The sequence below is a fragment of the Cupressus sempervirens genome, chromosome 8, assembly GCF_028749045.1.
Source record: "Cupressus sempervirens isolate cs-2001-9-10 chromosome 8, ASM2874904v1, whole genome shotgun sequence".
Taxonomy (NCBI): Eukaryota; Viridiplantae; Streptophyta; class Pinopsida; order Cupressales; family Cupressaceae; genus Cupressus; species Cupressus sempervirens.
In genome coordinates, this window is record NC_143125.1 from 203620938 (window position 1) to 203693026 (window position 72089).

Genomic DNA, 72089 nt, shown 5'->3' on the forward strand with positions numbered 1-72089 from the left:
ATTGTTGATGGGAAGCAAGAAATTATTCTAGATTTCACCCCTAAAAAGTTATAATGAAAATCATTACATGGAATATTAGGGGGATGAATAGTATCCATCAGTTGGATGTTGTGCAAATTTTTTTTAAAGAGCATAAACCTGATATAATGGTGATCTAGGAAAAGAAAATTGGCAAAGGTAAAGCTGAGGGTTTGAAATATTTTAAGAACTATTGTATTATGGCTAGTAGTTTTGAAGGAGCATTAGGTGGAACTCTAATAATGTGGAAGAATTCTATTTTTTCTAGTACATTGATGGATGCCAATAAGTACTTCATTATGGTTAAGATCCAAAATTTATCTTAGGATAAATATTGTTATGTAGTTAATGTGTATGCTCCTAATAACAATAATTCTAGAATAAAATTTCTAGGACTCCGTTTCTAAGCTTAAGAGCTTATATTATAATGGACAATGGATATTTTTGGGGGATTTTAATGTTTCTTTCTATGAACACGAAAAGAAAAGGGGGAAATTCTAGTCAATTGGAAGGAATGATGGATCTTATGGATTTTATTAGTAAAGAAGGTTTAATGGCTTTGGACCTCCAAGGGATTGACTTTACCTGGAGTAATAAAAGAGCTGGAAATGAATGCATTCAAGCTTGCTTGGATAGAGTTCTTATTTCTCTAGATTGGATCAAAGATTTTGTCTATACTCTTAATGCAATGTAGAAGATTTCTTCTGATCACTTTCTACTCTTTTTTAAGGCTGAAGCTATTCAAGAAAGGAATAATGACCCATTTAGATTTGAAAAAATGTGGATGCAACACCCTAATTTTGAGGTTTTTCTAGTAGATTGGTGGAATATTAATATTGAAAGAACAAATTAGTTTTGAGCTAGTGTCCAAACTTAAGTATGTAAAAAGAAAAGTGAGAGAATGGAATAAGATTTCTTTTGGGAATATATTTGAGAATAAGTCAAATCTAAAGGATGGTCTAAAAACCATTCAAGATTGAATTCAATAGGAAGTTTATTCAAAGGAATTGGTTAAAGAAGAGAATGAAAAGTTGGTTGAATACCATGACATCATTTCTAAAGAGGAAACATTTTGGAGGCAGAGGTCTAGATCCATCTACTTGGAAGAAGGTGATAGAAACACAAAAAAAATCATCTCAAAACTATGAAACATAGAACCAAGAACCAAATTTCAAGCCTTTCAAAGGGAAGAGAGAAAATTACTAATGAAATTGGGATTTATGATTAAATATTATCCTACTTTTCTTGTCTTCTAACTTCTGACCAAAATGTGGATGGTACTAGGAAATTTGAGCTTCTTGAAGCTATTCCTCAAGTGGTCACTAGTGAGAAAAACAACATGTTTATAGCTATTCCCAATGAAGAGGAAATTTATAAAGCAGTTTGTTCCTTTGAAGGAGATAAATCCCTAGGCCTAGATGGGTTTCCTATTTTCATCTTCCAAAAAGAGTGGAATATAGTAGGTAAATATGTTTGTGATGTAGTTAAAGGATTCTTTGGAGCTAAAAAAATGTTGAAGGAGATTAATTCTACTTTGCTTTATCTCATACCAAAGAAGCATGGAATTGACTCCCAAGAATAGTTTAGGTCTACTAGTCTTTGTAACTTGGTTTACAAAATCATTTTAATAGTTTTGACTTTGAGGCTATTGGGTATCCTTCCTAAATTTATCTCTAAGAAACAAAATGGTTTTATTCCTAGAAGGAAAATCTTGAACTCAATTATTTTAGTCCATGAAAATATCCATTCTTTATGTCTATCCAACAAATAGGATTTTATAATGACAGTGGATATTGCTAAATCATATGATAGAGTTGGATGTAGTTTTCTTCAAAAGTTCTTATGTTATTTTGGCTTTAATGATTCTATTATTAAGCTAATTTTTCAGCTTGTTTCTACCTCTTCTCTGGTGGTTTTAGTCATTGGGAGCTTTTCTTTTTCTTTTTAATTCCTTCAAGGGGTTTGAGGTAGGGTGATCCTATTTCTCCCATACTCTTCACTATCATGGTTGATAGTCTAGGTTGGTATATTGGGAAAATTCTTTTGAGAGGGGAAATTGAAGGGGTGAGACCTATTTCTCAACCCCTTGTTTTGTCTCATGTACAATTTTTGGATGGTATTATTTTCTTAGGAAAATTTGATGTTAGGGAGGCTAGAAGTCTTAAAAAAGCTTTGAATATTTATTCTACTATATCTAGGAAGTTGATAAATTGGGATAAGAGCTCTATCTTTTTTATCAACACTCTTGATCATAGAAAAAAGAAAATTACTAACATTTTTGGGTGTTCTATAGGTTCTTTACCAAGTACTTACCTAGGCCTTCCTCTAGGGCTTAATCCTTTTGATACCTTTTAGGAGGACCTAGTCAAGAAATTCAATAAGAAATTAGTTGGATGGAGAGGAAACATTTTGATTCAAGAAGGTAAAGTAATTCTTCTTCAACCTTGTCTTCAAGCCTCCCAACTTATGCTTTGAGACTCTTTAGGATTCCAGCTAAATTTGTAGATGTTATTGATAAAATTCAAAGGAACTTTTTATGGTTTGGAATTGAGGACAAAAAGAGATTGGCTTTGATAGCCTGGGAAAAGGTTTGTAAACCTAATATGGAAGGAGGATTGGGTATCAAATCTATTAGAAGTATGAATAAATCTTTATTGGATAAACAAGGGCGAAGAGTGTATCATGATGATAAGGAATGGAGTTATATTTGGAAACAAAAGTATCTTTATAATACTCCCTCTATTTCAAATTTTTATCCTATCCTATTATGTATAGGTCTTTTGTGATCTACAGTGTTGTCCAAGGTACCAAACATATATTGAATAAAATTTTTAAGTGAAAAGTTGGCAATGGATGTAAAATCAGGTTCTGGGAAGATGAGTGGCTATTGGATCACCCTTTCATGGATGATTTTGTGGATATGATTTTGATAGAAAGACGTAACTAGGTTTATAGAGAATATGTGGAGAACTATTGGTCCAATAATGGTTGTATTAACATTGCTAAGATCAATCAAAGTTTTCCCAACATCCAAATTTCTCTTAATACCTATAGCCTTTATCCTAATCATAAAGATTTAACTGTGTGGGGGATTGAATCTAGTGGATTCTTCAAGGTATCTTCTATATTTAAAATTGAGGATAAGGTCAATTCCCCTATGTGGGCTAAAACATGGATCAAGGGTCTAATCCCTAAAATTAATATTTTATTTTGGACTTTGCTTCAAAATAAAATTTTAACCCTGGATAATTTGCAAAAAAGAGGTATTTATCTAGTGAATAAATATTGTCTTTGTAAGATGGATTTGGAAGATAGGAATCACCTTTTTTTTGAATTGTAAATATAGCTAGAATATATGGGGATATGTCCTTCAATATTGGAATACTTGGTGGATTTAGCCCGATAATATTGATGAATGCTTCAAGAATTGGATATGCCCTATCAAGGGAGCTGAAATTGTCCATTTCTCTAATAGATCTCTCTTCCCCATATTTGTAAGGGTATTTGGAAAGAAAGGAACCATTAAATATTCAGAAATAAAGAAACTCCTAAGTGGGTTATGGTTCAAAGTATCATCAGAGCCATTAAAGAGAATTTTAGATCTTAGAAAAAAAATAGTGATGAAGCCCAAAATAGAAATCCTATGAATGGTATAGGAACTAATACTAAACAAGATAACTAGAGACAATATGTGAAATTTATATCTCCTCCTTTGTGTTGGTTGAAAGCTAATTTTGATGGATCAACCAAAGGGAATCCTAGAAGAGTAGGGTGTGGTAGATTTTTGAGAGACCATTATAGTAGAGTGGTGGATGTCATTTCTATTCCTATTGGTCATTCCACTAGTCATAAAGTTGAGGCTATTGCAGTTTTGTATACTATTAGGCTAGAAATGGAATCTAGTTATAGGAATTTATGGCTAAAAGGGGATTCTCTTAATATTGTCAATATGTTGAATAACAAGAGTATGAACACGTGGATTATTGATGGTGGCATTATGGAAATTAAATATCTTATTAAAAAAGTTGGCAAAATTATTATAACCCACATCCTCCATGAAGGCAATAAAGTTGCTAACTAGATTATGAATAAAGTAGTTTATAGGGATGCAAAGATGACATGGCATGATTACCTCAGCAAGGAAAATGAGTTGGTGGTGATTATTAATAATTATATGACTAAGGCTACTCAAGGAAATATTATATAAGATTGAGAAATTTATTATGATAAGGGATGGTTTTATTGTGGATTGTTTGTGTATCTTAAGGAGGTACTATTGTGTCATCATTAAAGTACTTGGCATGTTTTAAGGTTAAATAATTTTATTGAGATTAAACATACCTTGTTCTCAGTTGATGTTACTGTTTCTTAGAAAAATTGTAGAGCAAGTTATGTGATGGCTGGAGAGTCAAGGAAACAAGAATTGACGACATGCAAGGAGTGGAAGGCAAAATCTGTAGCATGGGAAATGCTATCCAAGGGAAAAGTGATAGAGTATATTGAGAATTTTCATGGTTACAATCCTGATATCACTGAGTACCTCTATAGGGATTGGATAGAAGAAAGGGTTACTATGCATGGAGTTACAATGAAGTTGATAGAATAATTCATGATGGAGATTATTGATCTTCCTATGGGGGGGTTAAAATTTATAGAGGAAATAAATATCTTGAACGAAACATTCAAGAAATTCCAAAAAAATGATAATGAAGAGAAAAGGTTGGTGAAGAATGGGGATTTCTATAACCTGGACCATGTCAAGGCTATATGGAAAATTGTCTTGTCCTGCATTCAAGGATACTTCATTCTTGATGGAATATCTAAAAGGGTACATAAATTTCATTTCGTGTTTTAAACCATTTTTGGTATAAAGATAGAATTTCTTTCCTTTTTTATTTGAAGTTCTCTTTACTTCATAATCTTCAAGCCCATAGGAAGAAGAAATTTAGACTAGTGCTCCATTAGGGGCTAAGTTTGTTAACTGAAAATTACTATAAAAATAATGCAATAAAACTCTCTCCTATTATGGAGAAGAAGCATAAATTTCTTGGTAGTGAACCTTGATGGTCCTCCAAAAGCTCATCTTTCTAAGTTCTTTTTATCTTACTTTCAAATAGTTATCTTGCAAAATAGTCATTACTTTATGGTTTCAAGCATATGAACTTATTGTTTTATGTATATGTTATATATATGTGAAGACATGAAGTAGAAATATGGATAGTTTAGAGATTCTATATTTGGTTGAATTCATGGACATAAATTGTATAATGAACTAGTTATACATGCTTATAAATGTTTCCCCATCCAAGCTATGTTTTGGGTAGTTTTCATCCTGTAGCCATAGGATTTGCAAGAGTGGTAATTAGAACTTTACACCTTTCCTCTAATATTGATGATGAATATATATATATATATGGAGGATGTGTGCACATTGATTGTTTTGTTAGGTGTTTGCCATGGTTATTCAAGGATCAACATTTCAGACCTGGAGTAGTCAAAACCAATTTTGAATTGATAGACCTTTTCATGTGGGGAAAATCATTTATTGCTTTCTGGTGTTGTAGTGCATGAATGTAGCTTCCATAGCTTTCTATATTCCTGGAGGATTTATTTGTGGTTAATGTTGTTTCTATTTTAAACTTTATGAGTCTATAATTGATCCTCATTAATGGAGTGATCCTAGATTTAGAAAGTAGTTGTAGTTTCTATTAAAAATAATGTCTATTGTAACTTCGAAGGAAGTCAGAGAGATTAGAATGCGTTAATTTTCATAGCTTAGCAAAGAGTGATACTTTTTTTCAATCAAGTGTAATCTTTCACCATGAATGCATAGAATGCACAATTCAAGTTTGTATCTCTCATCTTGATTGTATTTTCTATTCAATCATCCAAGGGGGTCCACTTAGTGAGTGAAATGTTCCATTAGAATAGACTTCATTTCCTCTTTTTTTAAAGTAAGGTAGAACTTTGTTTCTCTTGTAGCCTTTGATAGCAAAATTGGTGAATTGTTCCTACAACATAGATAGTCAGAGTAGCTTCTATCCATGATTGTATGATTTGTTAGAGTAATTTCACTTACTAGCTCTAGTTTAGTTTTCCTAAATCTCAAACATTTAAATTCTATAGGTTAGTCTTAGATTAAGAAATTTTAAAGCATATACTTTGCAAATGTCATTCCAAGTTTATGTCCCTGGTCGATAATTAAATGAGACTAAATAATTCATTTAGAAATCAACTAAAATGTCCAATCCTAACTAGACAGTCCATTATTGTAGGTTTCTAATATGGAAATTAAGAGGGAGAAAAAGAAGAAAATTGTTGAGGAAAATATGGAGTCTAAGAAAAATGAAGATGAAGAGGATAATACAAAAATGAGGAACTTGAGCTCTAATCTAGATGGTTACTTTGGAAGCAGGGGTATTTCTATGATTAAGCATGAGGGGGAGAGAAGTAAAGATTGGAATGTGGAATCAAAAAATATCTCTGAAGCCTCAGAGTAGAATGAGGAGAACTAGAATGATCAGCCTACACCCATAGAAAAATGATATTTTAGATGTTAAGAGTTTAAAAGATATAGAAGTTGAGAAGAATGATGAGGGAAAATCACTTTTCATTAAAGACCCATGCCTAAATAAAGAGAATTAGAAGGAGATAATGAAACAAAAGGGTATAAATTTTGAGAATCAACACCATCTCAAGGAAAACTAGGAAATTACCAATAGTTCTAATAAAAATTCTAGTGATGAGACCAGAGATAAGACTAATTCGGTCAAGCTATCTATTCTTCATAAAGCCAAATCTAAAGCAGATGCTTCCCTCCAAGTTGAATCCTAGTTCTATAATGAAATAACTATTCTGAAGAAGAAAATGGGTCACTTGCAAAAAGACCTAGAAGACAAAATAATTAGGAGAACTCAACTAGAAAATCAAGTAGGCAATATACCTGAGAAACTTAAAGAGTATGAAATGGAACTTAGGTAGTTATTCAAAGATAGTGTGAAAAAATGGAGATGGTTACTTCCACCTTATGTGCTGCAACTACCATTTTAGGGAAAAAGAGCAATGAGGAGATCATGTCCCCTCAAGCTGCGGTGGCAAAGATTCTTGGTAGATCAAGAAAATGGACGAGATAGAGTACAAAGAAGGTGACTATTGAGACTCCTAGTTCTTCTATGGAAGATATCCTTCAGAGTATAATGAAGGCTGGCATGGTATTAGAAAAGTTCATTAAAGAGCTAATTTAGTCAGTAGTTTAGTTTGGATGTGTCTAGTCTCTGGTTGGGTTGTTGGTTTTGGTTCCCTATTTTTTGTTGTTTCTAGCTTTTTACAGTTTTAACTCTAGGTTCTAGGTCCTTGTAAAACCTAGTTTTTTATGCTTTTTTGTGAACTTCAGCTTTCAAGTCCTTGTAGAACCTAGTGATTCTTCTCATATATCTTATGTTTTTGTAAGGGGTTCCACACCCCCTCAAAACCTATTTTTTCATTAATCTAAAAATATTAAATATAAGAGAAAGAGGGGCTTTCAAACATAACTCTCAGTATAACCCAACTTAGATTAGTAAAACTCAAGGAGATAAAAGGGATTCCAATGATAAACCAAAACTATATCAATATGTTGGAATCTGATTGAAAAGATCACTATTCAAGAAGGGAGATTGTTTCAAAGAGGGAGATTATTGATAAAGAATGTTTTTAATCATTTTTTTGTCACTGATGTCAAAATTGCTATTTGTTGGAATGACAATTGCTTATAAAATCCAAGTACTATCACTTTGTTGATTGATGAAAGGGATTTAACCAATAAGATGTAACAAAAGCACCTAAGGGAAAGGTTGAGTTATGGTTTTGTAATGAAGTACAAGGAATAGTTAAGACAATGGTAAAATGATGTATTGATAATAGACTTGAAGATACAGAGGTTGGCTACACCTAGAAACTTTAGAAGAATAAGTTGTAACAAAGTTGTCTACAAAGATTGACTAAGTACATTAGTGAGTGTTGAGCAAGTTAGTTCATGCCAGGAAAATTATTAGTAAGTGTTGAGAAAATGCAAAATCTAGTGTGTATTGAGTGAAACAAAAGGTGCCAAGAAAGTTTAGGTGCTAAGTGAGTAATAGGTGTTGAGCATCAGTAAAACTTAGTTGATACTGAGTGAATCCATGATAGGTACCCAACATCAGTAAAACATAGTTGGTGCCGAGAAACACAATATGTGGTGTGCATTAGAAATTAAATAGCGCCAAGCTATTGAATTATTTGAAAAGTCAAAGATTTGCTAGATTTGAGCTGACAAGTTTATTACCTTGAAGTTTGTGAACGAGATGGAAGATAAGGATGATGAGCTAGTGGCACAAAAGTTTAGGTTGACCATTTTTAGGCAAATACAGGTAGATTCTATATGATGTTTCTAGAAGAAACAATATTAAGGGTAGATTCATTAAATTGTACCTAATCCATTCAAACCAATAATAAGAGTAGGAAGATTAGAGCAGAAAAAGTATTCCCCACTTCTATTTAAGGAGTTATAGGTCAAGAAGCAAGAGTGTTTGGTTAGAGATAGTATGTGATGTCAAGGAGAAGGCATCAAGAGGGAGGAATAGAGCACATAGACTCTACTTTGATAGGTGACCACAAAGGAGATTGCATTAGCACAATGAGCATGAAGACTCAAGGAGACAAAGCTTGAAAGGAGGACATGATGTAAAAGCTACAAAGATTGAAAGCTAGACAAATTATGAAGAGCTAAAGAGAGATCTAAAATATGCAAGGTATGTATTGAGTTGTATCAGATTAAAAGCCCTTATTGTTACTCTCTAGCAATTGTATTAGTTAGGGTAAAATCCTATGGACTCAGGTTTGTTTAATAGCCATTTGTAAATCCTTTATTAGGGTGACATTTCAAGTGAATGTTCTAAAGCCCTTTAACCAAGCCTACTTCTAAAAGGGTGGTCAAAATCCTTTAACTAGTTCACATTTAACAATGTGTTGTAGCCTTTAACAAGGCAGGCCTTTCCCAGGGCTTCACTTTAGAAGAGCGAGAATTGAGTAGCATGTTACTGGTGGTTTTTCCTAAATTAGGCTTCCATGTAAATCACTATGTTATGTGTTGATCTTTCATGTCTTATTCCTAGAAGTTGATTTTTTAGTAACTTGCTAGAATAAATATTTAGCTTGGATGCATGGTTAGTTTAATGGGCTTGCTATAATTAGTGAAAAAAATTTATTAGGACAATTGGACCTTGAATAGATGATTCACACCCCCCCTCCCCCCCACCACCCCTCTCAATTATTCTAAATAATTTCTAACAATTGGTATGAAAGTCATCTGTTGAATTGGTTTCAAGGTACTAGAAGCATAAAAGATCAAGATGTCTAAGAGAGAAGTTCCCAAGATCAATAGAGATAACTTCACTACATGGAAAATTCTAATGAAGCTACACCTTGGATCAATAGGTGATCATGCACAAACATCAATTGAAGTGGAACATGTTGATCCAGCTGGTGTTCATACTATAGAAGATATGAAGAAAAAGAAGGAGCATAATTAGGTAATGTTGTAAATTGCCTCTACTCTCAATTATGCTAAATTTGATGACATCAAGGCATGTGACTCTGCAGTCAAGATGTGGAAATCCTTGACTAATATTTATGGAGGAGATCAAAACATCCAAAGAGAAAAAAGAGAAATCCTCAGAGGAAAGTTTGATGACATGAGAATGGAGGAAGGTGAGAACATTGCTCAATATGCCTCTAGAATAAAGGAAGTAGTAAGTGTAATAAGAAGTTTGGGTGGTCATTTAGATGATGAAATTTTCAATAGAAAATTCTTAAGAACCTTGCTCCCTATCTATGCTATTTGAGTGTCAGCCATCCAAGAGTTAAGATGCGTACCAAGAAACAAGCTAACTCTTAAAGGTATAGTGGGAAGACTTACTGCATTTGAGTTATCCAACTTTGATAACTACAAACCTAAGAATCTTGAATCTTCTTTCAAGGCCAAGATATTGTTGAAAGACACTAAAGAGGTGAAACCAAAGGAGAAGAAAAGAAAAATAAAATATGCATCCAGTGAGAGTAGCATAGATGAAGAAGATGTAGAACAATTGGAAGGATTGTTAGCCAAAAGATTTCACAAAGGTAAAGGTAAATTCAAAGGTAAGCTACCTATCATTTGTTTTAATTGCAATGAAGTAGGAAATATTGTTGCAAGGTGCATACAGAAGAAGAACTATAGAGAAGGCAACAAGTACAAGAACAAAAGAATAGATGATAGCAAAGATTACAAAGACAAAGGCAAAAAGTGTTACATTTTTGAAGAAGAGGATTCTAATGAAAATAATGTTGAAGTAGTTTATGTACATATGAAGGATGAGTCAGATGAAGATAAGGTAAAAACACTAGTAACCTGCATGAACAAGAATGATAGGTGGATCATAGATAGTGGATGCTCACATCACATGATAGGAGACAAAATTAAGTTTGTTACCTTTTCTTAGTATGATGGAAATAGTGATAGATTTGGAAATGATGCTCCATGTCTAATCAAAGGAAAACATTCCATTAAGCTTACAAAGAAAATTTCATGTGATAATGCATATTATATTGAAGGATTAAACTACAATTTGCTAAATATGTCATAGTTAGGCAATGTAGGGTGCAAAGTAGAATTTGGAAACAAAATTGCAAAATCTATGACACTGATGGAAATCTAATAGAAAAAGGAGACCAAACTAAGAGTAATCTATTTTACCTAGATATGGAGGATGCTACCTATCTTATTGTAAGAGTTGATGATGTGTGGCTATGGCATAAAATTCTATGTCATGTCAACTTTGATAATCTAATTAGCATCAACAAAGTGAAGAAAGTTAGAGGTTTACCTAAACTGAAGAAGCTTGACAATACAATGTGCAAAAAATGTCAACAAGGAAACATGACCAAGTCAAGATTCAAAAGAGAAACCTATACTTCCAAAGAAGTATTAGAGTTAGTCCATACATATTTATGTGGCCCAATAGAAGTGCAAAGCTACAAAGGAGATAGATAGATAATGCTATTTGTAGATGACTACTCGAGGATGATGTTTTTAAAGAAAAAATTTGATGTATTTCAAATGTTTATGTGGTATTTGGCTAGGGTTGAGAAAGAAACATGAAAGAGTCTGAAGTGCCTAAGATTAGACAGAGGAGGAGAGTTCACATGAAAATAATTCGAAACATTTTGCAATCACAAAGGAATTAAATGACAAACATCAACACTTAGAACTCCCCAACAAAATGGCATTACACAAAGGAGGAATAAATTAGTGATATACTGTGCTAGAACATTGATGATGGAGAATAATGTTGCTCTAAAGTACTAGAGAGAAGTTGTAAGTATAGTTGTCTACACCTTGAATTGAGTAAAAATAAAGAAAGGTATAAATGCAACACCTTTTGAACTATGGTATGATCACTCACCCAATGTAAAACATTTCAAAGTGTTTGGTTGTAAATGCTATATTCTTAAAAATTCTATAAATGGAAAGTTTGATGCAAAGAGTGATGATGGCATATTCCTTGGATACTCCACTAGAAGTAAAGTATATAAGTGTTTGAATACTAATACTAACAAAATTTTGGAGAGTGCAAATGTAAATTTTGATGAGTGTGTAGAAGTTCAAGATGATGAATCCATCAAGAAACCAAAAGAGTATAGATCCTTTGTATACTTCTATGAAGGAATGCCTACTGAAGAATAAGCTACCAATTAAGTTGGGGATCAGGAACAAGTTTCACTATCAACTAAGTCACAACCAGTGAATGTCGAGTTTTAGAATGAAGATAATGTGCATTATGATTCTAAAATTAGTACACATGAGAGAGATGATGAAATACCTAAAAGAGATGTGTATAGTGACTCTGAAGCTAAAAGACCTAACATGGAAACAAGGAAAAAACTAAGGCTATCCAAGTATGTGAGAAGACATCACCCTACAAAAAAAATCATTAGTGACAAGGAAGCCAAACCAATAAAAAACTAAGAAATTAATCATGTCTACAAAGAAAGATTGAACCCAAAATAGTGAAAGATGCACTACAAGATGATGATTGGCATAAAGCTATAGAAGAGGAGATTAATCAAATAGAGAAGAACAAAACCTAGACTTTAGTTCCAAGACTAGCTGATAAGAATGTGAATGGTACCAAGTGGGTATTTAGGAACAAGCTAGATGAGAATGGTGAGATCATAAGAAATAAGGCTAGACTAGTTTGCAAAGGTTATGCACAAGAAGAAGTATTTGACTATGGGGAAACATTTTCTCATGTTGCAAGGATGGAAGGAGTAAGAACTCTACTTGCATATGCTGCTTACAAAGGTTTTAAAGTCTACCAAATGGATGTAAAGTGTTCTTTTCTAAATGGTATAGTGGAAGAGGAAGTCTACATTGAACAACCAGAGGGATTTGTTGATGAAAACAAAAAGGACATTTTTTGTAAACTACATAAAGCACTCAATGGTTTGAAACAAGCACCTAGAGCATGGTATGAGAGACTGCACAAATATCTAGTGAAGATAGGATTTGAGAGAATAGATAACAAAAATAACTTGTATATCAAGGCAGAAAAAGGTAAAGACATTTTGATATCTAAAATCTTTGTTGATGATATAATATTTGGAGAAAAAGATGCACTATACAAAGATTTTGCTGATGAGATGTAACATGAGTTTGAGATGTCAATATTTGGGGAAATCAAATTCTTTGTTGGATTGCAAGTACATCAACTAAAACATGGCATATTTGTGACCCAATAAAAATATATTAAGGAGATACTCAAGACATTTGGCTTAGAGGATTCAAAACTAGTTAGTACACCAATAGTAATAGGACATAAGTTATCCAAAAATAATGAATCAGCTAAAGTAAATTAGACAATATATAGATCAATAATTGGAAAGTTGCAATATGTTGTGCATAGTAGACTAGACATTGAATTATCTATTGGAATAGTGACATGATTTTCTACAAATGCAAGAGAAAATCATCTTATGGAAGGAAAAAGAATAATGAGGTACCTCAAAGGAATAGATAACTTTTGCTTATACAACAAGAGGAGTGAAAATTTTGAGTTGAATGCCTATATTGATGTAGATTGGGGAGGTAATATTGATGATAGAAAAATTACTAGTGGAGAAGCACTCTTCTTAGGTAAAAGCTTAGTCACTTGGACAAACAAAAAGAAAAGTTGTACCTCATAGTCCATAGCTAAAGTTGAGTATGTTACTGCTGCTATCAACTGCACCAATATTGTATGGGTCAAGCACCTATTGACAGGTATGAAGGAAGAGGAAATTGAACTTGTGATACTCTATTGTGATAATAAAAGTGCCATCAACATATCAAAGAATCATGTGATGCATGCCAAAACAAAGCACATTGCAATTAAGTATCACTATGTAAGAGAACTGGTGGAAGACAAACAAGTGAAGATGGAATATGTCAACTCAAAGAAGTAAATTGTTGACATCTTTACAAAACTTTTACCTAAAGATACATTTGAATATCTTAAATGTAAGTTAGGGGTGATACCCCTATCCAAGGCTATATGAGTAATAGCAAGTTCCCTGCATCAAATAAGTTGATTGCTGAAATGATATAAATTGATGCAGAGGATACTTACTTTTTCTTTTGCTTGAAGTAATTAAAGTACTAAAATTCCAAACAAGTCACAAGCAAGGTGATAGAGGGAGAAAATGGAGTTACTACAATTGCTACATTTGCATGACAAGATGATGAAATAATATGTCTTTGGCATTGTTGTTAAAGAGGGAGAAATAGCTTAATTGGTCAAATCTCTAATCAAAGTGGAAACTTATAGAAAAGAGGGAGAAATAGAAAATCTCCAGGATCAAATGTGTAGTTAAGAGGGAGAAGTGGAAACAAAGGAACCAATTAGGATGACAAGATCAAAGAGGGAGTAGAACAAAAAGGAGAAGATAGTGTATCAGCAAAAGAGATATCCCTAATACTTTAAGAGAGGGAGTTATAGAATTAAAAGGGAGTTATAAGAAATTCAAAGTTGCTAATAGAATGAATAATTTTGAATTTTTGGGAATTGACTTACTTTTATTAACCTAGTTAGCATTTTGACAACTTGGTTGATCAATTTGGTTTTCCATCAATGCCAAAGAGGGAGATTGTTGAAATCTGATTGAAAAGATCACTATTCAAGGAGGGAGATTGTTGCAAAGAGGGATATTGTTGATAAATAATATTTTCAATCATTCTTTTGTCACTGATGTCAAACCTGCTATTTTCTAGAATGATAATTTCTTATAACATCTAAGTAATATCACTTAGTTGATTGATAAAGAGGATTTAATCAATAAGATGTAACAAAACCACCTAAGAAAAAGGTTAAGTTATGGTTTTGTAATGAAGTACAAGGATTATTTAAGACAATGATAAAATGATGTATTGATAATACACTTGAAGATATAGAGGTTGGCTACACTTAGAAACTTTAGAAGAATAAGTTGTAATAAAGCTATCTACAAAGCTTGACTAAGTTCATTAGTGAGTGACAAGCAAGTTAGTTCATGTTGGATAGATTATTAGTAAGTGCTAAGCAAATACAAAATCTAGTATGTGCCGAGTGAAATAGAAGCTGTTGAGCAAGTTCAGGTGCTGAGCAAGTAATAGGTGTTGAGCATCAGTAAAACATAGTTGGTGTTGAGTAACACAATATGTGTCATGCATTAGAAATTCAATAGTGTTGAGCTAGTACATTATTTGAAAAGTCAAAGATTTGCAAGATCTAAGTTGACAAGTTTTTTACCTTGAAGTTTGTGAACCAGATGGAAGATAAGGATGATGAGATGGTGGCACAAAATTTTAGGTTAACCATTTTTAGGAAAATATAGGTGGATTCTACATGATGTTTGTAGAAGAAACAAGATTAAGGATAGATTCATTGAATCTTACCTAGTCCATTTGAACCAAAAATAAGAGTGGGAAGATTAGAGTAGAAAAAGTATTCAAGACTTCTATTTAAGGAGTTACAGGTCAAGAAGCAAGAGTCGTTGGTTGGAGATAATATGCGGTGTCAAGGAGAAGGCATCAAGAGGGAGGAACAAATCACATAGACTTTTCCTCGATAGGTGACCACAGAGGAGATTGTATTGGCACAATGAGCATGGAGACTAAAGGAGATGAAGCTTGAATGGAGGACAAGATGTCAGAGCTATAGAGATTGAAAGCCAGGCAATTTTCTGAACTGAATTGACATTTGAAATTTACAAGTTATGTTGTGAATTTTTTTTTTCGGTGAAAAGTGGCAAGCCATTGAAAATATATTTATAATAATAAAGTTGGTTCAAAGTCTCGTGAAGGGAAGAACACAACAAGAAACCCTTCAGTCTTTACCCAAATTAAAAAACTAAACTATAATATATCCTTACATCTTTAAAAATGTTGTTTCCCTTGCTATAAAAACTTTGCATTTGAAAAATAGTACAAATTTACATCCTTTAAAAAAGTACTAGAATGTACCACCTCAAAAAAATATGCTATCATCCACCCTAATCCTATATCAAAAAACACCAGAGATAGAACAAATTTGTGATATTGACATATTCACACCCAAAATGTACATCCCAAACTATATCAGCATGACTCCTTAGATACAAAAACTATTTAAAGACATGCTCTATCCTTTACTATGCACATCAAAAAACCAAGTGTACAGGTATGTAAATGGTTATCCCACTCCATCTATGAAGTTTCATGTTTTGCTAAAAGATCCAACCTTCCCATTGGGTTATCAATCTACATAATGTCAATAAACTACCTAACTGAAGCCCCTGATAGTTCAAATTGTGCCATTACGTCATGATGATGCATTAGAAATTCATCTATTGCTCTAGCTTTGCCTTTTACCTCTACACAAGCTTGAGGTGATAAAAAACCTTTGTAACACTAGATATAATGCTCCTCTAGGCCTAAACTACCACCATCGAAAGCTTTGGAGAAAGATTCCATGAAATTTAAGAACTTTATATTACCTCTGTCTTACAAAAAACCATGCACCCCTACATAAGGTAACACACCCCCTACTATGTCATACTTTTGAAGAGAACTCCTAATAACTTCCATCTCAAGTAAGTTTCTAAAACCAATCTTATCTATAATACCCTCCACCATACTCAAATCTTGAAGGAGGTCAATGATATAAGTAAAGAAGTAGGAGAGGATATGAGATAGGGGTAAGACTTGCAGCCGCGATGAACAGAGAATTGTTTGTCCCAAAATATCTATAAAATAGTGCATACAAACATCACACTTTATATTCCTTTAGCTCATTTTCTAGCACACAACCAAACCATGGGAATTTGCAATCTTTCCCCAAAATGAACACTCAAAATTTTTAACAACCCTCCTTGCACAAGCCATTAAAAATTTCACACACTTAAAAAGCCACCTCTATCTGCCATAAATAGAACCAAAGCAAGCAAGGACCTTTCGCATACCATGAAATGATCTCATTCTCCTAAATACTTCCATGTAATATACCACTTCTATCAACTTGAAATCCTTTAAACCTCCAAATACACCATCATATCTTCATTGTTGATAGAAATACACATCAAATATGTACTACAAATTACAAGTTGATATAAATACACATCAAATATGTATGGCAAATTAAAAACATGGGAAAGAGCAACCTTTTAATTCTAATACTCATCCATTTTGTACCAAGAAAACACTAAACCTAAACAACTTAGACAATATTTACTGACTCACTTAATAAACACTATACTGAGTCACTTGATAAGTAGTAACCCCAAGCAACCTCAAGAAAATCTACCAAGGCACTTGGCACCAAGTCACTTGGCAACCACTAGACCTGATCAGCTCATACAACTCTAAACTGAGTCATTCTGTTCACATTAGCCCAAAACACTCAGTCACAACTAATCTTGAGTTACTAGGAAATAACAAAGCCTAAGTAACTTGGAGATAACATATGCCTAAAATTACTGAGCCTACATTGGAGCTCAGCATGTGTTCAACAAACATTGGATCTTGATAAAAACTGATAGATTTACAATTACATCTCATTTAAAGAAAATATTTTTTCCTGTTCAATTAATTTGAATAAATTTGGGAATCTTGTAGCTTCAAAATTTGTAATCCTCAACTCTACATCCTATAAATCATAACCAGTACTTGTCAATAATTAACCAAGGTTTCTCTCAAATATATGCAAACTTCTAGCTCTCTGCTTTACGTTTCAAGCATGAGTTGTTGACTAGTGTTGAATCGCCTTCAATATGAATATTATCTAACCTTAACTTCATCACCAATTCTACTCCTAAAAAAAAAGCCATGGCTTCTGCATGATTATTAGTACTTGCTAGAATTTTATGAGCCAACAATGCCATCACCTGTCCTTGATGGTTTCTGATACACACCCCAGCCCCCATTTCCCCAGATTACCTCTTGAACAACCATCAAAATTCAACTTATAAATGCCCACCTTTGGAGGAATCCATCTCACATCTTGCCTATCCACTTTAACACTAGGTGCTAAAGCAATGAGATTATAACACAAAGATGGTAAATTTATCCAACTATTTGACAATGCAATATCCCAACCAGTAACAATAAGATGTGCAAAAGATCTCCTAACATATGCCAACACTACTTCTCGTGCTGTAGATTCTAAAGTTGATAACATACCTTCAATATTCATATGTTGGTTTCTAAAAATTATCTTATTCCTCTCCAACCAAATTGCCCAAATAACTAATGCTGGAATACATTTCCAAATATAGGACTAGTAGGATTGACTTCCTGAACATGGCCAATCTTGGAACATATCCCATAATGTATTTGGTAGAGGCATCATAAAGTTTAATTTCTGAAGAATGGAAGCCCAACATTTTTGCACCACTTTACATTGAATAAAAAGATGGTCAATTGTCTCTTCTTCCTCCAAGCACAAAATGCATTTCAAGTTTTGCATGATGTTCAATTTTACCAACTTTTCCCCAGTCAAGATTCTCTTCTTCAATGCCAACCATGCAAAACAACTTGCCTTTGGCATGAAAATTGAATTCCAATAGAAATTGAAAGCCCTATACAACTTGCTATCACCTTCTAGACTTTTACCCTCTGCATACCTTGGCTTCATCGAGTAACTCCCCTCTTGGTTTAGGGCCCAAATCAACTCATGTTGTTGATCTAAGATTAAGACAATTATTGTTTTACATACGCCTGCAAAATATATTTTAATCTATTCTGGTATTGGTAAGTTCTTTAGACTCTTCCATGTGACTCAACCAGAGATAGGATCAACAAATTGGAAATAATCTACATGCGAACCCCATATAGCACAAAATATATGACTCCAAGCCTCAAAGGAATGAGATTTACATAAAGGTGGGAGGCCATTCCAAGAGTCCTTCCAAAAAAGTGCTTTAACCCCATTATTAATTTTCCAAGACAAGTATCTAGTGACTAGATGTCAAGACTCCACCATAAAATTCCAAACCATTGAACCTTTAGGTAACTACTCCATAGTAAAAATTCCAGTGGGATCTGATGTATCTAAATATTTCTTTTGCATGATCCTACACCATTTTTCTTCATCTTTCTTGTACATAAACCAAACCAACTTTCCACCAAAAGCCAAATTCCTTGAAGATAGATTTGGAAAATTTATCCCAGCTTTATATTTCTCACATGACATTTCCTTAGGCACTTGACATATTTTTTGTCCATAATAAATTCCAAATAATACCTTCAATATATTTGATGATACTACTAGGAGTAGATAACACCGAGAAGTAATAGTTGGGGATAGTTGCTAAAACTGATTTAATTAAAAGAATTATGCCTGACAGTGAAAACCATCTCACCTTCCAAGTTAATATTTTTGCTTTAATTTTGCTAACAATGTTTTTCCAATAAGAAATTTTATTCTTACCCGTAAAAAATGGGATGCCCAAAAAAGTAGAGGGCAACTGATCCTCCTCAAAATTTAGTATCTTTCATATCTTCTTTGCAATATCAATGCTAGCAAAAAACATAAAAATCTTTGATTTTTCCACACTTATCTTCTAACCAATAAGTTGTGTGTACTAATCCAAAATGTGCTTAATATGCTTGGCTTTCTACACATTAGCTAATCCAAATAATAGGGTGTCATGTACAAATAGAAAATGAGTAACTGCTAGATCCTCACCTCCAAAATGAATGCCTTTCCAAAGTTCTAACTATTGAGATTTGATAATAGCCCTACTAAAAGCTTTTTCCATTAGAATGAATAAAGCTGATGATAATGGATCACCCTACCTAATGGCTTAAGATGATCTAAAATAACCCTCTAGAGAACCATTAATAAGGACTAAAAAGTTAGCCCCTAAAATGCAAGCTTTAACCCATTTACACCAAGCTTTGCTGAAACCGAATTTCTCCAAAACTTTCATAAGAAAAGCCCAATTTACCCTATCATAAGTCATCATCATATCAAGCTTAATCACAAAATAAGGAATTTGATGTTAATTAATATGATGAAGGGTCTCATGAGCCACAATAGCCCCTTCCAATGTTTCTTTACCAAGCACAAAACTACCCTATTCGGAGGAGGTGATTCTTGGCAAAATTGATTGAAGTCATGAATAAATTACTTTAGGGAAGATTTTATAAATGGTATTACACAAAGAGATTGGCCTAAAATTAGAATAAATTTTAGGATCCCCCAACTTTAGAATAACAACAATATTTGTAGAATTAAAGTGCTTAAACATAATGCCCTTTTTGCTAGATGATTCTAAAGCCAGTATCAAATCCCAACCCAAAACATCCCAACATTTCTAAAAGAAAATAGTAGTAAAGCCATCTAGTATAGGTGCCTTATTAGGTGGAAAGTATTGAACCACCTTTTGAATTTCCTCCAAAGAAAAGGGTTTCATACGTTCTGAATTTTCCTACTTTGTTATAATACTTGGGACTACTTCTAAGAAGGAACTAATTTTATTTACACTTTCTACCTTATTAATTTTTGGATCAAGAAGCTCTTTTAAAAACCTAACCCCTTCCCCTTTAATACTAGCTTCATCTAATAAAACTTTTCCCATGTGCTGCTTAGAAATTGATAAAATAAACTTATTTCCCTTCCTCTGACTCCCTGTTGCATGAAAGAACTTAGTATTTCAATTGCCATCACTAAGCCATAACTCCCTAGATTTTTGTCTCCAATATTTTCCTTCCCCATTACAAAGTTCTACCCATTGTTCTATTTTAACTTTTTGGTGGTAGAATAAATTTTAATTTAAACTACATCTAATGACTTTCTCATTAATCTCTTCTAGTTCCTTCTGCACTACATTCTTCTCCTCGAATATGTTTTTAAACACCTGTTTGTTCCAAACTTTAATTTTCCTTTTGAGATATTGTAGTTTCTTATAAAACTGAAACATTATATTTCCTTTTTCCAATGCAGCACTGATCCACCACTATCTAATTAAAGGGAAAAAATGAGGATGTCTCAACCACATTCTTACAAACTTAAATGAGGATTTTTGATATGACTCGGCCTAAACCACGTTACTCTCTAAAATTAAAGAAACTAAAAAATGATCAGACCCTGGAAAAGATAGAAAATTTGAAGAAAATTTAATAGGGGTTAATTTCCAAGCTTGTGCTGATATGAATCTATCAAGTTTTTCCTTAATTTGCAGGAAGCTATCTCTCTTATTGTGCCAAGTGAAAACTCCATTGGATGGCCCAACCTCAAATAATTCATTTTCAATAATAAAATTATCAAACTCTTCCATAAATTTCTTGGAATGAAAGATATCTCCCTATTTCTCCTTGTTGTTCCTAATAACATCAAAATCCCCTCCGATAATATAGTTTTGTGTTGGTAAAGTTCTATCCTTTCTGGAAATCATATTCCACAACCTTTTTTTGTTTGCAGCACTAGATCAGCCCTAAACATTTATAATAACCAACTGAATGTCAAAATGTTGAAAATGACAACATTGCCATCCCAGATCTTGATCCACCAAACTACTTGAAACTAACCTTGGATTTGACAAGGTAGTTAAACCTCCCAAAGCCCCCATACTGGGACAATGGACAAATTTCCAAATTTTCCATTTAATAACTAATTCTTCATATTTTTCCTCCAATAATTTTGTCTCTTGAAGTAAGATAATATCTCCTTTTGAATCATCAATAAGTTTTTTAATCCAACCTCTTTTCTCAGGAGCATTGATACCCCTAACATTCCATGTAATAATATTCATACTTCCACTAGGGGATAGTTAGGCCTCCTAGTAACTCTTCTTACTGCTTGAAATTTATCTTCCAATGTAGACTGAATACCAGCTGCAATTTCTTCCTTTTCTTTCATGCTTTTACACTTTCTACCCTAATTCTTGGGTGTATAAGACACTAGAATCTTTTCTCCAAGAGACTGCATAATTGCCAAGGTTTGTGAAAAGTCAAATTTGTCTTCACACCCAACTTGCCTTAATCATCGTGCACTCTCTCCATCCCCACATGTTAAAGCAACTTCTTCAAAAACATATGGAGATGACTCGTATTGTTCTTCTTGTAAAATCTCATATGCAATTGAGTGGAATTGTTCCAACACCACAAAATCAAAGAACTCTTGAGCCAAGTATTGAATTTCATTCTCCACATTTTTTCCCAACCTTACTACTTTCATGATCTCCTGACATTCTAGAACAAACAAATCTAGATAAGGCTTACTAAACATATCCTAATGTGTGACTATATCTATTGTAGACCACCTATCCCTACACCATGTATGCTAATAACCTCCCTTGACCAAAAATCCTCTCCAAATTATGTTCTGAATTTTAATATTATGAACTTTATCAACATATTCCATAAGTGTAAATTGATCTTTGAAACTAAATCCTAATTTATATATTGTGAATTTTTTGGCAAATTTGAAATTGTTCTAGACCCCTAAGAAGCATAGTTTGTTGATTATTGACCACATTCAAAGGAGATTTTTGCACAGACTTCTTAGCACATTGATACATATCCCTATCTTGAGCTCAAATCTAATTATCACTAGAGCCATCCCCAATAGAGGAGACCAGTGGTTGTTCTGAGCTTAATTCATTCTAAGCCTGATCACTGCTAGTCAAAACCCTACTACCAATACCCTCATCTAAAACCCACCTGAACTCTATATTTAAAATAGAAATCTATGACCCAATACCATTATGATTCTTCTTTTGTGGAGATACTTCCTCTCTTGGTGATCCTAAGACTGACCAAAAAAAATCCATACCCCCATCCAGACTATTTTCTTCTAGCCTTTTATCTAAAATGTTAATTTTATCACCCTTCCAAAACTTACAATTCTCAGCTATAGTTACATGATCTTCACATATCATAATTTGATCTATGTTAGAACCTTGTCAATCCAAATTTAAATAGCCTAATGATGAAGCATATTGCTCAATTACTTTCGACCCTTAAATTAATATTTTTTTCCTTCAATCCCCCCATTTTGAATGAAAAACTATGCATGTCAGAACTAGCTTTTTATTACTCAAAAGGATGCAAACCCTAACTAGACAAAAAACATGTTCAAATTGAATCAAATCATGTTTGATGAAGATTCCCACCCGATTTGCTAACAATTCAACAATCTCTATATCTCTATATTCGAGGAGCAACTCTAGTAGCTCTATCCAATGCGGAAAGAAATTAACATCACCCACCTTGGAGGAAAAATTTGGGGTAAAGGGACAAGTTGAAATACCATATCCTTTACAAAACCAACCTTTAAATTTATGTGCCCAATCCATAGACTTTGTTGAATTAAATAGAACTATAAAACAATTTAATACCTGTTCATGAAAAAGAACCTCTTTTGTATCATTCCAATTGTTCAAAATCATTCTTGGATGTCATTACTTTGCAAATTATGGTCCTAGATCTGTAACCTCAATGCTATTCTCCTCAAATACTCCACATGTGGGGTCAGCAATCTTTCTAGAATAGTGATTTCTATTTCTCCCTAACATGCAAACACAATATCCTCCAAACAATTAATTGCCAATTGCTTCTTTCTCCAAATCTTCTTTCTTTTTCCAATTTTTTGAATGATCTTATTTTTTCCCTTACAAAAATTTGGATCAAAGGAAGCTCTATTCAATTCCCCATTTTTCTATTCGGTTTTATGCCCCTGTTTGGAGTACTCCCCCTCTTCCCAATTTTTGGGGCACTGACAATCTGAACCTACTCCTTCCAATGCATGTTGATCTAAACCAACTATAATCTTACCACCATTAAACAACATGTCTCTATAAAAAATATCAAAGGGTACATGTTGATTTTTCTACCCTTGGAATTTGACCTAAAACCTTGGATTAACAAAGAAGGGTTTGGTCGGCTGCACAACTACATTCTTGAAGAAGATTTCATTCCAAGATTTCTCTTCTCCTCCAACAAAAAGTTGATTTCACCCAAAACTACTAAACCCTATGGACTTAGGTTGGTTTAATAGCCATTTGTAAATCCTTTAATAGAGTGACATTCGAAGTGAATGTTCTAAATTCCTTTAACCAAGCCCACTTCTAATAGGGTGGTTGAAATCCTTTAAATAGGTCACATTTAATATTGTGTTGTAGCCTTTAATACGGTAGGCCTTTCATAGGGCATCACCTTAGAAGAGTGAGAATTGAGTAACATGTTACTGGTGGTTTTTCCCAAATTGGGTTTCTATGTAAATCACTATTTTATGTGTTGATCTTTCATGTCTTATTCCTACATGTTGATTTTTTAGTAACTTGCTAGGATTAGAGTTTAGCTTGGATGCATGGTTAGTTTAATGGGCTCACTATACTTAGTGAAAAAGTTTTATTAAGATATTTGGATGTTGAATAATTGATTCACCCACTCCCCCCCAATTATTCTAAAGCATTCCTAACACAATGGAGTACAAAAAAGAGTCCTCTTTTATGCAATATAAAGTTTGATAAACATGTGTAAATGTAAATGTGTCATTGAGCTAATTAAATGAGAATAGTATGACAACTAAATAAATAATGGATCTGAACCTATGATAGAACTTCCGAGTGCATATTCACAATCACAATATAAAGTCTAGAAAATTCTATTTTTCTAAGGTCCTTAGAAATATTTTGACCTTAGGAAAGTGTGTTTGGATGCTTTAAGAAAAATTCACTATGTTCCCAGGACATAGTAGAAAATTTAACCCCAATTCTATTAGAAACAATAGTCCACCAAGATAAATGAAAGGGTGGGGTGTGAATCAGTTATCCAACAACTAAAAAATTTATCCTCTTTAAAAAATCTTAACCATTCAATAAAAGTAAACATCAACCAAAATAAAATGCACATAGACAATCACACCATATATGTTGACTAGGGAAACCCTTGATCAAAGGGAAAACTTTGGTGGGAATGATTCCCACAAGATGATGTACTAATATAAATATTCCTTTTTAGAGGATGGACCCTATTAGGAATCTATTACAATATTTAGTACAATGAGTCCCTATTAGGATACTTTGAATCCCTATTAGGAGATTCCAACCCTGTTAGAAGTTGTGGTACAATGTATGCAAGAAGAGCCCACTACCCAAACATGCAATTTCAACTACAAGAAGAGCTCACTGCTCAAAAAAGTAATTTATTATTATGTCCTCCTTTGTTCCATTCTATCAACTGAACCAATCACTATCAAACCTTGTAGACCATGTCATGAACCTCGAATCCAAATACCAAATCTTGGATCACTCAATAAGACCTTGACAATGAAGTTTCCTTCACTTCTTCATGGTTATGCTCAATTTCACATTCTACTCTTACTACTAATTATCATCAATTTCATACCATGATAAATAAAAATCTCCTCCCTTTATACTAGTCCTCAAAACAATTCCCCAAGTTAGCTGTTGGACCTTATCAATTAATTATTATAGGACCACATTAAGAACACATTATACTTAGTGATAACATAAATTTTTTACCTTTCAACTTGAATAACTTTCCATACACACAATATTATGACAAGAAAATTTTTCCATGTCATCATCAACATGTCTTTTTCATGTCCTCAATCTCAATTCTCAAGATATCAACTCTGCTAAGAGCTATAACAAGTTTACTAGAACATGCCTCTATAACTCTATCTCAGAACAGACATCACCAAAACTTACATAAATTCTTCTATACTTATCCTTTCTTCTTTTGACATTAACTACATATACTAGATACTTAGAAATATATTCCATAACCTTGGATGGTGTAAATACTCAACTACCATCTATACCAAATTGATCTTTCTATTGTTCTTCTATCAGATACCATAGAAAATTACTATGTTGACATCAATGACAAACTTAGTCATGAATGTAACATATCATCATAGTAACATGTTTATAATACTCCCCCATAGTAATATCATCAGCATTCATGTGTGTAACCAATCTTCTAAAAAGTTCTTCAAAACTATTGTGATGAATTATTTCTAGATTTGTGGTTGCAATTTGACTATCCTACCCCTAAACACAATAAAATTTGTATTTTTTATGGGTGGATGGGGGGTTCCCTTGTTCAAGCCCTAAATTGAGAAGTTAGACTTGAAAATAATATGTAAATATGAAAATTAAATATAGGAAAATGTAAGTATCCACCTTCGCTATAGAAACCCTTGTCAGTAAGGATTTTCAATGCTTATATATTATAGATGTTTCAATTTGGAATGAAGGATGTAGGAGCTCTTCACAAATTTAATGGATCTAACAAAAAAACATCATGGATACATGGATGTAAATGTTTATCCTTGAATAAGATAATGATTTTCACAATATAGATCCCCTCCCTTGATGACCAACAAAATATAAACATTGAAGAGGAAAAGTTCACAAACGATCCTTCAATCTTGAATGCTTGACTGTGATATTTCTATAATGGATGTGAATAGATATTCTTTTTCTTATAATTCACTTGTGATGTGAAAATGAGGCTCCTAATGTTATAAATATTTAGAATAACTGATGGAGGGGGGGTTAGGGTGAATCGGTTACTTAAGGTCCATAAGTGTCATTTGAAAAATTAAACACAAAACATTCACTGCTCTTCTTATCTTATTATTGCTTGGTCTCTACTATATTGATAAACCAAAATCACTTTCCCAAACATAACATAATTTGCTAAATATAAAAATTTTCAAATATAAAACATATAAATCATTCAACACAAGTTTGACACTAGGATTTTACATTGAAATTCAATTTGGGAAAATCTACTAGCAACATGTCACCACATTTTCAATCTTTCCAAGTGATCTCTATTAGGAGATAACCCTATTAAAGGTTTACAATTGATCCAGGTAGATCTTGAAGACCTTAAAAATTTAGCTTACTTGGAATCTCCCAAAATTGGCATCAATGCATAGAGCATGGAAAAATATTCATGACACAACTTGAAGCGTGTCAAAAGGGGTTTGTTTTCTTGAGATATTCTTGGTCAAATAGAAGTGGCAAAGGTTGACCAAAAAGGTGAAATTTGACCATCTCCAAAGTGGTCAACAATGGGTTTTAAACTAAAGAGCTCATTGAGAGCTTTCCAATGGCATTCGTCTCATCGAAAATGGAGTTCATATGTGAAAGTTACTATCATTTGAAATTGGAGGAAAAATGCAAGTTTTGATGATATCATCATCCTCATTTTATGCTCTTAATAATATAACAAGTTTTAAAATAATTTATACTCCTAAATATAATACGTGGTTAATATGAACCATATATTATTATGATAGTTATTTTATAAAAAGGGGATATATATTGTTATTTGTTAAGGGGTTGGTTTATTTTGTATGGCTTAAAATTATAAAAGCCAAAAAGGGAGGTTATTTATTTGGATATAATTTAGAATGGGTTTACATATTTTTTCGAGATTTTAATATAAGGCCAAAATTATAAGGGTCATTATTTTCAAGGATAGTAGTAAAATTGGGAGATTTGAGTTATTTGGTTATTTTAAATAAGAAAAATAGTAATTATATTGGTTATATGGTTTTAAGCCAAATATAGCCAATATCAAGTATAAAAGGGGAATTATTTTCCTTTGAAAGACAAGCCTAAAGAGGAGAAAACTCTAAGGAGAAAATTCTTGTAAGAAGAGAGAGTATTCTTATTTCTTAAATTTTTTGAGAGTTATTTTACTCTTGATAAAGAGTTTTGGAGAAGAGAGAGTTTTTCTTATAAGTAAGCTAAGTGATCTCTTGAGAGATAAAAACTTGGTGAGTTCCTTGAGAGAGTTTTCATGACTTTTAAAGTCATTTTTGTAAACGCTTAATGCCCATTGAGAGAGAGTTGCAGTTTTATTGCTTAGCATTGTAAAAAATGGCGAAGGAGCTATGCACGAACATGTTGCTAGCAAGTTCCTATCATTGTAGTTTGGAAATGAGAAGCAGATTGTAACTCCATCGAAGACCATGGTGATGTATGAGTTTTGCATCATAATAATGGCATTGATCTTGCAAGTTTGCAAATTCGGAGATGTAGCCAGAGTCTGGTGAACTCCCAAATCAAATCTCTTATCTCTTTTTCTTTCTGATGCATGTTTTGTTTACTTAGTTATTTTCTACATTTCTAAGTATTATTTGATTAGTTCACAAGAAACATTAGTTACAATCTTTCTATTATGTCTGTATCCTAATGAATCTTGAAATTCTAAGTGATTCATAACAAGGAGTTTACAAATCAAGTTTGGTATTAGAGCTATTTTAAAAGTTGCATGTTGTGAGATAATTGGAAAAAATTCAAGAAAGGTGAGAAAATATGGATTCACATAAGGAAAATTAGTTTCTTTTTACCTTTGATGAATAATTTTACAAGGCATTCATGGTGATGAAAGCAAAGGTTGATGAGATGTATGAGGAATGGAAGTCTAAAAATGAAGGCTTCTTAAAGGAATCTAAAGATGAAGACTTGGTGGAATTTCCTCATTCTTCTTATTCTCTTGCTTTTTCTCTTGGTGATTCTCATAAACAATCTCAAAATGTTGGACTGAGGTTGTCAACCAAGATGAGCCACAAAGGAAAGGGCCTTGGAATTCATGAACAAAGTATTGTCGAACCTATGAAGGTGAAAGCTAGATCTCACTATGCAAGATTGGCATATGGTGAAAGAGAATACTCCCTTTTAGTGGATGCAAATAATTCTCTTAAAGAACAACCATCTCAAGAACAATCTGTGAGAGACAATGAACAATTAGCTTCAGGCAGTGGTGACAAGATGTCCAAGAGAAGAGCAAACATAGATTCTTCTCGGCATGCATGCACCAAGGGTGACCATGAAAGATATAGAACGCCTAGTCAATCTAATGTTTCTTTTGATTTTAAGAAATTTGGCAATGTAAAAAATTTATGGTTTAGAAAACCATGGACATTTTGTGGATTGAATAACCATAGTGTTGCCAAGTGTTGGAAAAGAATGGCTTTATACAAGAAGGTCAAGTCAACCAGTAAAGAGATAGTGCATCAAGAACCATCCACAAATTGGAAGAAGGAGACGGGCAATAAAAGATGGATGTTAAAAACACCTTGCTCTTATTGCAACAAAGGTGGACATGAAAAATATCATTTTTGGAAGCTTCATCCAAAGCTTTTTCCAAAGAAGGAAAACAAGAAGATTGTAGTTGATTCTTTGTTGGTGAACATTGAGCAAATGAAGAGGCTCATTTATGTGAGAAAAACATCTTCACTCATTTTTGCAAAGGTGGGAAAGCAAGGTGATTCAAAGCATGAAAATGATGCAGTTTCTTGTATGCCTAACCATCATGTACCTCAGAGATCATCAATGCCACAACATGAGGACTTGTTGTGGAAACCTATTACAAGGATTAAGAGTATTCTTAGCTCATTGTCATTATCATATTTTTATTTTTTAGTGCTGCTAATGTGTTGTAAATGGATAGTAGCTTGGGTAATGAATATGGAAAGATATGGGAAAATGCAAATGGGTAGCAACATGATTGTAATTTTCATAATTATTATATAGCTTTTTGGTGAAGTAGATGCACAAATAAGGTGGATAGATATTGAACAAGTGGGAAAGTATTTTTCTCACTTAGTATCTAATTTAGAAGCTTTTGGAGGTCCAAAAGTTAATTTAGTGGGGAGGAATGATCCAAGTGGATCTTGAAGACCTTAAAAATTCAGCCCACTTGGAATCTCCCAAAATTGGCATCAATGCATAGAGCATGGAAAAATATTCATGACGCAACATGAAGCATGTCAAAAGGGGTTTTTTTTCTTGAGACATCCTTGGTCAAATAGAAGTAGCAGAGGTTGACCAAAAATATGAAATTTGATCATCTCCAAAGTGGTCAACAATGGGTTTTAAATTAAAGAACTCATTGAGAGCTTTCCAATGGCGTTTGTTTTGTCAAAAATAGAGTTCATATGTGAAAGTTACTGTCATTTCAAATTGGAGGAAAATGCAAGTTTTGATGACATCATCATGATATCATCATCCTCATTTTATTCTCTTAATAATATAACAAGTTTTAAAATAACGTATACTCCTAAATATAATATGTGGTTAATATGAACCATATATTATTATGATAGTTATTTTATAAAAGGGGACATGTATTGTTATTTGTTACGGGGTTGGTTTATTTTGTATGGCTTAAAATTATAAAAGCCAAAAAGGGAGGTTATTTATTTGGATATAATTTAGAATGGGTTTGCATATTTTTTGGAGATTATAATGTAAGGCCAAAATTATAAGGGCCATTATTTTCAAGGATATTAGTAAAATTGGGAGATTTGAGTTATTTGGTTATTTTAAATAAGGAAAATAGTAATTATATTGGTTATATGGCTTTAAGCCAAATATAGCCAATATCAAGTATAAAAGGGGAATTATTTTCCTTTGAAATACAAGCCTAAAGAGGAGAAAACTCTAAGGAGAAAATTCTTGTAAGAAGAGAGAGTATTCTTATTTCTTAAATTCTTGAAGAATTATTTTACTCTTGATAAAGAGTTTTGGGGAAGTGAGAGTTTTTCTTTTAAGTAAGCTAAGTGGTCTCCTGAGAGATAAAAACTTGGTGAGTTCCTGGAGAGAGTTTTTATGACTTTTTAAGTCATTTTTGTAAAGGCTTAATGCCCATTGAGAGAGAGTTGTAGTATTATTCCTTAGCATTGTAAAAAGTGGCAAAGGAGCTAGGCATGAACATGTTGCTAGCAAGTTCCTATCATTGTAGTCTGGAAATGAGAAGCAGATTGTAACTCCATCAAAGACCATGGTGATGTATGAGTTTTTCATCATAATAATGACATCAATCTTGCAAGTCTGTAGATCCAGATACATAGCCAGAGTCTGGTGAATTCCAAAATCAAATCTTTTGTCTCTTGTTCTTTTTGATGCATGTTTTGCCTACTTAGTTATTTTCTACATATCTAAGTATTATTTGCTTAGTTCACAAGCAATGTTAGTTACAATCTTTCTATTATATCTGCATCCTAGTGAATCTTGAATTTCTAAGTGATTCATAACAAGGAGTTTAAAGATCAAGTTTGGTATCAGAGCTAGTCTGATAAGTTGCAAGTTGTGAGATACTTGGAGCAAATTCAAGAAAGGTGAGACAAGATGGCTTCACATAAGGAAAATTAGTTTCCTTTTGTCTTTTATGCATAATTTTACAAGGCATTCATGGTGATCAAAGCCAAGGTTGATGAGATGTATGAGGAATGGAAGTCTAAAAATGAAGGCTTCTCGAAGGAAGCTAAAGATGCAGACTTGATGGAATTTCCTCATTCTTCTTATTCTCTTGCTTGTTCTCTTGGTGATTCTCATAAACAATCTCAAAATTTTGGATTGAGGTTGTCAACCAAGATGGGCCACAAAGGAAAGGGCCTTGGAATTCATGAACAAAGTATTGTTGAACCTATGAAGGTGAAAGCTAGATCTCACTATGCAAGATCGGGGTATGGTGAAAGAGAATGCTCCCTTTTAGTGGATGTAAATAATTATCTTAAAGAAGAACCATCTCAAAAATAATCTGTGAGAGACAATGAAGTATTAGCTTCAGGCAGTGGTGACACATGCAAGATGTCCAAGAGAAGAGTGAATACAGATTCTTCTTAGCATGCATGCACCAAGGGTGACCATGAAAGGTATAGAAAGCCTAGTAAATCTAATGTTTCTTTTGATTTTAAGAAAGTTGGAAATGTAAAAAGTTTATGGTTTAGAAAACCATTGACATTTTGTGGGTTGAATAACCATAGTGTTTCCAAGTGTTGGAAAAGAATGGCTTTATATAGGAAGGTCAAGCCAACTAGTAAAGAGACAATGCATCAAGAACCATCCCCAAATTGGAAGAAGGAGAAGGGAAAGAGAGAATGGATTCTAAAAAGACCTTGCTCTTATTGCAGCAAAAGTGGACATGAAAAAGCTCATTGTTGGAAGCTTCATCCTGAGCTTTGTCCAAAGAAGGACAACAAGAAGATTGCAATTGATTCTCCATTGGTGAACATTGAGAAAATGAAGAGGCTCATTTATGTGAGAAAAACTTGTTCCCTCATGTCTACAAGGGTGGGAAAGCAAGGTGATTCAAAGCATGAAAATGATGTAGTTTCTTATATGCCTAACCATCATGTACCTTAGAGATCATCAATGCCACAACATGCGGACTTGTCTTGGAAACCTATTACGAGGATTAAGAGTATTGTTAGCTCATTGTAATTATCATATTTGTATTTGTTAGTGTTGCTAATGTGTTTTACATGGATAGTATCTCAGGTAATGAATCTAGAAAGATGTGGGAAAATGCAAATGCATAGCAACATGATTGTAATTTTCATAATTATTGTATAGCTTTTTGGTGAAGTAGGTGCACAAATAAGATGGATAGATACTACACAAGTGGGAAAGTATTTATCTCACTTAGTATCTAATTAAGAACCTTTTGGAGGTCTAAAAGCTCCTTTAGTGGGGAGGAATGATCCAAGTGGATCTTGAAGACCTTAAAAATTTAGCGCACTTGGAATCTCCCAAAATTGGCATCAATGCATAGAGCATAGAAAAATATTCATGATGCAACTTGAAGCATGTCAAAGGGGGTTTCTTTTCTTGAGATATACTTGGTCAAATGGAAGTAGCAAAGGTTGACCAAAAAGGTGAAATTTGACCATCTCCAAAGTGGTCAACAATGGGTTTTAAATTAAAGAGCTCATCGAGAGCTTTCTAATGGCATTCATTTCATCAAAAATGGAGTTCATATGTGAAAGTTACTGTCATTTGAAATTGGAGAAAAAATGAAAGTTTTGATGACATCATCATGATATCATCATCCTCATTTGATGCTCTTAATAATATAACAAGTTTTAAAATAAGATGATGGCACTCAAAATTGCATTCCCATTTTGAGTGTCCATTCCAAATTTTGAGTCACTTTGAGCCCCTATGAATGCTTTTCATGCATATGTACTTGACTATTGTATCAAGGTCTCAGTGGTGCTTCATGTTTCTAAAACCCTTCATTCAGCCTATGCATGAGTTTTGTAATGATCAATTGACATTCTAAGCCATTCTACGAAGTCCCATTTTGAGTGGTTTTCAGTTCTGCATTTTTTGCTCATGTCAAATAGTGTTCAGTAGCCCAGTTTTCCTTTGAATACCTTTCACCTGGTTAAGGTTCATAACTCAAAACCTTGAGTATTTTTAATATTCATACCAAAGAACCTATGTTCCAATTTTTAGCTCATTTCAAATCCATTTGACTAGGTTTCGAACCCCTTAAAGTTGGTGAGTTGCCTCTATTGTAAATTTGCATATTGTTTATAATTTTTGGTAGCCCTGTTTGACAAGTTATAAATTTTGACCAGTTGAACAAAATAAGAAAATTCCTCTTGCATCATATTCTAGGGGTTAGAGACTTACCACATTCCTAATTTGAGCTTATGACGAATCTGTTTGATCGGTTTTCAAATGTGATTCCATTCACAATTTTTAAGGTTTCACTAGTATTTAGAAATGTAGATTGATCGAGACCCCTGTTCGGGATGTTATAACTATGAATCCATGATTGGTGGGACCAAATGGTTTGTTCCCTTGCATTCTACTTTGAAAATACTACAAGTGCGCTAGTTTTCAAGTCTTGACAAATTCGTCTGCACACTTTTCCAGGGTCATTCCATTTTTCAAAATTGTTATCTTGTCAATGTTTCCAGTCCTGCAAATCCAAGTAGCCAACTTCAGACCTTTTCCAAATGCATCCCATGATTTTTCATGAGTCCAAACCATAATATTAAATTCTCTTCATGGCAAAGAACCAATGCCCCAGTTTCTAGATCTTGAAGTGTCTGTTTACCCAGTTTTTAAGGCTCAAACCAAATGAAATTTTCAATTTTCTGACATGATTATTTGTAGGAGATTTCAAGTAGGCATGTTCATAGGTCGATATCTTTTGACCTTGATGTTTTCATGCGACAAGATTTTGCAGGCCTAATAAGTATGTTAGAGAGAATAAAAGTCTGAAATTTCAGAGCCCGACCAAAAGTTTATATCAATCAATGCTCAAATTGGATTCCAGTTAGTTCAAGAAAGTTGATGGGTAAGTTTGTATATTAGTTGTTCAAAAATGAAATTGTTTTTTAGTTGAACCCACTTTGGGGCCCGACTAATTCCATCAAAATCAATAATATGCTATGGGATTTTTCATTAAAACATTGGGATATGGAAGGGATGGAATTTGTTTTATTTTCAAGAAATCAACATGGTTCTTAGTACATACATTTTAGTCTTCATTTTGAAGGATTTGGTTTTCTTAAGTGCATTAACAAATATGAGAGGAAATCAAGCTTGTCATAGAAGTATCAGTTCACGCTTGTTTGAGAACTAATTCCATTACTAGACTTTTCGATGAACGCTTGTTTTAAATTCTCCACTAGATGAAATTACTAAGAAATATTTTATATATGATGATGGATATTTCAATAAGTTCATAGATCATGAGGAAGTTGTAGGATAGTGAAGACGATGCCAAACTAAGGATTTTCCCTTTGGCTGAAGATGTTTTTACTTCCACAGCTCATGTCAAAGACAAAGGAGCCAGCTAGCATTCAAAAAGTGGCAATAATCCACCTAGGAAAATGCAGTAGGGGAGGTGGTATAATCCACACCTATAAAAGATAAAGGCCATAGCTTTGAGGGAAGAGTTTGCAAGGGTGCCAGCAGGAGAAAGGTGGCACCATTAGAGTAGATTTGCCCACATAACAAGGGTAGAAAGTCCACAACTTGGGAGGTAATATAGAGGGCAATGTTTGAATGTGGGAAGTTCAAACCATTTTTATAATGCCATTCATTTTTCTTTCCACCTTTTCCATTATCTTCATGGACCACAAGCCATATAGATGTTGCAACCTAAAAAGGGAGCCCCACATCTCAAAATAAAGTACCCACATTTTGGCATAATGCGCCCATGTTCAAAGGGAGTCCTACGTAGGTTTGAGAAATTTGAAATTGCAGATTGCAAGGGGTCTCCATGCTTGCATTCCACCTAAAGAAAGAGCCATCACTTGCAGCTACAGAATGAAGAAGTTGTCCACGCTATGAAAAAAGGATGCCCACGCTATGAAAAAAGGATGCCCATGTTTTTTTAATAAGATCTATGTTTTGGAAAATTAGCACGCTATCCACATAATGGGAGGATGATCTACAGACAAAGAAAGATCACAGGATAAATGGAGACCATGCAGGTGCATTTTATCCCACATTAGGGATGAGGTAGAATTAGCACCATTTTAAATATGCAAACACTCTAATCTCAGGTGTCTTCAAAGGCACATCCTTTCAAAGACAGCATGAACCTTATGTGGGTGCGCCCATGTAGCCAGGATGGGTGACGATAGTCAAAGTTTTGACCTTCAACCAACAAAGGAGTGTGACGTGGTAGTTTCATGATCCAGGCGTGAGATCGGAGGAGGCATGATAAAGGCCTATAATCTTACGAAATCTATAAGATCATAAAGATAAAATTGAATGAATGGTCTATCATGCTATCATCCCCCCATATTGTAAGATCATGGAATGATATTAAAGGTTTTGTGATGTTATGAATTCAAGCTTGTCAAATCTGATAAAGGCCTATAATCTTACGAAATCTATAAGATCATAAAGATAAAATTCAATGGTCTATGATGCTATCATCCCCCCATATTTTAAGATCGTGGAATGATATTAAAGGTTTTGTGATGTTATGAATTCAAGCTTGTCAAATCTGATAAAGGCCTATAATCTTACGAAATCTATAAGATCATCAAGATAAAATTGAATGGTCTATGATGCTATCATCCCCCCATATTGTAAGATCATGGAATGATATTAAAGGTTTTGTGATGTTATGAATTCAAGCTTGTCAAATGGTCGGGGGGGTTGAATTTGAGCACCGAGATGCTATGATGGGGAGGCTTAAAAAGGTTTTAATATATTAATTATATATTAATATGTTTATGTGAAGTATTTAAAGCTTGATGATATGAATTCAAGAGCTACAATATTACGATTTAAAGTTTTTTCAAATGCATAAAATGATAAGGGGCTTGTCCGGGTACATTTTAACGAATAAAAAGGGACAAGTGGACTAGGAGATGAAATATAATTTAAAAATCAAAATTTCAAGTGATTCAACACATGAGATTTTCAAATTGAAAGATTTGAATTATTTTTAAAGTTTTATATAGTTTATACTATATAATTTTAAAAAAATTTCAATTTTAGTGGCTTTGTTCGGTCCGGGAGCTAGTTTTTTGAAATGGTCTCAGGGGCACCATTTTTGTCTGGAATAGGTAGTGTAATATACCGATGAAATTGGCAAAGAGCAATTTTTCCATATTTGTAGTCAGATTTTGTGTAGGTGTTAACCAAAAGCAGCTACAAGAGGTTTTCTAATTTTGAGGGCTTCTCAGTGAAAAGTGTAGATTTAAAGTTGCAAATGAAATTGTAACTAGATTTGGCTATGTTTTTATCATATTTGACTTCTTCAGCAACTTTGAGGATGATTTGATTGTTTTTGATGTAGTTGGGAGCAATTATGTTTTTTGGCAACATCATAAAGTGAACTGCCTGGTAAAAGCAGAAGCAACATATTATGATCAGATTTTCAAGCTTTAGTAGAATTTGTGATGAGCTCTTGATATTTTCTCCATGAGATATTTTGCAAATTATTAAAAGGACAGATATTTGTGAATCATTTATGGTTTTTGGTTGCAGGTAGAGGAGGAAGTTTAGTTTCAGCAAACTTCAGATTGAAGATTATTTCAAAAGGGACACATGTCAAATTCACCTTTCTGATTCTGAAATATCTTCTCTCCTATATATCTTTCTTTTTTGCTCTTTGTAAGGGTTCCAATTTTTGGATACTTTTCATTACAGTGTAACTACTTTGTGGTTCCAATCTAGTTGAAATCCTTTCCCATTACTATGATACCATTTTTCTCAGTGTTCTTCTATTATGAATAGTAGTATTGTATTCCTTTGGATGCATTTCATATTACACAATCATTCTTTGAGTATTTTCTGAGTTTTGATATACAGATGATGTATTGGTTTCAATGAAATTAATGCAAGAGTTTCATTTTTCTTAGTTTCATTTTGATTTTCATCTCCTTCTTTTGTTATTTGCAATCTTTGATGTTTGAGAATGAAGAGCTTGAACTCAATTGCAATACCTTAAGGTTGTATGTTCGGATGAATTTGATGTTGGAACAAAGATCCAAGTAAATGCTTGTTTACGTTGATAAGGTTGCAGATTACACTAGAAGGATTTCATCATAAGTATTAGAGTCATTATGAAGATTGATGTCTATTTACAAGTCAAATAGATAAATCATATGCCTGAATATATGAGTATACTTTAGGTATCCATCTGCATGTTAAGGTTTAGTTGACACCCAATGGATAAGAAACTGGTTAGCTTGAAAAATACATGTTCTTTGTTGTTGCATACCCGGGTTATGCTAAGAGATCAAAACTTAATTGAACATAAATTTCCCTTTTTATGTATTGAAGAGCTAGATGTGTTGGTCATGGCTTGTTTTTTGTTACTTTCTTTGGTTGTAATTAGCTACTGCAATTAGGAAGTTTGTCACCAGATTATAGAAGGATATTGACCATTTCTGCTATAGAGGATAATCTTGCAGAGAAAAGTATCAAGTTCATAAGATAAACCCCTTATGTTGCTCACCTTGGCTTAGCAGAGCCTAAAGTGAAGTGAGTCTTGATGACTTTATTAATTGGTCTAGAACTGAGATTTAGCCTTACTAAACATAGGATATAGATCATCCTTAAGCTTGTCCCTAGTCTTTGTTTATTGGTATCAGGTTTAAATCTACCTAATATGTTCTTTACCAGAAAGAACTCCAACATAACATATACTCCTAAATATAATATGTAGTTAATATGAACCATATATTATTATGATAGTTATTTTATTAAAAGGGGATATATGTTGTTATTTTTTAAGGGGTTGGTTTATTTTGTACGACTTAAAATTCTAAAAGCCAAAAAGGGAGGTTATTTATTTGGATATAATTTAGAATGGGTTTGCATATGTTTTTGAGATTCTATTATAAGCCCAAAATTATAAGGGCCATTATTTTCAAGGATAGTAGTAAAATTGGGAGATTTGAGTTATTTAGTTATTTTAAATAAAGAAAATAGTAATTATATTGGTTATATGGTTTTAAGCCAAATATAGCCAATATCAAGTATAAAAGGGGAATTATTTTCCTTTGAAAGACAAGCCTAAAGAGGAGAAAATTCTTGTAAGAAGAGAGAGTAGTCTTATTTCTTAAATTCTTGGAGAATTATTTTACTCTTGATAAAGAGTTTTGGGGAAGTGAGAATTTTTTTTGTAGGTAAGCTAAGTGGTCTCTTGAGAGATAAAAACTTGACGAGTTCCTTAAGAGAGTTTTCATGACTTTTAAAGTCATTTTTGTAAAGGCTTAATGCCCATTGATAGAGAGTTGCAATTTTATTGCTTAGCATTGTAAAAAGTGGTGAAGGAGCTATGCACGAACATGTTGCTAGCAAGTTACTATCATTGTAGTGTGGAAGTGAGAAGCAGATTGTAACTCCATCAAATATCATGGTGATGTATGAGTTTTGCATCATAATAATGGCATGGATCTTGCAAGTTTGCAGATTCAGAGACATAGCCAGAGTCTAGTGAACTCTGAAATCAAATCTTTTATCTCTTATTCTTTCTAATGCATTTTTTTTCTACTTAGTTATTTTCTACACTTCTAAGTATTATTTTCTTAGTTCACAAGCAACATTAGTTACTATCTTTCTATTATATACGTATCTTAGTGAATCTTGAAATTCTAAGTGATTCATAACAAGGAGTTTACAGATCAACAATACACACTATTAAATGTGACTCGGTTATAGGATTTAATTATAGGATTTAATCACCCTATTAGGAGTAGCCTTGTTAGAGGAATTTTATCATTCTATTTAGAATATCACCTTGTTAAAAGATTTACATAGACTGTTAAGTCCTTCAATTGAGTGTTAGGTTAACCTCTATTAAAAGGATTTCAATACAAGTTTTTTACAATGATTAGAAAGAAAATATTAGGGTTTTGATCTATTTGATTATAACTCACTTTGCAAGTTTAGATCACTATTCAATTCATGTCCTGATTCACTAATAAGATCTCCATTGTCATCTATGTTCTTGGTTTTCTTGGAAACCCTTCAAGAAATCAATCTATTAATCTCATATTGGTTTTGACAAGTGAGTTTCCATACACTTAAGTCATTTACTTAGTTCATGTCGAAAAAGTAACATATGCCAATCACAACGTGTAAGTTAGAGCATGTCAAGTAAATAGTGAGTGTGAAGTCACTCATGTGGTGAGTCATTTAAGTGTCGAGTAGATAGTATGTACATAGTGATTTAGGTGTCAAGTGAGTAGTGCATGCTGAGTCATTTAGATGCTAAGTGATAGCATTGAAGTCATAGTTAGTGATGAGCACCAGAAACTTTAGATGTTGGGTAACACAATTTTGGCGTACTTGTTTTTATTGGCAAAAACTACTATGCAAACCATTTTTGAGCTGATCTAAAGATTAATTTACAATATTTTGTTGATAAGGACAAATCTTACGTATGATTCCATATTTATTACATGCATCCAATAAGAAAAAGGAAAGGTTTAAGCAGAAATATGGGTGAATCACAACTGTTAATTCATATTGAATCCTAAGTCACCTTGGTCTTATTAAGGAGGAAAAAACCTAAACCTTTTAAGTATGCTAAAGGAATGAAGGAGAGTTTGCATGCATAAATAGGAAATTCATGGTGACCAAAGTATTATTATTTGAGTTACATTATATAATTAGTTAAAGGAGAACAAAGGAAGGAAATAGTGGACAATAAAGAGACATCTGATTAGAAAGGATCAAGTACACATTAGTATAGAGATGATCTAACATCAATCAACCAATTGCTAATCACAAGACCATTGCTGAGACATTCTAATAGGTAAATTAGTTAAATCTCTTAATAGATTAATCCTAATAGGCTGTAGTGAAATCCTCTAACAAGGTGCTTACTTAATTGTGATTTGAATTCCTTTAATCAGGCACACTTCTAACAGTGTAAGACTTAATAGTCTTTGTGATGTAGTGCATCTTACAAATCAACTAATCAATTGGATCCATTTTGATCCCTTCAATATCGATTAAATAAATTCCATTATATAGAGGCATCTCATGAGGCAAAACAAAGCATTTTCCAACACAAAAACATCAATTCTTCTCTATTTGCATATCCTAATTTCTATATCTGATTCCATTATTCATAACTTTCATTTCTGATAATTTCTTGCCAAATCCTTTGGTCAAATTGTTCCAAATTAGGAATACTAAAACATATCCAAAGATGAGCGAAAAAAAATTCCATCACAATTTATTGTGTCTGCACTTAGATCCATTTTCTCTGTCATAAATCATAAATATAACATGTAACCCTACCTAGGGCATCAAATGTCTTTCTCAAAAAAAATTCAAATAACCCCAAACCAATCCCAAATCATCCATTTGTATTATAGTTTACAAATATGTAAGCCATTTATTTTTACCATTCATAAATCATTTTATAAGCACAAATATTTTCTGGCAACACCATAGAAGGCATTTAAAAACCATTTTTTACTCAAATCTTCATAACTTTCACAAATCTAAATGAAAATGATTCAAACCAATAGGAAATGAATCAAATTATTTCCTCTTCTCCAAATTGATTTGGCTTGACCATACAATGGCATTTATACCTATTTTATAGTTAGAAACCTTCCTAACTACCCCCAAGACCAACCATATACCTTTTTACATTATTTTTGTATTGTTAGCACTTTCTCAATGTTGCATTTTACAACTTTTTATGCAACTTTTACATTTTTGACAAAATTGCTTCATAGCCTTTACAACTTGACCCAAATACAATCTAAATGAATCAAATGGATTTAAGAATCTCAAATAAGGAATCTTAACTTTCTCATGTTCTTGTCCTTTAGGTTCTCCTACACCACTTTGTAAGTGTTTAATAGGGCATGCCTTTCACAAGGTAGATCATGTTTCATGATCAAAAATTGTAAACTTCATTGGATACACTTTATTTCTATAGTATTGAAGATATGTGGGTGTCATCCCCACCCCATTTTACCTTCTCATTGGAGGGTTTCTGGGTAATCATATCTTGTGTCATACATGTGTGAATGCTTACTTGTTTACATGATTTATATGTTATTTCAATTTACTTGTTAAATTATGTGATGGATGTATGGTGAATGTTGTTATGGGTACAATTTTAAAGAATTGATTCATCCCCACCCCATAGATTTTACCTTTCCTATTGTAATTCCAACACAATCTTCTCATTTCAATAAAACTTAAGCCATATGCTCAAATTCACTTTTCAATATCAGCAACATCTATGCAAGAAATATCATTTAGCTTCACATTCAATCTCACACACTTGTGTATCTTAGATCAAACTTCTTCTATGTGTACCTCACTTTATTCTTTCTTTTTTAGCTCTATACCACTTTAAATAGGTAATTCTTTCTTTTCTATTTTCCATGATCACCGTAGATCTTAGGGTTTACAATCAAGTTCAACATGATTCATTGTATATGTCCACCTTCTTGATCATCCTTTATAAACTTCTATAGAATCCATCTATTAGTTCTTTACCTAATCCTCACCTTAAACTTATTGATCCAACTCATCTATCTTATCTTCAACATAGTTTACATCTCCCAACAAATCAACTAAGTTGGCTAGAATTGACAATTTTCTCAAATTTATTCTCAAACACTATTACTCAGCAATCACTAAGTTATGACACTTAGTTTTCACTTAATCACTTGGTCATTATAAATTTTTTGGCTTGGCATCAATTATCTTTCTTGGCTGATATTGATGCTTAGTTGATACTTATGCTTGGTCAACACTAGACTTGCTTGACACTTACTGTGGCTCAGTTGACACTAGCATCACTTGGAATTCCTTAACCTTTCACTCTATTACTTAGCCTAGCTTTACTTTCTTGATATAAATAATCAAATTTTCTTATCAAATTCTAACTAATAAAATGTCCATTATAGCTTCCTTTTCATAACTCAAACTTTCCTCTATGTGCTATTGTTATGAGAAATTTCTCAAATCCTCTTCATCAATCAAATAGATATGAAATTTAGATTAGGTAGAATATCACTTATCAATAGATTTAACATCAATGAAGAAACAAAAAAATTTCCAATTGTAAGTTTCCAACAATCTCCCTCTTTTGCATTGATGGCAACATTTGAATATTAGCAATAACTCAATATCTCAATGTATATAATTTTGTTAACGTACAATCCACAATATTTCACTATCATTCTGATTCTCCTTACTAATTTTCTTCCTCTAAAATAATATATCTCCCTCTTTCGATAAATCTCTCCTTGTGTTATATTCTCTCTCTTTGACTTTTTATATCTCTCCCTCTTTGTATACTTCTTTGTATATTCTCCCTCTTTGACAACAATGCCAAAGACATTGAGCTTTGTTAGCTTCAATCTCTTTATACATCTAAATTACGTAGATTTTGCATATTTAGCTAAAAAAAATTCATATGTCTATGACTGATCTTGTATGCTATACTTGACTATCTACCTTAGGTCTTTCTCAAAGTAGAGCTATTTTGCATCAATGTGTAAGGTATTTTGATTAGCACATTTGATGCAATGCACCATTTCTCCTTAAGTAGCTTTGTTTAGGGGAATCACCCCTAATTTACCTCTAATATATTCATGAGCATCTTTAGGTAAGGATTTTGTGAATATGTCAAAAAAAAATTCTTTGGTGTGCACATATTCTAACTTCTTTTCTTTTTCTTGAACTAGTTACCTCAAGTAGTGATACTTGATAGAAATGTTCTTTTTCTTAGTGTGCATTATTGGATTCTTTGAAATTTTAATAGCACATGTGTTATCACAATAGATAACTACTAAATTTGTAATTTCTTCTTTCATACCTTTAAGTAATTTCTTTATCCTCATAATGTTTGAACGATTTATTGCAGTTGCACATACTTAACTTCAATTGTTGATTGGAAAATACAATTATGTTTCTTGTTTTTCTGTGACACCAATCTCTTTCCAAGAAAGAATGTAACTCCACTAGTGCTTTTTCTATCATCAATATTTCTTGCCCAATCTTAGTAAATGAATACCTTTAGTTCAAATCTACCACTTCTCTTGTAATACAATCCATAGTCTTCTATACCTTTTAGATATTCCAATATCCTTTTCACTGCCATCATGTGAATCTCCTTAGGATTTTTTTTTAAAAATAGTCACTATCCCAACTGCTAAAGAAATATCAGGTCTACTATGAATAACATATTGCAATTTTCCAATCATAGATCTATATAATGTTTGGTTCACATTAGAAGATTCATCATTCTTATATAGTTTATTTCCTATAGACATAGGTTCTCTCACTAGTCTTGAATCTTGCATTCTAAAATTGTTTTGTATCTCCTTGATGTATTTGGATTGTATAATGAAAATACCAAACTTCACTTGACATACTTGTAATCCAACAAAGAATTTGATTCCACCAAACATAGACATTTCAAATTCCTTCTTCATTTCATTAGCAAATGATTTGCACAATGCTTCTCTTCTTCTAAATATAATGTCACCAAAAAATATTTTAGATATCACTACTTCATTGTTCTTACCATTATTCAAATATGGATTATTGTTATCATTTGTCCCTTTAAAACCAATCTTCACCAAATAATTATGTAGTCTTTCATACCATGCTCTTGGGGATTGTTTCAATCCATAAAGGGCTTTGTTTATTTTATATACCATATTCTTCTTGTCTATACCTACAAAGCCTTTAGGTTTTTCAATGTACACTTCTTCCTCAAGTATACCATTAAAAAATGCAAATTTTCCATCCATTTTATATAGCTTGAAATTCTTGTAGGTTGAATATGCAAGCAATGTTCTAACTTATTCAAATCTTGCCACAGGAGAAAATATTTCTCCATAATCAACTCCTTATTCTTGAGCATATCCTTTGAATACCAGTCGTGCTTTATTTCTTGTTACTTCACCAATTTCATTGAGTTTGGTTCTAAGAACCCACTTTTTTCTAATGACATTTTTGTCTTTAGGTCTTGGCACTAGAGTCCAAGTATTGTTCTTCTTGAAATCTATTCAATTTCCTCATTCATTTCTCGAATTCAATCTTCATTGTCTAAAGAATCTTTTACTATTTTAGGCTCAAATTCACAAAGTAGTTTCATCTTTGAGTCTTTTTCTTTACATAACACTTGATTCAATGTCACCCATGATTTGGTTAGGTCTATGATGTCTTCTTACAAACTTGCTAGCATGGGCAATTTTCTTCTCTGTTCTTCTACAACTTATTTTCTCTTTCTTGTTCAAGTTCTGGTCCATGTTCTACATGCTTGTCATTTTCTATCTAATGATCAACATTTCTTGTCTGTGACTTAGCATCTATAGTCTATTGCTTGCCACTCACTATCTCTTGCTCATAAATTTGTTTCACTACATCATTTCCTATCTATTGGGAAGATGTAGCTAGATTTTCTTATTCATTTGGAGAGTTGGGAGCACCATCATCAATATAGATGAATGTATTGTAATATTTATGTTCTTCTTTGCATGCAATGTCACTTCTTTAAGAAATCTCATCAACTTTCACATTTGAGCTTTCCACAACTCTTTTAGTGTTAGAGTTCAAACACTTGTAGGATTTTCTCTTGGTGGAATATCCTAGGAATATACCTTCATCACTTCTTGCATCAAGTTTTCTATTTCTATTATCTTTAATTGTATAGCATCTACATCCAAATATTTTGAAATATTTCACATTTGAAGCATATCCATGTCATAGTTCAAAAGGTGTGGCATTTTTACCTTTCTTGACTTGCACTCTATTCAAGGTATAAACAATAGTACTAGAAACTTCTCTCTAATAATTCATTGATACACTCTTCTACATCATCAATGTTCTTGCATAGTCCATTATTGATGTGTTTCTCGTTTCAACTATCCTATTCTAAGGAGGAATCCTTGGTATTGACATTTTTATTTTTATTCCTCTATCATTGCAGAATGTATTGAATTCATTTGAAATGAATTCACTGCCTCTATCAAATCTCAAGCATTTTAGACTCTTCCCTATTTCTTTTTTGACTCTAGCTAAATACAACTTGAATAACTTAAAAGAATCAGATTTATCTTTAAGTTACATCACATGCATCATCCTAGAGTAGTTTGTTGTAAATGGAAAAGAGTAACTCAGAGGGGAGGGGTGAATTAGTTACTATAAAAACAAATCCAAAAGTCCCCTTAAGATTTTAGCATTATATAAAACTAATAACTTGTTGTAACTCGATTAACACTAAATATTTTGATATAGCTCGATTAACACTAAATATATTACTATTACTTGGTTAACACTGAACATGCAGATCTTAAGATATTTAAATGTGATTAACCTTACTTAACTTAGTTTCATAAACATAAATAAAATAACATGAACACATGAGAAACCAAGATTTAATGTAGAAACCCAATTTGGGAAAAACCACCAATTACAACTAGTTACTATTTTTCACTCTTCTGAAGTGAGCTCTATTAGGAGCCAGCCTAGTTAAAGGTTACAAAACATTCTATTAGGTGTGACCTTATTAAAAAATTTAATTCACCCTATTAGGAGTGGCCTTGTTAGAGGTGTTTAGACACTTCAATCTAGAAATGCCACCTTTTTAGAGGATTTGGCAAATATCTATTAGGCTAACTCTACTAGGAGATTTGATTTACTACTATAATTATTAGAGTAACAATGACCTAACTTGATTGTTCATGTAATTATCTTTTTTGATTTCAGATCTCTATTATGGCTTGAATACTTGATCGTCCTTGATCAAAATGTTCTTTGTAGCTTTGTCAACTTGGATACTCTGATACAAATTATTGGAAATAGAAAGGAGTAACTAAGAGGGGAAGGGTGAATCAGTTACTACAAAAACAAATTCAAAAGTTCCTTTAAGATGTCAACACAATATAAAACCCATAACCCCTTGTTAGAGTGGGGTTTCCATTACACCAAAAGATCAATATTTCAATGCCTAATACAACCACTCAACTTATAGTACACAGGAGGCAGTTAAGCTCTTGTCATGAATCCCAAGGGGGGAGCACTGAATAAATTTCTAACAATCTCCCCCTCACCATTACTCGAGTTTCTAAGGCTTTGATCCTGTGACCAAGCTCTAATACCACTTGTTAGAGTGGGGTTGTCGTTGCACCAAAAGGTCAATTTATCGATGCCTGATACAACCACTCAACATATAATAGACAAGAGGTGGTTAAGCCCTTGTTATGAATCCTGAAGGGAGCACTAAATAAATTTCTAACATAGTCATCAATAAATAGAATATTTTTTTTATCTCCACAATAGCTTTGAACATCAATAGGTCTACATAGGTTAGTATGAACCAATTCCAAAATATCACTATAAGTGTAGGTTTACCTCTTAAAACTAGGCTTGGTCATTTTTCCCAATTGAAATTGTTTACACATAATATTATTAGGCTTCTTCAATTTAGGCAACCCTCTTACTTTCTTCATTTTATTTATATTCACCAAATTGTCAAATTTTACATGACATAACCTCTTGTACCATAACCAAACATCTTTGTGTTGTACAAAAAAGCATGCTTCATTAGATAAATCTATATAGAAAAAGTTACCTCTTGTCTGATCACCACTTCCAATCAGCTTACCATCAACATCATGTATCTTGGCCTTTGTATTATGGAATTTAGATCTGTAACCTAATTTTTTAGCTGCGAAATACTTAACAGATTATAGTTAAGTCCTTCAACCTAGTAAACATTTTCACATTTTATCATGTCATTGAATTGAACAATACTTTTACCTTTTACAACACATGGACCAATATCCTCAAATTTCTAATTTATCACCAGTCGTATGATTGGAGCATCCACTATAAATTATGTATATGTCACTTTTGTTTACATAAGAGATCATTGCAATTTTCTCATCTTCATCATAATTTTCTTTAATAGAAACATAGACAACTTCATCATCATTACTTTTAGATTCATTGTTAGTTTCTTCTTCAACAATATAACAAGATTTCTTACCATTTTCATCTTTGTTTCTTTTGTAGTCTTTGTCATCTCTTCTTCCTTTGTGCTTTTTTTTCTTCCTTTCATCCTATCCTCTCTATCAGGACACCATGTAGCAATATGATCAACTTTTTTGCATGAGAAATAGATAATAGGTAGTTTACTTTTGTATTTACCTTTTCCTCTTCCAAATCATTTTGCAATAAGGGCTTCAAGTTCATCAATCTCATCATCAAAATTATCACTGTCACTCTTCACATGTTTTCCTTTACTTTTTCTAAGAAGAATTTGTGACCTAAAGGAACATTCAATAGTAGAAGGTGTGTAGTTACCAAAGTTTGACATATTAAAAGTAGTTAGTTTACTAATTACACCTTCCAAGGTCAAAATGCTCCCCAGTATGCATCTTAGTTCTTGAATTGTAGAAACTATAATGGTATATATAAGGAGTATAGTCCTTATTACCTTTCTTATCATAGTTTCATATTTGATTTCTCCATTTGCACCACGAATAGAACTAACAATTTCTTTGACTCTTGTGTAGTATTGCACTATATTCTCACCTTCTATCATTTTCATGTCATCAAATTTACCTCTCAGGCTCTCTGGTTTGGATCTAAAGATATTTTCATCACCTTCATATATGGTTTTCAATTTTTCACATATCTTCTTTGCACTATCACAATCTTTTAAGTCATCAAAATTGCCATAGCTTTGGGTTAAGGAAATATCCAACATTTCTTGGTTGTGTTGTTTCTTTTTCTTCAACTATTTAGTTGTTAGGGGAGTAGTTGTTACCTTCACATACTCATTGTCCACAATGTTGATAGAAGTATCATTGATACTGGATATATGCAACCTCATCAAGGTTTTCCATGTAGGAATGTTCTCCTTGTTCAGTTTTGGTACATCCCTTTTGTGAGTCATGGTCTTTTAGCTTTAAATACCTTCAAACATTTGTCTATAGGCATGTGTTATGATACCAATTTTTATAAATGTTTAGAATAACTGAGAGGGGGGTGAATCAATTTCTCAAGGTCCATAAGTACCATTTGAAAAATCAAACATAAAACATTCACTACTCTTCTTATCCTACTATTGTTCTATCTCTACTATATTGATAAACCAAAATTATTGTCACAAACATAGAATTCTTTGCTAAATATAAAATTTATCAATTGTAAAACATATAAATCATTCAACACAAGTTTGACACTTGGATTTTACATGGAAACCCAATTTGAGAAAAACTACCAGCAACTATTGGAGATAATTGATTAGTTGTGTGTCGTCTTTGATGATAGTCAGTGTATGCTGAGCTCACTTGGTTAGTGAAGATAATTTTCCTAGTCTACTGAGCATTTCTAAGTCTACTCTGTACAAAAGGCAGTATCTACCGAGCTCACTTGGGTGTCAAAGGAAGTTATGCAAAAAAGAGTGTTAACTGAGCTCACTCAGTTAACAAAGGGAAAATTGAGCAGAGCTAGTATTAACTGAGTTTACTTGGTTACCAAAGCAATTTTGTAAGTTCACAGTGTCAACCAAGCTACTAGTGGTTAACACAGGAAATTGCTTTAGAATCAATTTCTACCAAGTTGGGTCAGCTACCAAAGGGTTTTCTTATTTTGGCATATAAAGCTTTATTATTTTACCTCTTGATTCTAGCCAATTGAGATAATGAATATCAGTTATTCTAATTTGTATTTGAGTTGACTTGAAAATTTGGATGGTATAAGTAAAATGTCAAGTCATGATTTCAAACTATGCAAGTTGAATGTATTGAAAAAGAGATAAGAAGAGAGGAAGCAAACTTGAAGGATAAGTAGGTATCCTTGTGGAGTAAAAAAGTATTTTTTAACCTAGAAGGATCAAGTATAAGCTAGAATAGAGATCTATAATCAGCAATTTAATTGCATCACAGTTAGGTCATTTCATTGTTACTCTCTAACCATTGTAGCAGTGATCTAAAATCTCTTAACACAATTGGTTTAAGAGCCATATGTAAATCTTCTAACAAGGTAGCAATTCTGTTGAATTATTTCAAGACCTCTTACAAGGCCACTCCTAATAGGGTGATGAAATCCTTTAACAAGGTTACACCTAATAGTGTGTTTTGTAACCTTTAATAGGGTTGGCTCCTAATAGGGCTCACTTCAAAAGAAAAATAGAAACTAGTTACATTTGGTGGTTTTTCTCAAATTGGGTTTTCATATTAAATCTTGGTGTCATATGTGTTTATGTTATTTCTTTCATGCTTGTAAATAAATTACTGACAATATCTTAAGATCTGCTAAGTAATACACATTCTGCATTTATTGAGTTACAACAATTGTTTTATGCTTATCGAGTATCAGTAGTAATTAGTTTTATCAGTCTGGATTTTATTTGACATCTAAGGGACCTAGGAATTATTTTAGTAGTAACTGATTCACCCCTCCCCTCTCAATTAATCCTCTTATATTTCCAAAAATTGGTATCAGAGCTTTTGTTTCTTGCAGAGAAGGTTTCAAGGGCCTAAGCTAAAGATCAAGACGTCTTACAAAAGAGAGATTTAAAAATTGAACAAAGACAACTTTGTAGCATGGCAAGGACTTATGAAGCTTCATCTAGCTACCATCATTGATTCAAGCTGCAAATATCTTGATGAAGAATAAAAAACTCCCACTGGAACATTATCAGTTGAGTATATTGTTGAGAAGAAGAACCATACCATCGTGATGATTGATATTGCATTTGCTCTCAGTTATGTTGAATTTCATAAGGTCAAAGACTATAAAACTACTTTTGATATGTGGAACAAACTAAAAGAAATCTATGGAGGAGATGAAAATGAAAGAAGAGCCAAAGTAGAAAGTCTTAGAGGACAATTTGATCAAATGAGAATGAGAGAATATGAAAATGTTGCAAAATATGTGGAAAGAATTAAGGCCAATGTTAGTGCAATCAAAGTATCTAGAAGAGAAATCAAAGAAGAAACTGTTGTAAGCAAAATGCTCAAAAAATTTCTTCCCATCTATGCAATCAGAGTGTCTATCATTCAAGAAAAGAGATGTGATCCAACTAACAAGATAGGCTTGGATGCCCTAGTAGGAAGATTGATAGCTTTTGAACTAGACAACTTTGACAACTATGTTCCTACTTCTAAGAATATTGAATTTGCATTTGAAGCTAAACTCTCACTCAAAGAAAAGGGCAAGAAAATAAAAGATAAATTAATCAGAAAGTGAGGAAGAAACTAAAGAAAGTTTTGATAGTGATCTTGAAATTGTTGAAGCCCTACTTGCAAATAAATATTCTAGGAGCAGAGGAAAGTACAAAGGTAAAATCCCTCTAATCTATTTTTCTTGTGAATAAATTTGTCATATTGTTGCTAGGTGTTCAAACAAAGAAGGAAAGGAAGAGAAGAAAAGCCACAAGTACAAAGACAAGAAGGAATTCAAAGGTCACAAATCTTACAAAGACAAAGATAAGAACACTTATTTTATAGCTAAAGATTCTGATAATAGTGAAGATGAAATGGTGTATATTTCTATAAAAGATGAATCTAATGATGGAGATAAGATGGAACTTGTCTCTCATGTTAGTAAAAATGATACTTGGATCATAAATAGTAGATGTTCTCACCATATGACTAGAGATAAAAATAAGTTTGAACATTTTGAACACTATGATGGAAGTAGTGTAACATTTGGAAACAATGAACCTTGTTGCATAAAAGGAAAAGGCCACATTTCATTAACCAATGAACTTAAATGTCACAATGCCTATTAGGTTGAGGAACTAAAACATAATTTAATAAGTGTGGCATTGTTGAAAAACATTGGATTCAAGCTAGAATTCATGAATGGCAAGGCAAGACTCTTGGATAACCAAGGAAATCTAATTGGATCAAGCAGGCAAACAAAAGGTAACCTATTTTATCTTGATCTTGGTGATTGCTCATGTTTTAATGCTCAAGTAGAAGAAAGTTTGTTATGGCATAGAAGACTATGTCATGTAAAATTTGATAATATGGCAAGATAAGAAAACTCAAAAGAGTAAGAGGTATCCCTAGTTTGAAGAAACCTATTGTTGGATTATGCAAAAAATGCCAAATTGGTAAAAAGGGAAAGACTAGTTTTAAGAGAAAAAAACTATTACTCAGAAGATCTATGGAAATTATGCATACTAATTTATGTGGACTCATTGGAATAGAAACTTATAGTGCAGAGAAAAAATTCATTCTTTTTGTTGATGACTATTCTAGAATGATGACTGTTGTATATCTAAAAGAAAAATCATAAGCTTTTGAGAAATTCAAATGGTATCTGACTAAAGCAAAAAAAGAAATTGAAAAAAGATTGGAATGCTTAAGATCAGATAGAGGTGGTGAATTCATTTCAAATGAATTCAACAACTTCTACATTGAAAGAGGAATCAAAAGACAAGTATCAGCCCCTAGTACTCTTGAGCAAAATGGAATAGCTGAAAGAAGAAACAAATCCATTATAGATTGTGCAAGAACACTAATGATTGAGAACAATCTTTCTATAAAATACTGAAAGGAAGCTATCAATACTATAGTTCATACTTTGAACTGAGTTTAGTTGAAGAAGGACTCAAACAAAATTGCCTATGAACTATGGTATGGCTACAAACCCACGCAAGTTACTTGAAAGTATTTGGTAGCAAATGTTATATCTTGAAAGAATCTAGAAAAGGAAAAATTTGATGTAAAAGGTGATGAAGGTATATTTCTAGGATATTCTTGTAGAAGTAAAGCATACAAATGTCTAAATTTTTCCACTCATAAAATCATAGAAAGTGCACATGTAAGAATTGATCAGTTTTCATAAAAGAGTGAAGAAGAAAGCAAAAACTAACTAGAAGATTACAGAAGTTTTTTTTACTATGAACCTGATACATTGCCAAACATATTTTTTAAAAACTAGAGTTCATCTCCCAATCTCCCCAAGTCTCCAACAAATTCCAAATTGTAAGAAGTGCAAACCAAGTCATAGGGACTCGAGTCACATTCAGAGGCTACCGAGTTAGTGCATACCAACTCTAAAGGACCCAAGCCACGTATAGAAGGACTAGAGGCTAAATTTAAGACTCAAAATGAAGATAGTACAATTCATTCAAAAGTCAAAGAACTTATATTGGCTAAATATGTCAGAAGGCATCATGCACCTGATCAAATCATTGGAGACAAATCAAATGGAATAATGACAAGAAGCAAACTAAAAGGTACATGTTTAATTTCTAAATTTGAGCCTGGAAGTGTTAAGGGTGCACTAGAAAATGAAAGTTGGATTGAGGCTATGAATGAAGAAATAGAATAGATAGAAAAGAATAAAACTTAGACTATTGTTCCTAGGCCCAATGATAAAAATGTGATTGGTAAGGAATGGGTATTCAAAAATAAGCTGAATGAAGATGGAAAAGTGTTAAGAAACAAAGCAAGGTTGGTATGTAACTGCTATTCTCAAGAAGAAGGTATTGATTATGGTGAAACATTTTTCCCTATTGCAAGATTAGGTTGTGTTAGGACTTCACTAGCTTATGCAACTCATAGAGGATTCAAAGTATATGAGATGGATGTTAAATCTACATTCTTGAATGGAATTCTTGATGAGGAAGTCTACATTGAATAGCTAGAGGGTTTTGTTGATCCAGACAAAAGAGACATGGCTTGCTAATTACACAAAACCCTATATGGTCTAAAAAAAGTTCCTAGAACTTGGTATGAATTACATAACTATTTGATAAAAATTGGTTTTCAAAGAATAAATGATAATAATAGTTTATATATCAAAAAGGACTAGATAAGAAGATTATGTTGGCAAAAATATTTGTGGATGATACTCTATTTATAGGAAATGATGACTTATGCAAAGCATTCTTAGAAAAAATGAATAAAGAATTTGAAATGTCCATGTTTGGTGAAATATAATTCTTTGTTGGATTCTAGATACAATAAAACAAAAATGGTATCTATATCACTCAATCTAAGTATATTAAATAGATACTCAAGAAGTTTGGAATGGAGGATTCAAAACTAGTTGGAACCCCCATGTGTACTAGACTTAAGCTTACCAAAGATGATAAATCCAAAGAAGTAGATCAGACCTTATATAGATCAATGATTGGGAAAATATAGTATGTAATACATACAAGGCTTGATATTGCCTTAGTAGTTGGGATAGTGGCAAGATTCTTGGAAAAATCCAGAGAAAACCACATGATGACAATAAAAAGAATCTCAAGATATCTAAAAGATAGTGAAGACTATGGCTTATGGTACAAACTTGGAGGTAATATTGACCTAAAAGTATTTATTAATGCTGATTGGGTAGGAAATCTTGATGATAGGAAAAGCACTAGTGGTGGAGCATTTTTTCTTGTTAAATTTTGGTATCTTGGACAAGCAAGAAGCAAAACTACACATCTCAATCCATAGTAGAAATAGAATATGTGGCTATAGTAGTAAATTTCTCTAACATTGTTTGGTTCAAACAATTGTTGGAAGGAATGAAGCTTGAAATCAAAGAGCCAATAGTCGTGTATTGTGATAACACCAGTACAATCAACATATCAAAGAATCTAGTGATGATTTCCAAAACAAAGCATATTTCTATAAAATAACACTTTGTAAGAGAATTAGTACAGGACAAGGAAATCAAATTGGAATATGTACATACAAAAGAAAAAATTGTAGATATATTCACCAAGCCATTACCTAAGGATGCATTTTTGTATCTAAGAGGTAGTCTAGGGGTCATTCCACTATCTAAAGCTCACTAAATAGAATTTAGTAATGCATCAACATGAACTAAGTTGAAGATCAATCAGTTGATGTAGTATTGAGAAGGAAATATTATAGATGAATCTGTACTCAAGGTATATTGACACTAATTAGAATTGTCTTTGGCATGTGTTGTCAAAGAGGGAGAAGTTTACTATCATATCTGAAAAAAATTAATTCCAAGAAGAAGAAGTTAAGTAGTTCCTTCATAGAGGGAGAATACTATATGAGGAGTTTTCTATGTAAAATCAAAGAGGGAGAAACTTTCTAACAGAGGGAGTCTTTTTCTCAAAATTTTATTGTGCTATGACATGTTGTGTTGTCATTAATGCCAAAGAGGGAGATTTTTGGATACAACTGATTAATTGTGTGTTGTCTTTGATGTTACACAAATTTCATATCAGTTGATAGTCAATGCATGTTGAGCTCACTTGGTCAGTGAAGATAGTTTTCCTAGTGTACCAAGCATTCCTAAGTCTACTCTATATAGAAGGCAGTATCTACCAAGCTCACTCAACTATCAAAGGAAGTTATATAGAAAAGAGTGTTAACTAAGCTCACTCAGTTAACAAAGGGAAATTTGAGCAAAGCTAGTATTAACCAAGTTCAATTAGTTACCAATGGAATTTTTTAAGTTCACAGTATTAACCAAGCTCCTATTGGTTATCACAAGAAATTGCTTCCGAATCAGTTTCTGCCAAGTTAGGTCAGCTACCAAAGGATTTTCTTATTTTGGCATATAAAGCTTAGTTATTTTACCTATTGATTCTAGCCAAATAAGGTAATTAATAATAGTTATTCTAATTTATATTTGAGATGACTTGACAATTTGGATGGTATAAGTAAAAGGTCAATTCGTGATTTCAAAGTATGCAAGTTGGATGTATTGAAAAAGAGATAAGAAGAGAGGAAGCAAACTTGTAAGGATAAGCAGGTATCCTTGTGGAGTAGAAAAGTATTATTCAATCAAGAAGACTCAACTATAAGCCAAAATAGAGATCTATAATCAGTAATTTATTTGCATCACAATCAATTTATTTCATTGTTACTCTCTAACCATTGTAGCAGTGATCTAAAATCTCTTAATAGAGTTGGTTTAATAGCCTTTTGTAAATCCTCTAACAAGATGGCAATTCCATTGAATTTTTTCAAGACCACTCCTAATAGGGTGATCAAATCATTTAATAGGGTCACACCTAACAATGTGTTCTACAACATTTAACAGGGCTAGCTCCTAATAGGGCTCACTTCAAAAGAGTGAAAAATAGTAACTAGTTACATTTGATGGTTTTTCCCAAACTGGGTTTTCATGTTAAATCCTAGTGTCATATGTGTTCATGTTATTTATTTCATGCCTAAAAATAAATAATTTACAATATCTTAAGATCTGCTAAGTAATATAGATTATGCATTTACTGAGTTACAATAATTTCTATAGGCTTACCGAGTATCAACAGTAATCAATTTTATCAGTCCGAATTTTATTTGACATCTAATAGATCTAGGATTTATTTTAGTAGTAACTAATTCACCCCTCACCTCTCAGTTACTCTTATATTTCCAATAGCAACATGTCACCACTTTTTCACTCTTTCCAAGTGAGCTATGTTAGGAGCCAACCCTATTAAAGGTTTACAACACACACTTAAGAGTGACCTAGTTAGAGGATTTAATCACCCTAGTAGGAGTGGCCTTACTAAAGGACTTTGATAGTTCCATTTATAATGTCACCTTGTTAAAAGATTTACATAGGCTGTTAAGTCCTTTAAATGATTGTTAGGTCAACCTTTGTTTAAAGGATTTCAATACAAACTATTTACAATGATTAGAAAGAAAATAACTATGATTACAACTCACTTTGCAAGTTTAGATCACTATTTGGTTCATGTGTTGATTCACTAATAAGCTCTCCATTGTCATCTTTGTTCTTGATTTGATTGGTAACCCTTCAAGCAATCAATCTTCTCCTTTCAACAAGACTTAAGCTATCTGCTCAAATTCACTTATCAATATCAATAGCATCTGCACAAGCAATCTCCTCTAGCTTCACATTTATTCTCACACACTTGTGCATCTTAGATCAACCTTATTTTGTATGTACCTCACTTTCTTATTTTTCATTCGGCTCTATACCTCCTTAAATAGGTAATTCTTGCTTTTTTATTTTCCACAATCATTGTAGATCTTAAGGTTTATGATCAAGTTCAACATGATTCATTCTATATATCCACCTCCTTGATCATCCTCTAGAAATTTCTTTGGAATAGATCTATTAGGTGTTTACCTAATACTCACCTTGAATTTAATGATACAACTCATGAATCTTATCTTCAACATGGTTTACATCTCCCAAGAAAGCAACTGAGTCAACTAGAATTCATGATTTTCTCAATTTCATTCTCAAACATTGTTACTCAATAATCACTAAGTTATGACACTCAATTTTAACTTAATCACTCATTTGTTGTAAACTTTTTGGCTTGACATTAACTATCTTGCTTGATCAATACTAATACTCAATCAACAATAGACCTTCTCAACACTTACTGTGGCTTAGTTGATACTAGCATCACTCAACATTCCTTAACCTTATACTCTATTGCTCAGCTTAGCTTTACTTTCTTGATAAAGGTAATCTCTTTTTCTTATCAAGTTCTAACTAATCGAATGTCCATTTTAGTTTCCTTTTCATTACTCAACCTTTCCTCTAGGTGCTATTTTTGTGAGCAATTTATCAAATCCTCTTCATCAATCAACTAGATATGACATTTAGATTAGGTGGAAATGTGTCTTATCAATAGATTTGACATCAATGACAAAACAACAATTATTCCAATTATAAGTTTCCAACAACTAGTATTCCTTTTCTAATTATTTTAGGGTGTGAAACTAAAGCATTCTATTAGGGTTACCCTAGTTTATAATTTACAACCCTAAGAAAACTTTGACTTTTAATTTTAAACCCCCTAAGAATAAGTTGACTTAAGCTGACCTATTCTAGAAGAGGTTAGCCTATTCTAGGGTGTTCCCACAAGGATAAAACATTGAGGTCTCAAAAATTGCATTGATAAAAGAGGAAGATACAAGGAAAAATATGATAAATGGATGATTGAGCATGAATCCATCAATGGTCCATAAGGTCTCTAAAGGATGTGATCTAGGAGAATCTTGGTCATCATGTTATCTCTCTATTTCTATTGGTTGTTGCCGAGTTACATCAATTGCTGAGCGCCAATAATTTTGTAGTGTAAGCCAAGTTGAGGTTATCCCACATCGTGTTAACACCTAGGTTAGCATGTTATCCCATTTTTACTCTATAGTGTGTGCCGAGTTTTGTAGTGTGTCCTGAGTGACTCTTCATGTGCCCAATTTTCATATTTATGCTAAGTGTCATCATTTTGGATGTGATTTCTACTTTTTTGGTGCGAGATGACTTGTGAGATTTATTTTGAGTGTGTCATTTACAATGAAATCTTGCCTTGTGATGTTTCCTAACCTTTTTTGGGTTGGCCTTCCTATTTTATAATGTCCTAGAATGATCTATAAGTTTTTTAGCAAGTATAAATAGGGTAGTGTGGCTTAGAGTTAAGAAAGTTTTGGGGAAGTGATTGTAGAGAACCAATTGGAGAGAAATGATTTTGGGAGTTGTTGAAGAGAAATTTTTCCTGAGTCTGTGGATAGAGTTTCAAATGTGAGATATTTTATAGTAGGATTTTGATGAATTTTTGAGTATGTGGACAAAGCATCAAATGCGAGGTAGTTTACACTTAGATCTTGGATAAATTTGGAGAAGAGCTAGTGGTTGTAGTTTAGAAACAAGGAGGTTGCTTGATAGCTTGTGAGCACAAGTTGAGATCTTGGAGGTTTCTACCATATTGTTTTTATGTTATAGATCTAGGCTAGCTACGATTGAGTTGGATCTTGAGGGATCTTGTGAAACTATTTTTGTATTTGTTGTTGTAGTTAGCCCAAGCCCAAAATGCCTTACAGGCAGGCATATTGCATGTAAATAGTTATATTATTTTATAAATAAAGTGTTGTAATGTAGTATCAGATCTTGCATTTTTCTTCCCTATGTTGTGTTTCCACTATGTGGTTATTTGTTGGGGGCTAGGACATATCCTTTGGGGATACTCCTACCTTGCAATATGTCAAGTCGTATCAGAATGAAGGTTGTTCCTAAGTGTGTAGACAGGTCATCAAAGTTGGGGTAGTTTGCACCAAGAATTGGGTTGGAGAAGTAGATCTAAGAAGATCTTGATCTGGTCATGTATTCTCTTTCTAGATTCCTAGATCTCTTGGTTATGAGGCAACAGATACTAGTTCTAACTTGTAATTGCAGAAGGGCTTGTAGATGGATTGATGGATGTGAAGATGGAAGATTTATCTTGTTGAGGCATAATCACAGAGAGTTTTTGGATTGTCGATCTGTGGTCCTAGACTTTTGATTTGGCTCCTAATTATTCATATGAGGTAGAAGGTTGTGATCTAACTTGCAAACAATTCAATTTTATCACAAGGAGAATGGGAAGGTTTTGTTGCAGAGGGTTAATGAAGATCTTGGGAGATGGCTCCAAGAGGATTGGACCCTGAGATGATTGTGAATCTCCATGATGTGATGGAAAGGAGATTTTTTGAGATGTCTACTCGATTTGAATCTAGTTTGGCTAATCGAGCTAAGGAGGAGGTTGCTCTATTTGAAACTAGTTTGGCTGATCAAGATAAGGATAGGATGAGGAAGGTATTCCATAGATGTTTGTGGAGTTGGAGTCTATCAATCTAGAAGAGAGTTGTTTGGCTATTTAAGAGACTTGCTCATGAGAGAAGATGGCATGGCAAGGTCAAGGTGGAAGAGGATGGTTTTTTTGATCAGTTTGTGGAGTTTGATATAGAGCTTGTAGAGAAACTTGAAGTTATTGCTAAGGATATTCCTAACATGATTGATCCTGGGATGGAGATTAGTTTTCATGATCAGTTGATTAGGTCTAACATGGAAATTGTAGAGAACTTGGTCATGGATGATCTAGTTGCTATTGGTGGTGACCTGTATGTGGTAGAGAACTTAGTCATGGATGATCTAGTTGCTATTGGAGATGAATTGTATGTTGTAGAGCATCTTGTTATGAGCAATGATATTGTTGGTGTTGTGATTTAGGCATGTGTTAATGGAGATTTACATATTGTTGCTAATAAGGAGCTTGTTTTTGGTGGTTTGGATTCACTAGTTGTTCATGTGGATGAGGAATTGTTGGTAAAGCATTATGTTCAGTTCATTCGTGGGAGTGATCATGTTGATTGGGTGGTTGAGATTCTAGTTTTTGATAGAATGATACAAATGTGGATGATTTGCATGTTGGTTTTCTTTTCCCTATTGGAGTGGATACATTTGGGGAAGATGAAGATGGTTGTTGCTCTTTCTTTGGGCATTAAGGTGTGGGACACACTTTTCTATTTACCTAGGGATTCTGATGTAGGAGCATCCTAGCCATTTTATTATCCCTCTATTTCTATTGGTTGTTGCCAAGTTACAAAAATTGTCGAGTGCCATTAATTTTGTAGTGTAAGCCAAGTTGAGGTTATCCAATGTCATGTTAAAACTCAAGTTAGCATGTTATCCCATTTTTACTTTGTAGTGTGTGTCAAGTTCTATAGTGTTTACTAAGTGACTCTACATGTGCCGAGTGACTCTTCATGTGCCAAGTTTTCCTATTTATGTTGAGTGTTAGCATTTTGGACATGATTTATGCATTTTTGGTGTCAGCTGACTTGTGGGATTTATTTTGATCATGTCATTTACAATGAGATCTTGCCTTAGGATGTGTCTTGACCATTGTTGGGTTGGCCTTCCTATTTTATAATGTTCTAGAATGATTTGTAAGCCATTTAGCAAGTGTAAACAAGATGTTTTGGCTTAGAGTTAAGCAAGGTTTGGGGAAGAGATTGGAAGGAAGTGATTGGAGAGACAGGAATTTGGGAGTCGCTAAAGAGAAATTTTTACTAAGTCTATGAATAAAGCATCAAATGTGAAGCAATTTACAATAGGATTGTGATGAAGTTGTGAGTGTGTGGATAGAGCATCGAATGTGAGGCAGTTTACACTTGGATCTTGGATAAATTTGGAGAAGAGCTAGTGGCTATGGTTTAGAAACAAGGAGGTTGCTTGGTGGCTTGTGAGAACATGTTGAGATCTTGGAAGTTTCTACCAGATTATTGTTATGTTATAGGTCTAGGCTAACTACGATTGACTTATATCTTGAGGGATCTTGCAGAACTATTTTTGTATTCGCTATTGTATTTGGCCCTAACCCAAAAGACCTTAAAGCTGAGCATATTGCATGTAAATAGTTATATTATTTTATATATAAAGTTTTGTGATTTGGTATTAGATCTTTCAATATTGCTTTTTACTATTGTGTTTTCACTATGTGGTTATTTGTTAGGGGTTAGGACATCTCCTTTGGGGATTCTCCTACCTTGCACTATGTCAGGATGAGAGATGAAAGTTCTCAAATTATGGGTGATTTTATTTTAAAATGGTAAATTTAGCACCCACTTTATTAGGAGTATGAGTTTCCTAAAACTTACAATAAATTAGATCAAAAGAATAACCTAATCTCATAATGATTAAGAAGATCAAGAAACCATCAAAACACTAATATACTTGAGTATTCATCATATACAAAATCATAAAAAGATAAATTTCATTCATAAGAAAAGGAATAGCAACCTCTCCTAATAAGGTGTGTTCCTTTTTGTGAACTACACACAAAAGAAAGGTGTACTACAAAAAATGATGACATCGAATGACATAGCAAGCATGTGTAGCATGGTAGTCAACCAATCAAAGATTAATTGAATGGTCTATAAAGTGTGTGTGTCATGCTATTAAATTCATGAAAATGATTCATCCTCAAGGTATCTCTATGTCCCAAAAAAATCTTTGAATAGACAACCTGGGCATAAGGATGTTTTTCTCCTCAAGGGATAAGAGACAAGATTAGGCTTCCCAAACTATCAAATTCCCAAGAAGGATCAAATAATGATCACACCCTCCTAGATTATTAGTAGTCAAATGATAGATCAAAAGAAAGGATCATACATATCGAAAAGAACAAAGACCAAGTATGTCTCCTTGCCCCCATCTTAGCTTATAACATTAGGGAAAGGTGGGTGGCTCAAAAGAGGAATAACTTCCAACACACTAGGAACCACAACCAAATCCTAGAAAAGACTCTAGTGGGATTCATTATGCTCATCACTAGTAGAAAGTTTTATTTGTGTATTTTTATGTTAATCACCACAAACATGTGCACTAGAATAATCATCAATAGTATCTTCCATACAAAGATTAATAGAATCTAGAAAATGACCACAATCATCATGTTTATCCATTTTCAATCTTTTATTAAGATTTAAATCCTCTAAAGTCTCAAAAATGGGTTGATCAAAGAAAGGCAAAGGTTGAGATGAAGACATGGTTTGATAAGAAATAGCATAGGATTCTAACTTATCTTGATGCTTCTTGAATTTATTGCAATAATTTTGATTGTGAATGGTCTTATGAGATGAAGTTGAAGGATTAGGATCAATGGGCATAGGTTCTAAAAAGGGAAAAAGTACAGAGTAGGGAATGATAGGTGGAGGAATAGGTGCTGTGGGAAGGAAATACACAAGATGATCAACCTTAAGCTTAGGAATATTTTCTACCTTATATTTATGATAGGACCTATAAAGATGATCAAGATAGTGAGGTGGTTTTTGAGGGAGGGATGACCAATAGATATCTATCTCATCACCATCTCAAAGGTGTAAGGTTTTATAGAGAGAATGATTAATGGTAATGATTTATCCCTTATGGGAAGATTTGATGCACTTATAAATATAAGAGGCTAAAATTTACATGGAAGAGAGCCATAAGATACTAAGCTTAACTTGAAACTAATTTGAAGTAGGAATGAAAAAAAATGTAGTATGAAAAAAATTACTAGAAAGAGTCACAAGAAGAATGAAATAAATTTGAAGGAGATAAATAAAACCATTATGAGTTTCAATCCAAACACTAGATTTGTCATAAGTATCATTATGAAATATTTTATTAGAAATATATTTAGTGATAACATTCATGGAGGAAGAAGGATTAATGAAAATACCATGGGAAGGGATATAAGAAATCCTACAAGTAATGTAAAGAGGACTGTTGACCAAAATGCCCTCCCCCAAAAAATCAAATTCAAATAATAGTCCATTTTAATGATTGCCTAGGGTTTCTGATGAAATAATTTAACATTGGATATATTCCTTATTTCATATTATTCCTTAGAACATTTTAAATTGCAACCATGCAATTCGCACAGTCGTATTTGGTTAATTAATAACTAAGGTCAGAATGGCAAAGGTGCGATTGTTTTATGTTTGCATCATCATAGAGTATATTGGCTTAACCAAGATTGGGATGATGAAGGTGTGATTTCTTTTTTTTCTCCTAATCTCATGGTTATATATTAACATGCTATATTTCAAGTCAAAATAGTGAAAAAGGGGGAAAATTTTCAAAGTTTTCAAAGACACATTTTGCACCATTAGATCTTTCAAATCTATGGACAACGCATGATCACAATAGGCTAAGAGATGGCTAAGGTTTGAGTTGCAATCAAGCAATTCCCTTTGTTTGTCTTGGTCACAAGGATTAGAGGGTGAACCTCAAGTTAAGGTGGTGATGGTACAAATGTGGTCAAGATCTCAGTCTTCCCAGGATTACAACAGTTAATGGAAAATGCTAGAGACGGGCTACAAAGTAGTGATAATCAATGGGTCACGATTTCACAAGCAAGAACTATTATTAAGAAAAGGTGGTGATGAGGTTGTGATTACAAGTTGTCAAACATAACATATAAAATGGAATACTACTAGAATGGTAAAATGATAAGAGATATTTGGTCCACATGGCAAGGCTTGATTGATAACTCTAGTTGACAAAATAACACAGTTGATTTGGCAAGTTAAGGGCAGTGGAAGTAGTTCCTTGATGATGAATCTAATCTTTCTGATCTTCTACAACCACTTTCATCATTCCCTAGGTCTGATAAATGAAAAGAGATGCTCCTCCACCACCTATTGATCCATCTATTTAGTTAGAATTTAATAATCATCATTCTTGACCTCTCCCGAGCTTTATTTGGTGAGGAAGTGATCTTCTCATTTATGGATTTGTGTTGTGATCAAATCTTTCCAATTTTCTCTATTTTTCTAGTATTTCCTTAGCATGCTACTATAAATTCCCTCTTTTCCTTTGAATTATATGACATCTTGTCTTATCTGTTTTAGTTGTTGATGTATTGTGCAAGCTTTGTCTACCTCTCTTTGATGTACTATAGATATTTATAATCTACATTTTTGTATCTCTGTTGCCCCATGAATGATAAGAAGTGAATCATTTTTTCCTTGTCTCACTCATGTGCTTGCCTGATCTCTATATAGTTAATAGATTAACGAAAGTCTAAATCTATACATATTTTGATTATCATGATAATGATACTGTGCATGTATGGGTAGAGATTGGTTTGAGGACCCTATTTTGGTCATCACCTCTTTAGAATAGATTAGGTAGTTACTTTCATGTATTCCTTCTCCCTTTTCTCTTCAAGAATAGTTTAAGTACATCCTAATAGTAGAGGAATATGGCCTTCTCCAAAGACTCAACCTTATAGTTCAAGTCCCACAACTTGGTGGTTGTTTCCATGTTTTACAAGGTTTTCCTTAGGTAAAAACTTTGGACAAGGTTGAAAGCTTTTGTGACAACAATTTTTGGAATTCCCGATGGGACAATATATTAAAACATTTAAAATTCACTGGCATCAAAGAAATATTTTATGATCATGCTAAGGAGATAATATTTCCTTCAAGAGGCTCCTTTGTTCCAAATTACTTGGCGACTCTACCTTCAAACACAATCTAGTTTCTAGACCAAAGTTGTTTTAATTCATGCCCAAGAAACACACAAGGGCATCTTTCATAGGTAACTTTCAATATTAAGAGCTTTCTTTTTCTAATTCAAGAATAAAGGCTAGGGTATCTCTATCACCATTGAGGAGTATAGTAGTAACACATATCCCTACAAGATCTATCTCCACACCTCTTGTTGTTAGGTCTCAACCTAGGATGTCATCTATTCATATTAATAGATCACTTGTTTACATGGATAGAGCTCATGCTTTTGCCACCTTAAATGGTGGGAGCCCCCTCCTATTGGCCCAAATGCATGACATACCAGTATTATCTCTTAAGAGTATACTTGAGTTTACTAGTGAAACCTCCATCTCCCCTATTGAACATATTCAGGAGGTGTCTAATGTCTATAATATTCATGGTGTTACTAAGGATGATGTAGCAATAAGTCTTCTAGCCTTATCCTTGAAAGCAAAGGCACTACAATGGAATAGAGTTTTTCCTCATAACTCTATTACTGATCGGGATGGGTTAGGGGCAGCCCTATGCAAGCATTTTGAGCAAAAAATTGATCACTAATCACTTTTAGAATAGCTAACAACTACTAAGAGGGCCCCCCATGAGTGTATGACTAATTTTAATTATAGATTTCAAAAAACATGGGATAGAATATCTATTGCAGTGAAGCCCTCTCCTGGTAATGCATTATTTTATTATCTCAAAGCCTCAAATAGAGATATTGCTATCACTCTACAGTCTATGGGAGGGGACACTCTACCAAATGATTATGAGGTTGCCATCAGAGTAGAAAAAACATTTTGATATAGGGAGAGAAGTTAGCTCCAAGGCCACCAATGCCTTTCTTCCCTAACATGCCTAATCATTAGCCTATTGAAGCCCCTATTCATGTTTCCTCTGTAAGTCAACCTCTTGTTGTGGTCCCAATAGCCTCTACATCCTCTAATGAAGTTGATAGGATTGAGGCCATGATGTAGAAACTAATGGAGAATGTGGATAGGAGGATGCAAGATCAAGAAAAGAAGATGGAGGAAAAGAGTGTAGTAGTGAAATAGATGGGAAATGAGTTGGCAACTATGAAGAGGCAACAAGCTCAAAATAATAAGCCTCTCCAACTCCAGAGTCAAGGCCCCATTCATGGTAGAACTTTGAACCAGAGTCATGTCCCTTATAATTAGAATAGACCTATGGATCACACTCACAATGAGAATAGACCTATCGACCACCCCTAGTCTTCATACACCAACATAAATAAGGCTTTAGTCCCTCAAAACAACATTTCCCAAGATCAATATTTCTACCGTTCTTGTAATTACTCCTATGGATATTACATGTGTTAAAAGGCATAATCTGACTTGGATTTAACTGTACTAGAGTGAGAATTTTCTCAACAATACAATGGTAATCAATCTACTAATACCTTTTAGTAGGATGGTTACTCTTTCATGAACTACATAGTGGAAGAGTATGGTAATGTAAACTAGGATTCGTGTGCTTAAATACTAGGAGCAAGAGAAGAGCTATGAAAGAGGTTGCTCCTCAACCTCCTAATTATCCTTCCACATCAAGTGTAGTGACTCATATACAAACAATTTCCTAGCAACACAATGTGAATCATCCTACCAATGTCATGAATCATCCTACCAATGTTCCTTAGTAGCAAGGGTAGAATGAAAGTAGATAACATGTGAATAACCCTTAGGTTGTTACACCTCAAGCATCTACTTATAGAGCTTATACCAAAATATGTAATGCATCTTTTAGCATGGTAGAGTAAATGAAGAGGATGAATGTGAACATTTCTATGTGGGATGTTGTAACTACTGTACCATCACAAAGGAGGTTACTGCAGCAGGAGTTAAAAATAATTGAGCTTAGAGATCAGCCACCAAGCATGGATAATGCCATGAGTTTGGTACAACCATCAAAGAAAGTAGAGACAAGAAAAATGGTTATACCTCCTCTATTTTATGTTTCTTTGATTATAGGAGATAATCTAGTCCACAACTGCTTGATTGATTCAAGGGCTAGTAGTTCAGTAATGCCCAAATGTGTTGCTGCTATTTTAGAGGTAAAATTTGAACCCATTGTCAAGGATGTATTGTAGTTAGATGGTAGTAGTATCAAGACTATGGGAATCCTTAGATATTTTGAAATGTCCTTATATTCATGCTTAGGTTGCACTATAGTTCAAGATATATCAATTGTTGAGGTCAAACCACACTTTTCCATTTGTCTTTCAAGAGATTTCACTACCCAAATAGGTGGTTACATATCTTTAGATTGATCATATATTTTCTTTAGAACTAGATATGGAACCAAATCTTCAACTAGAGTAGAACCATTAGCTCTCCATCATATTGAACCCTACACTCCTAATCTCATCAATATGAATTGTACCATCTTAGAAATAGATGAAATTGATACAACAAATGAGCCTACCACTTCTTTAGCTGATACACCCAATTTCCTCTTGGATGAGTGGGCTAGTGCATATCAATTTGATCCTATATTAGAAACCTTAGAGATAGGCCTTGGCACCTATTGTATATCAAAAAAGGATGCTCTAGTCCCCAACTTAATGAAAATCAAAGAAGAAACAAGTCTGATATTTAGTATGGATTTTGATGGATCAAGAAATAAAAATGGATTAAGGGTCGGTGTGATGTTGGTTTCTTCTGCACTAGAAAGGTACTACCTTTCATTTAGGCTTCAATACAACTGTACCAATAATGTGGCTAAGTATGAGGCATTGATTCAAGGTCTCTTACTTGCTCAAAATAGAGGAATTCAAGCATTAGGTGTATATGGAGATAGTGAGTTGGTGGTAGATCAAGTGAGGGATCAAAATGATACTAAGAAAAATTTACTTAGGTCTTATAAACATAGAGCATGGGATCTTCTTGAAGGTTTTAGTGCATTTAATATTCAAATCATTCCTAGAAGAGAAAATAGACATGGTAAAAGACTTGCAGTAGCAGATGCATCTTATGATGTCCCAAGAAACCTTGAAGATGAGAAGAGGCAATAGATTAAAGTGGTGGTCAAACCCACTATCCTTGATAATAATATCAATTGACAAGTCTTTCAATCTAATGCACAAATTGTAAGTTTCTTGTAGAATGAAGCAAATTTCTTGGACAAAAATTGGTCGAGATTGCATGGCCAATATGGTGATCAAATCATCAACATTATCTCCAATAAGGTACCTAAGGGTCCCATTACCTTATAGAGTGTCTTCAATCATGATGACCAAGCAAGGGATAGAGGCATGAATCTTGTTGCAAACAAAGGAGATCATATGCCAATTATAGTTGCTAATGGAAGGATGCCAAACATGGGAAAGCTATGTTCTAAAATTGAGCAAGAAAGTTTTGTCCATCTATGTCAAGAATTTAATGATATATTTGCTTGTACATATGATGATTTAAAGGGTTTTGACCCTATTCTATTTCAACATACTATAGATCTAGTGGATAATGTCAAGCTTGTTAGGAAAAAATAGAGACCAATAAATCCCAATACTGAGCCACTGATGAGAAATTAGTTGTCCAAATTAATTGAGGCCAATATAATTTTTCCTATCAAGCGCTCCTCTTGGGTAGAAAACCTTGTCCCTATTAGAAAAAAGAATGGATAAATTAGACTGTGTAGATTTTAGGGATCTTAACCAAGCCTCCCTCAAAGATCATCATCCTCTCCCTTCCATGGAGAAAATATTGTCCAAAGTTAGAGGTTCAAAGATATTCTCCTTCTTGGATGGATTCTCAAGTTATAATAGGGTGTTAGTCAAAGAAGCTAATAGATATAAAATTGCTTTCACTACCAAATGGGGCACTTATACCTATAGTAAAATGCCTTTCGAACTAACAAATGTAGGTGCCACATTTCAAAAGGAAATGGAGATCATCTTCAAAAATATGATTGAAAGGTTTGTGTTGGTCTACCTTGATGATATCACAATATATTCCAAAGATGTACCACAACATTTTGATCATCTCAGACAAGTGTTTATAAGATGTAGAAAGTATGGAGTGTCTTTGGATCCAAGAAAATGTGTCTTTGCCACTAATCAAGGAAAATTATTAGGATATATTGTATCTAAAGATGGTCTAACTATTTATACAGAGAGAATAAAGGAAATACTTGCCCTTTCTCTTCCTAGTCACAAGAAAGGTCTACAAAGTTTTCTTGGTAGGATAAATTTTGTGAGAAGGTTTATTCCTAATCTAGCTACCATGGTAAAACCTCTTACAAAAATGCTTTAAAATGATATGGTATTTTCATGGACCAAGGAAGGGAATGAAAGTTTTGAATAAATCAAAGCAACCATAGCTTCAACACCTACTCTCATCAATCCAAATTTTGATAAGGATTTCATTCTTTACACCTTAGGAGGTGAATCAAGTATTTATGCTATTTTGACTCAATCAAATGAAAAAAATGAAGAGCATCCTATTCCTTTCTTTAGTGAAGGGATAAAAGAATATGAAAGTAAGCACAAATATGTGCAAAAGTAGGTCATTGCAGTTATAAGAACCTTGAAGAAATTCAAACACCTATTGTCCCATAATAAAATCTATTTGTTGGTTCCTCATGCAAGTGTTAAGGATTTCCTATTGTGTAGAGACATTAGTGAGAAAAGGGTTGGTTGGATCACTAAGGTGATGGAATATGATGTGGTCACTTAGATTACCAATTCAGCAAGGGGAAAAGGATTGTGCAAATATATGATCTCATCTCAAGAATTAGATGAGGAAGTTGCTATGGTATAGACAAAATAGAAAGCAGCAAGGAATGATAATCCAAGGGGTTGGATAGATGATATGAAGATCTTCTTAGATAGGAATGGATATCCTCAAGGGTTGGATAAAGCCTAAAGAAGATAGTTTAGACTACAGTCAATTCCCTGTGCTATGATTGATGATGTTCTTTTTAGGAGGGACTTCAATAAAGCTTTGCTAAGGTGTATTGACACAAATCAAGTAGAGAGAATGATTAAGGAATTTAATGATGGTCCTAATGGTGGCCACTTTTTAGCAAGGACCATTGCAATGAAGATCATGAGAGCTAGTTATTACTATCCATCCTTGTTCCATGACTACTACAAACATTTAAGGAAGTGTGAAAAGTGTGCTTTCTTCTTAGTTAAACAGAGACTTGTAGTCCTTCCACTCCACCCTATCCAAGCTAATCAACATTTTACTCAATGGGGATTAGATTTTATTGGCCCCATTAATCCACCTTCTAGTTCTAATTACAATGAATTTTGGCTACAACAAATTATTTTACAAGGTGGACAAAGGCAGTAGCTTTGAAAGATTCTACAGAGGCTTAAGTTGTAGAATTCCTTAATGGAATTATTATCAGATTTGGTGCTCCTTCCACTATAGTATCAAACAATGCAAAATCATTCATAGGAGCTTAGATTTGTGCATGGGAAATTGATAATGGTATTAACTTGAGCACATGTTCCAATTACTACCCTCAAGGTAATGTCTTGGCTGAGTCATCCAATAAGAATTTGATCAGAATCATCAAGAGGACTATTGAAGATAGTCAAAGGTGTCAGTATTAGAAATTGAAGATTACCATTAGGGCTGACAATATAACACCTAAAAGAGCTATAGGAAATTCTCCTTTATGTTAATATACAGTAGGGAAGCTAGGTTTCCTATCTTATTAGATTTTCCACCTCTTGAGTTGGCCCATCAATTGGAGCTAATTCGAAATAATGTTATGTCTATAAGAATGGCATATTTGATGGAGCTAGAGGAGAAAAGAAGTCAATTAATGTGGACCTTAGAGATATACTAACAACAGATGATGAGGAGCTTTGATAAGAAGGCTAAGGTCATAAATTTTAGGGAAGGTGATCTTGTGTTAAAATGGGATGAAAGTAGAGAAAAATTAGGGAGACACTCAAAATTTGATACCTTATAGAATGGTCCTTATGTAATTAGCAATTATAAGCAAGCCAATGCTTTTCAGTTTAGTAGACTTAATGGTGAAATTCTATCTATTCCAGTAAAAGGGATACATCTCAAGCCCTATTTCTAATAAAGATAGATGTTCATGTATATATTAGAGTAGATTTTCTTTTTGTTCTTTCTTGTTTTCTAAGAAGTGTGTAGGGACATGTTTTATTTTTTGTAACAAAGAGTTTTGGTTCTAGTCTTTTGCAAAGTTGCAGAGGTAGAAGGGCATGTTTTATAGCTTAGGATGTGGTAGAAGTGGTAAATTTGATCAGTTTCATAGTTTCAAAGACTCCATAGTCAAATGGATCCTTTTGTGATCACTAGTCATATGCCAAGAAGGCTTTCATCCCCTCTGACTCGACAAAAATGTTAACCAAAATGGCCTTTTGCCAAAAAATAAAATTCAAATAATAGTATATTTTAATGGTTGCCTAGGGTTTTTGATGAAATGATTTAACATTGGCTATATTCCTTATTTCATATTATGCCTTAGATATTTTAAGTTGTGACCATGTGATTCACACAGTCACAGATAGTTTAGTGCTAACTAAGGTCAGACTGGTCGAGATGTAATTGCTTTATGTCTACATCATCGTAGAGTGTATAGGCTTAACCAAGGTTGGGATGATGAAGGCACTGTTGGTATGGTTTTCACTTGAAATTTATCGTGATGCATATCTAAGTGAGTGTTCCAGTCCCCTTTATAAAAAATTAGGGTTTTGTGTTTTAATTTTGTTAACCCTAAAATAGCCCTAATTTTTGTTTCAAAAAATGTTTCCCTAGAAAAGCTTTGGATTATGTTTCATAGCATGCCTTTTCAAAAGAAAAATGTGGGGGAAAAGCCTTTTAAATGCCCTTTTTATTTCTTCCTGAGTACCTTTTAAAATTCATTTATATTTTCTAAACATTAACCTAAGTCTCTGAAAATAACTGTAACCTAAGCTTTCATTTTGTTTTTCCATAGGGTTATGTCTTTATTTAAAAAAATGTGATCAAGCAATGATAAGCCTTGATCTTCCTTAAGATCAAGGGTTGTCACTTTGTCACCAAAGGAAGTTACATGCTATTTATTCCTAACAACATAGTGAGCAAGAAGTACTTATCCATGAGACCCAATCATGAAGGAAGGGCTTTATAAGGCAAAAGGCCTACACCATTAGATCTTCCCATGATCAACTATAGCCACTTTGTTTTCATTGGGAGTTGCAAGGTTTTTATCCTTAGTGACATAGCAATAACCCATCCCATGAATATGTGGTGGGACCAACCATTGAAGATGGCACCATAAGTTCCATGACATTAATAGCTTGTCAAGTTTTTAGATTTGTCAGACTGTCAAATGCCACGAGGGATTCATTTTGTGGAAGGTAATACTTTAGTCTACACCGTCAAATCTCAAGATTGACGGTGGTCACTTTGTCACTAACAATAGATGCAAGAGCTTTATCCTTAATGACATAATGATCAAATGAAAATTTCATGGGACCACATCATGTGTAATGAAATAATCATAAATCTACACTATCTGATGCAAGGTTGATAAACAGTGATCACTTTGTTGCCAAAGGGAGTTGCTCAACTTTTACCCTTGGCAACATAGCAAGAACAAGACATGTGTCTGGAAGTATAAGTGGGTCCAATTTAAGTTACCAATAGTGAAACAAAAGGCTTATGTGGAAAGATTTGATTTCATTGACTACCAACTAGGAGGGTTGAAGATGAGTCATAAAATGTTTTATTCCTAAATCATCAGATTTTACAAAAAATCAATGACATGTTTTCAAATTTGAAAGGTAATGCCACTTTTTTTCTCTACAATCTATTTATGAGAGTTAAAGCTCCCCATGTGAAATAAAACTAGGAATATACTGCAGATAGTTGAGAATTTCTTTATGGAAATGTATTTCTAATTTTCTAAGAGCTAGAACCTATTGAAGAGCTATTTTCCTACCTAGTTGAATTGTGAAGAACTTTCTATATTAGTGATTCACTATAGAGTTTAGAAAGAATAAACAAGAGAGCCAAGTAAGTACCTCAATATCAATATAATTCAAGGAATTCTATTTTCTCTTAATTATTATCAAATATGCCTCTAAAGAAGGGTTTCTCAAGGAAAGTAGAATATGCTATTAGGAATATTCATGATGATTTTCTTGAATAATTGGGTGAATATATGAATGAATTAGCACAAATTAAAAAGATAGTTCCTATAAACCCTAGGCTCTAGATTATAGATGGTTTGTGTGATAAAGGGAATTGGACTAGGGATGCCATAACCTCTAAAATAGGGCTCCAATTATTCAAGAAATGGTTCTCAAAGAGGAAATTATTTCTCCCCCGCCCCCCATGGGAATATTTGGAATTTTGATTTAGGTAAGTTGGTGATCCTTTGGGTTTTCATGGATTCATACCTTCTCATAGCTATAGCCGTAAATTATGACCCAATAGCTAGGATGGTCAAAAGAATAGATGGGGAGTGTTTGATAAAAATTATTGCAGAAGAAATTCAAGAGGTTTTTGGATTGGAGCCAACCACAGATTACCATGAGATCATTGACTTTCAAGG